This window comes from Panthera leo, chromosome C1 (genome assembly GCF_018350215.1).
Source record: "Panthera leo isolate Ple1 chromosome C1, P.leo_Ple1_pat1.1, whole genome shotgun sequence".
Taxonomy (NCBI): Eukaryota; Metazoa; Chordata; class Mammalia; order Carnivora; family Felidae; genus Panthera; species Panthera leo.
In genome coordinates, this window is record NC_056686.1 from 147,270 (window position 1) to 204,732 (window position 57,463).

The following is a 57,463-nucleotide window of genomic DNA, read 5'->3' on the forward strand; positions in this document are numbered from 1 at the left end:
TGGGGTGAGGGGGTGTGCCACAGATTCAGCCCTGGACGGACAGAAGGGGTCTCCTCCCCCTCCCCCTCGATCTTCAGCTAAGCTAGGCTCCAAATTGTACTCTCTGGATCTCAGTTGATCCCATGTACCTAGACAGGCTGGGTGGAGAAGGGCCCACCGCGCGGCTGAGGAGGGGGCGTGGCCGGCCGTCCCCTGCTGAGCCGACACAGTCGCGGCTGGACGACAGAGGGAGCCCTCCGCTCTGCAGCCAGGCCGGGGCCGCCCCGGGACCGGGCGGTGGGCGGGTCTGCGCTCCGTTCTGACCAATCACCACAGCCACCGGTCCACATTGGTCCTAGCCGGCCGGGGGCGCGGCCTGCTGGGGCCGCCTCCTCGCCCGAACCTGCTGGGGGTCCCGGACCCGGGCGAGTTTCTGTCCCCAGCTCCCGAGAGGGGCTGTGGTGTGCCATCGAGCTGTTCCCGCCAGGGGAGGGGCGCAGCCCTGCAGGGTCCGAGGGGCGGCGGGGCCCCAGGACCTGGCAGCCCCTTCCCGCGGCCAAGGAGCTCCCGCAGCTCTGGCCCCGGCGCAGCCCGGAGCCCCTTGGAAGTCCCGTCACGTCGCCTCCAGATTATGCATTAACCCGATTGCAGCCGCATTTCCTGGGCGGGGGTGGGGGTGGGGGAGAGACGCCCGCGCAGGAGGGGGAGGGGCGTCCACGGGGGTGCGCCGCAGAAGAGCGAGCACCTCCCGGGCCCGCCCACCACCCCTCCCCCCCCGTCCCGTCCGCCCTCCGCCCTCCGCCCTGGCAAGTCGCACCACCCACCTTGGCCCGACCCAGTCCGACCCCCACCCTCCCACCAGCCCGGCCTCCGCCCGGCGTCGCTGTCCCGACGCTTTGTTCGCGGCCGGCGCGGGACGCTGGGCGCCGGGAGGGTAGGGGACCCGCGCGGGCTGGGGAGCTGGGCTGGGGGGGGGGGGGCGGGAGGGGGGAGAAGGGGCGGGGAGGGGGCGGGGCTGCCCCGGGTCCCGCCCCCGCGCCGCCCTCGCCCCCGCCGCCTCCCGGGAGCTGCGTCCCGTCCTGTCCAGTCCCGCTCCCGGCGCGGCCAGGCCCGCGCGCTCGCTCGGCCGCCTTCCGCCGTCGTCGGCCCGCGCCATGGCCAGCCTGCGGCCGCCCGGCCCAGCCCTGCTGCAGCCACTGCTGCTGCTCCTGGTCGTGGCCGCGCGCGCCCTGCCCCGCGCCGACGGGACGTGCCCGGAGCGCGCGCTGGAGCGGCGGGAGGAGGAGGCGAACGTGGTGCTCACCGGCACCGTGGAGGAGATTCTCAACGTGGACCCGGTGCAGCACACGTACTCGTGCAAGGTGCGCCCCCGCCGGGACCCCTCGCCCTCGCCCCAGAGAGCCCCTCCTGGAAGCCGGGGCTGGGGGCCTCTTCCTCTGCCAGCCTGCGCCCCTAGCCCGGAGGCCGGCCACCCCACCCCACTGGGACCCCCATCCCAGGCCGTGGGAACGGGCACCAGACGCTCCGCAGCTCTCGCTCCCGCTCCCTTGGCGACCGCCGGGCCCCCGGGTGGGGAGCGGGGTCCCGGAAAACTCGCGAGTGCCGGAGGGAAAGTTCCTGCGGCACCGCTGCGGGCCCACCTCGTGGTGCCAAGGCCCGGGAGACCCAATCGTGTCTGCCCCCACCCCCACCTCCAAACCCACCACCTTACTGGAAGCAAGTGCGCCGTCCCCCAGGGAAACTGTATGGCTATCGCACCCCCTCCCCATCAGCCATAGGAAAGGAACGGGGACAAGGAGAGGTGATGCCTGCTGTTTGGGGTGAAAGTGGGAATTTGGCCTATGGTCAGTGCTGTCACTACTCCCTCCCAGAGGCCTTTACCAGGGCCAGAGGGCGGCGGGGGGGGGGGGTGGTTCCGGAGAGAGTGGAGTGCACATAGAATCTCCCACCCCCAGGCATCCTGGCGGCGGGTGCTGCAGTGACTAGGTGTGGGGACAGGAGCAGAAAAGTGGGTGGAACCGTTGCTGAGCCTCAGCTGTGGAGGGGTGCAGGGACAGGTGCCCCATCCTGCTCCTGGGAGAACTGGATCCCCCTGGCCACAGGGGAGGGGTGCTGCTCGGCCTCTCCCTCAGCTGGATCTGGGAGTCTCCTGGGTTAGGTATGGTGGGTTTTTCCCATAACACGTTCCTAGGGAGGACTTAGGGGATCCAGGGCCCATCCCCGCTCTGGCCCCTAAAACCACCTCCCTGACCAGAAATCGGATCATTCCTTCTCCATGGAGATGGGGGTGGGGGGGGACAGCTTCTTTCAGATTGGCCTGTGTTGGCTACAGCTGGGATCCCCCGCCCAGCCCCCTCCCCTCCACCACGCCAGGGCACTTTGCCAAGTCCCTGCAGGATTTTCCCGACTTCCTCCCCGCTGCTCCTGGGTGTGGCTGGGGTGGGGGGAGGCGAGGAAAGCGGCCCAGTCCTCTCCCTGCTGGTTATCATCCTCCTGGAGCCTACTGTGTGTCTGGGGTTGGGAGGGATAAGGTTGGACAACTGGGCCACTGGAAGGTGGAGGGAGTCCCTAAGATGCTGCCTTCCTGAGGCTCCCAGCAGGGACCTGGCAGGTGGGCAGGCCACCATTGTCTTTCATCACCCGTTCCAGAAGTCTCAGATCCCCAGAGCTCCTGAGAAAAGGGGCTTCTTCTCAGGGAATGTGTGGTGGACTCATGTCCCCTGTGCATATGTCCCCACGGATCTGTTCCTTGGAGAACATCCCAGTGTAGGCTGCAGCTGCTGAGACCCTCCTGTACCCACCCACCCCCCTCGCTCCCCGGGCTGTGGGTGTCTCAGGGCTTGGTTTGTCAGAGCAGGTACCCTCAGGGCCCCAGGAGTGAGAGTGTGTAGGGTGGGGCTGCCCTGTGCTGCCCAAACTTGATTTTGTGGTTCGGAGGCTGCCTTGACTGCATTCACTGTAGGAGCCTGGCAGGAGGAGGGGTCTTTCACCTCCTGGGGTGTGTGGGCGGAGAAGGTGTCTTAGCCCACCCACAGGGCTGCAAGGAGCCAAGCTGGCCCAGAGCCCTGAGCTCGGGGCCCATGGCCCTTACACCCCATTGTCCATGTTCGCTGCTCCTGGCTGTCCCCAGGGGTGGGCCCAAAGTAGTGGTGGGCAGGTGGAGAAAGTAAGGACGTGGAAAGCAGGCACCCAGGCCAGGTGGATCCCCTTCCCATTTCCAGCCTGAGCTGAGATGGACATTATAGGAATTGGGGTGGCTGACGTCAGTTAGACCTAGTGGGTGGGAGTGCTGCCTCCTGGGTGAGGGCACACGTCCTTCTGTGTGACACGCACAGGCTGTGGCACCCATCAAGTGTGTGTGCTTCCCTGCAGCCCCCTCCTGCGGGCTGACCCAAAGATCTACGCACATCTCTGCCCAGGCTTTGAGTCTACTCTGGACGTTTGGCCTGAGCAACTGAGGTGGGAAGAGAAGAAAAAGCCCAGGCGCCCAGTCTGTACTTGTTCCTGGACTCTCCCCAGTGGAAAGAGGATCACTGATACCTGCCCCCCCCCCCCCCCCCGCCCATGTCCACCCCAGGTTCGGGTCTGGCGGTACTTGAAGGGCAAACACATGGTGACCCAAGAGAGCCTGCTTGATGGTGGCAACAAGGTGGTGATTGGCGGCTTTGGAGATCCCCTCATCTGTGACAACCAGGTGTCCACCGGGGACACCAGGATCTTCTTTGTGAACCCTGCTCCCCCGTACCTGTGGCCAGCCCACAAGAACGAGCTGATGCTCAATTCTAGCCTCATGCGTATCACTCTGCGGAATCTGGAGGAAGTGGAGCACTGTGTAGAAGGTATGTGGGGACTTGACCAGGGGCAGAGGGTGACTGAGGTGGGCAGGCTTGGAGGAGCTCCATATCATGCCCTGGGGAGCAGAGGAGAGTTTGCTGTAGGCTAGAGCGCATGTGTCTTGGGGTAGTCTGCTCTCCTTCCTTCCTCCCTCATCTCCCAGCTGAGTCTGGCCATCGCAAGGCCACAGCTCCGATCTCTGACATTAGCAGGGATCCCCACTAACCACCCCCGGTCCCACAGTGCCACCGTCTTTTGTCTTAGGGCCAAGCAAGCCCCAGTCTTGGAAAGGGGACAGGCTTCCTCCTCTTCTGCTTACCCTCCCCCTCCTGGTCCTTTTCTGAGTGGGAGGAGGGGACCAGGTGAATGAACACCAGCTGTTTATGTTCCTGGAGAAGCCCAAACATCTGTCTGGACGGGTCCCAGATGTTGAGCAAACCCCTCAGAGTGCCCCCTTATGTGTTCCGAGAGGCCTGTCATTTCTAGAAGGGGGAGTTTGTGTGGGGTGGGGACTTCTGGGGGTTTGAGTGGGTGTGAAATGCTCTAATTGAGTCGAAGAACGTTTCCATGTCTGCTGTCCACACAGCACATGCCTATTCTGAATGGCCCAAGAGCTCCCCTCCCCCAGCCCAGCCTCTGGGAGGTGAGCTGGAATCACATGACCAAGGGCTTCCCTGCCGCCCCCCCCCACCCCCTTGCCCCAAGAGAGTCGCAGTTGGGGGCTGAGATCCTTTGCTGGGGAATGTGGCAGGGAGAATGTAGGAACTGCCCCTCGCCCCCACATCCTGTCTGTCCTCTCAGGGCTGCCTGGGAAGGGATGCATCGGAGGGGGGTGGCGGGGGTGGTGGTGGAAAGAACATTTCCTCCTCAGGGCAGTGGGAAGGGTCTGTGACTTCCTTTCTCGGGAAGGCAACCCTGTCCTCTGATTTGTTCTTTTGGCCAGCAGGGAAGTCCCACTTTCTATCTAACTTACTGCTGTGATGCTGGCTTGGTTTTTGCGGGATCCTGGATGGTGGTCTGAGAGGGACTGTGCAGGGGTAGGGGCAGGACCTGAAATGGGGAGCCCTGTGGCATTTTGCCCCTGCTATGATCATCTGTTCCTGAGCCTGCTCCGGGGTCCTGGGCCACAGCATCACACACAGAAGCCGGCAGGGCTGTGTATTCCCGGTCTCTTCCCAGCACTGACTCAGATGAGGGGGACCCAGCCTGGCCCCCTCACACCTTACAACCTTGCCCTGCTCTGGGTGTTTGTGTTCTGGGGGGAAAGATGGGAAGGTGGCATGGAGATGGGGCAGGCTGTGAGATGGTGATACCCAGTTTGGGGGATGGGTGGTGGTGGGGGGGCTAAGGAGAGGCTGGAGAAGAGGGGTCAGGGTACAGAAAGTCCCCTGTCCCTATAAGATAGAGAGAGTGAATTATCAACTCTACAGCTGGGCGGGTCCAGCCTGAGGGTCTGTGACTCAGTAACTGTGGCCTTCTGTGGGGTCAGAGGGCATGTGGTGGGAGGGCCACCCTGGGCAGAACAAGGTTTGGCACCTTGCCAAAGCCTGTTCTACCCATGGCAGCCCCTGGCTCTGTATATGCCAGGCTGGGCACAGAGACAGCTGGAGAGGAGGGTACCCAGGGAGAGCCCCCCAACCAGGACTGGGTGAGACTTGACCTACTGTGTGCCCTGGGCAGCCAGCACTCAGTTACCAGGCCAGGACCTGAGCTCCAGCTGGAGAAGGGGTAGTGCTGGCCCCGTAGGCCAGTGTGCAGCAACTGGTGTGCACCCAGGAGGGGCTGAGCCACTGGACTCTTCCTGGGGTGGGCGGGCCTGCTAGGGAGGGTGGTCTTGGGAAGACGAGACCCAGAGAAAGGCATTTGCTGTGACTTAGCTTGGAGCCTTGCAGGTGGAGCCAGGTGGAGGGAAGAACCTTCTGGGGAGGGGGGTGGTGTAGATGGAGGAGCTTGGGTTCCACTGTAAGGTGCCTGGGAAGTTTTGAGCTGGGCGACATAGATCTCTACTTTGAAAGCAAACCAGGGTGCCATGGTGGGGGGAGGCGGGCGGGGCGGGCTGGGAGGGCCAGGTGCTAGGACAGGGTTGCTGCATCCCAATGGCCCAGGGTGAAGGGGTGCCTCCCCCTTGAGGCTCCGGAGGCCTGAGGCACAAGATCCCGAGGGGCTAGGGCCAGGCTTGGGCAAGTATTAATCCCGTGCCCACCTTTCCAAGCTGGGTGAGGGTGGGAGATTGGCCCGCCTCCTATTCTGTGTTAGGTAAGGACCTTGGACCCCACCCCAGGACTCCACCCTAGGTTCTCTGGGAATCAAGCGCCTCACCCTGGTGAGGGAGATGGATGGACAGGGCTGGAGCTAAGCTGACCCCTCCCTATCTGACTCTGACCCCATTCTGTTCCCAGGGGCCGCACTGTTGTCCCAGCCCCAGGGTGAAGCCTGGGCAGCCCCCAATCTGCGGAAGTCACCGTGAATCTGCCAGGTCCCACTGCGTGCAGGAAACCCCTATCCCTGGCACACTTCCCTCCCCAGGGCCGCCCTCCCCCCATTCCTAACGGCCCAGAGCAGCCAAGGTGGGGGGCAGTGTCCGTCCAGGCCCACCTCCTGGGGTACACCCTGGGCTCGCTCCCTCGTCGTCACTGCCTGAGCACTGCTCCTGGCAGTGTCCTGAAGGGGAACCTGCCGCCGCGGCACACACCATCTCTAGGACTTGCCTTTCTCAGTTTCTCCCCCAGGGCCGACAGGGTCTTTCTGACTCTGCCAGGTCAGGCCCCCTTCCCCAGCCTCCGGCCCCCAGGAAGGCTCCTCCTCCCCCTGTCCTCCGCCTGGGGAACCACATTCCTGGCATAACTGAGACAGGTATGTGTCCCTCCCTGTGCGCCACCTTTGGGTGAGGGAGGCCTGCTGCTCCGGGGCAGCCTCTGCCAGAGGGAGACCCCCGCCCCCTGCTCTGTCAGGGAAGTAGCCTGGCCTCTTCCAGTGCCAGCTGCCCACGCACCGCGAGCCTGCCCAGGCTGGCAGCTGAGCAGGCATTTCCCCCAGTGCTCGGCCACCTTGCCTGGGCCTGGACACTACCCACACACACCCACTACTCTCCCCACCCTTGCCTCAAGAAGACTGGTCCTGGGGCTTCTCCTGTAGCCCCGGGGAGAGACATAGGCCTGTCTGAAGTCCTGGGGCCCTTGCCTCCCCACTAGGAGCCAAGAGCAGAGAAAGGAAGTGTTGTCTGCCCTTCTGGGGCCCTGGCACAGGGACAGGGTCAGAGTGAGTCTGGCATTGGCCCAGCCCAGCCCTGCCCAGCCCTGAAGGGGGTCCTGGCGGCAGCAATCCCCAGCCCAACCTGGCAGGCCTGATTCTAGTGAGCACCGTCCCTTCCTCCCTGCCAGGCCAGCTGTCTAGGGCCTTCAGGAGGGCAGTGCTATCGGTCCAGTTGGAGAGGCAATGGGTCCTGGGCCCTCTGACTTCTTTCAGGCACTACAGGCCTTGGAGCTGGGTGTGGGTGGAGACACCCCCAGACGGAGACCAGCTCTGTACAGTGTGGGGGCAGGTAGGTGTTCAGGGGAGGGTTCTGGGCAGTTAGCTTTTGCATTCCGCCCCCCCCCCCATTCATACCCTACTCCCCCCACATTCCTCCCTGCTGAAGTGGGAGGTAGCTTCTCCCTGTTCCTCTCCTGCTCTCTTCTAGACTGGGTTCTCACCCCACCGCCTGCAGACCCCACCCAGTGTCCTCCTGAGCCCCTCCCCCAGGCAGGTCAGCCAAGAGGGCTGAGAGAAGGCAGGCCCAGACTGGAGGTTGCCTGCCCTTATTCTCTCTTCTTCCCTTCCACAGCTGGGGGGAGGGAGTCTGCCCAGGTGGGGGATGACCCCCCCACCGTGCAGTCCTGTTCCCACCTAGGGAGTCCTTGGCAGGAAGTCCATTGCTTCCGGGGCACCTGCTGGCTTTGGCTTTGATTTTAGTGTACCTTCGCTGGGGTAGTCCCAGGAGTGGGCTTTGCTAGCTGAAACGGACGGCGGGCTCTCCTGTTACTTCCCTGGGATGTCTCTACTTCGGCAGGGCTAAGCCAGTGAAAACAGCTCTTGGCTTTTTCCAGACCCACCCACCCCCTGGCTCCCCACCCAGAGAAGAGCCCCAGCCCCTGCAGACTGGAAATGGAAAAAAAAGGTTGTTTTGGAACTGTCGTGTCCTCTCCGTCTGTCTTCACTGGGCCTCCCGAGCTGTGCCGGGCCGGACACACTCCTGTAGGGCTGGTTATGCCCTTGCAGCATCTCTGTGGGTGCTGGGACTCCTGTGCACAGATGGGGAAATGGGAGATCACCTGGTCAGCACTAGCTGGCCTAGGTCTGGCGGCTGCCCGCCCACACCCTACCAGTCCTCGCAGGCCGAGTGCCAGGGTAGCGGAGGGCAGCATGGGTCTGCCCCAGGGAAGTTAATGGGACAGGGGCCCAGACCTCAGCACCAACGGTCCAGCACGGCCTCCTCCATCCATCCTGGCTGTGTCGCTTCCTTCCTGAAGGGTTAATCCCCCACCCCCAACCCCATGAGAATCAGAGCCTGCCCCCTATCACCACAGGAGGGTGGAAAACAGCTGTAGAAACAGGCCTCCTTCTCCGCACCCCCCTCCCCCAGTCCCTTGCCTCTGCCTGCGGGACCCAGACCAGTTGCACCACCCTGCATGCCCCCCATCCCCACAAGTTCTACTCTTGCCCAGAGGCCTGGGCACAGGGTAGAGAATGGACTCCCTTTCCTGTTCTGCCCTCCTGGCCCTGGCACTCCCCTTGCCACTGGAATTGGGGAATCAAAGCTCCCACTCAGGTCACTGAGGCCTGGCTGGGGCTGGGCTGGAGGCTGCAGGCGCTCTCACCACAGTTGCCCACATAGTGCCATATACCTCAAGTCCCAGGAAGTTCTCACTGGAAGCGCTGACTGATAAGAAAAAGGGGGCTCAGAGAAACAAGACAGCACCCCGGTGACAGTTACCCTAATGATAGCGACAGCTCAGTGAAGGAGGGTAACGTGCCCCCCATGGTTCTACACTGGGGCTTAAGAGGGTTCAGGTTCGAGCCTGAGGCTGTGGTTAGGATCTAGAGAGGGGGTGACCTAGGCCTCTGGTGGAGCGTCCCGTGGGGAGAGAAGCTCCCCTAGAGGGGCCCCTCTACCCAGAGCAGACCCTGAGAACTTCCTCTGAGGAAGATCCCCTGCCAGGGGCTGCTTACAGCTGGATCTGGGAAGGGGAAGAAGGCCCCTCCTGGTCAACACTCCCCCCCCCCCCCCCCAACGGAGCCGAGGCTCTGGAGAGGGGGAAATTTCTGTCCTCACATGCAGCCAGCTGTTTCCAGCTGTGTGGCCTGCACACGTGTGTATGCGTGTGTTTGTATGCACGTGTGCCTGCAACCACAGACCTACTGATCTGGGCACATGAGACTTCTGGTCAGAGCCCCAGCTGGTGGCTTGTGGTTTCTGCCACCCTTGTTTCCCTGGGCTTGGCCTGGGGTGGGAGCCCTGCAGGTGGTCTGCCAACTGGCTGGTTGCAGGCAACCTTTGCTTGTGTCTCAGGGGCCTTAGAACAGGACCCGGCCTCTGTTTGCTATGGCTGTCCCATTTCCTGCCTGCTGCCCACCCTGTGCCTGGCAAAGACTGGGCACCTCGTCCTGCAGGCTCTCCTCTGGGAGTGACCACGGTGGTTTCTCAACGATGAGATGAAAGGGCTGTGGTCCCTGGGGGCCGCTCAGGTTCACTATCCCAGCATGTGCTTGTGGGACCCTGAGTCTGACACAGGGCTCTGGGGGTGGCAGGGTAGTTAAGGAGTCAAGCTGGGCAAGTCAGGAGGGGCAAGTCTGCATCTGGCCTAAGGTGGGCCTGAGTCTTCCCCCCTTCTCAGTCACCCGACCACCTGCCCTGGGAGAAGCAGACAGCCTGACACGGCTGCTGGGGGCACTTGCCCCTCCGTCCACAGATACGAGAGGCTCCAGTGCACATCTGGGAGAAGTAAAAGCACAAACATCTGGGCCAGATTGTTGCCTGTGCCCACCCACCAGAGAAGAGGGTACGTCTCTCTCTTCCTGGAGGGGGAGGCAGTGAAGCTATGCCCGTTCATTAATCCATCTAGTGGTTCCTTCCTCATGCACACATCCATTCACAGCCCAGCACCAGATCCTCACTAGAAGGTGTGTGTGTGTTGGGGGGGGGGGGGGGGCCTGGAAGAAGCTGCTTCCACCTGCACAGGCCCTGCTGGGGTCCTGAATGGGCTTCCCATGGAGATGGGGGTGAGCTCGGTGTTGGGAGGTGAAGGCAGAGGGGCAGGGGTGTTCTGGGCAGAGAGGACAGCAGCAGGTTCAGTGGGTGCAGGGCATAGCTTCAGTGAGGGGTGGGAGCAAGCCGCCATAGGCGTGGTACAGGAGAAAGGGCTGGAAAACCAGAACCCATTGCTACAACCGGCGGGCTGAGAGAGCAAGCTGGCCCTCGCCCTCTGAGCCTGCGCCTTCCCAGACGATGACAGCACGCCTGCAGACCCCATTCCTGTCTGCAGCTCTCTCCTCTCTGGGGCTCCGTCTCTCTGCCCCTTTGTTCTCTGAACCTCTCTCTGCCTCTCCCCGCCCCCCCGGTGTCTGCCTGCCACTCCTCTGCATCCTGACGCCAACCCAATCATCACCTTCATAAAGCACCGCCACTCAGACCTTGGTGCCAGTCTGTGCACCCCCCATGGTGCCCAGTTCAACACAGCCGGGCCCTCAGCAGGAACACTCCCTGACTCACCTGACTCTCCTGACTCACCACGCACTGTCCACACTTGGGTGGCTCCCTGGATCCCCCAGCTCTCCTTTCCTCTTGGAGACGGGCAGGGCCTGACCAAAAAGAGGGGGACTTGGAGCCGTCCTGGAGAAGAGGGACAGAGGGTGTGGATCAGCCCCACTCCATCCCTACCTTCTTTTCTCCAGGCACCTACTCTCCTCCACCTCTGTTCAGATGGCGCCCCCTGGTGGCTACAGCTGGTATCCCGGCAGGTGTGCAGGCCTTGAACTGGGCGCCCTCCCCCTGTCCTCCCCAGGCCTGAGGATCTGCCCCTCTGGCTCCTTATCTCCTACTCCTAATGCCTGTTACCTTCAGGCTTCACCACACTGGCATCACTTGGTCTTTTGTGGGCCTGGGCCCTGGGCCTTTGTAGTTGCCTCTGGAAGCTCTTCCTCCTGGTCTATGCAAATCCCTCTCTGCATCACCCAGGTCTCTGTAGATGTCATCCCCCAGTCCCTCCAATCTAGGTCACCCCCCCCCCCCCCCCCCCGCTACACTGTACCCTCCCTGAGGGCAGAGAACCTACCTGACTTGGGATATCCTCAGCCTTCCCAGTGGAGGAGCTCAGACAGGCTAGTGCGTACAGGGCCTGGGGCACCAATAGCTATGTGTAAGGAGTGAGGGTTGGGCACAGAGAATGCTGGTCAGGCAGCTGGCGTCCAAGCATCCAGCCGTGCTGACCCCCTCCTCAAAACTGTCATTTAATGCCACCACCCTGCAGCGTAGACCACCCAGTGGAAGTGTGGGCCTTGCCTGGTAGCTGGGTGGGTGGGCACAAGGCCCGCAGAGTCAAACATGGGTACCTCTGGGCTGCACCTGAGGTGAGACTCAGGCTTGGGCCTGACGAGGCCTCCTTCCCAGTGGCTGGCCCTGGGCCAGCAGCGACATCCCGCTGTGAAGTGCCCATTGTCTGCTGAGGCCCCGGGAGAGGGAATGGCTGCAGCCTGAGAGCAGACACCAGGAAGCTGGGGCCTGGGGGTGGGGCCGCTCTGTCTGGTCCTCTTCCCCTCCCCCACCAGGGCAGCCAGACACCTGTGACTCTGGGCCAGCTAGGTAGCCTGTGTTCTCTTGCTGCGCTCCACAGGCGGCTGCGCACCAGTGTGGTGCGCGCCTCAAGATCCCCGGGGACTGGGGGGGACAGACAGACTGGAGGTGGCACTGGCAGGGGTGGGGGCGGAGGCCTCAGCATTAGAGGTGTGTGTGTGTGTGTGGGCATGTGCGTGTGTGTGAGACAACCAGTGTGTGTTCATGCCGGTGAGTTGTACACTTGTACAACGCCCAGTGCAGACTTGAGGGAGTGCGTGTACTTGGGTCTCTGCCTGGGTGACACCTGGAACACCGAATGTGTATGTGCACATCTGTGCGGTCACATGTTGCCGTGTGTGAGCCCAGAGACCAGAGGGGCCAATCTCTGGCTCAGAATATCCTCTGCCCCTTCCTAGGGCATGTGCCTGAGTGGGCTGGTCAGGGCTGAATGATCTTGAGTCTGAAGATCCCAAAATAGCTCTGGTAGCCTGCACTCCCCTCCCCCTACTGGGTCTGGGGCCTCAATGGCCCTTTGTCTCTCTGAAGGCATGGAGCCCCTGTGGGGGGCTCAGACTCTGACTGGGGCCAGGAAGGACAGGCTGCCTGCTGGTTTCCCTTCCCCCAAGCCAGGCCCTAAGCTCCCCCCCCCCCCCCCCCCCCCGCCCCCCACCATGCTGGCCGGGTGGACCAGTCTCTCCCCTTCAAATGAGCATCTGAAAGCCAGCCCATTTGCCCATGGAGACAATCCCTTGCCAGCCCCCACCCACCCCAGGTTTATACTGATCCCTGGGCTTACCCCTCCCACACCCTGGTTCCTTTATGCCCCTCCTCCTGCAAAGCCCACCCATGAAACTGTGGCGGCAGCAGACAGGGTCCATGTGTGGGCACGTGAACATTGCTTGGGGTTTGACCCCAGCACTGTCCGTGGGTCCTCTTTGAGCCAAGCTCCTGGGGGAGCTGCAGTGACAAGTAAATGAGAAAATGTGTGAACTGCCTGGGCTCACTACACCAAGTCTTTGGGCTCTGACCCAAGCCCTGCCCTGAGAAGATAAAAAGTCAGACCCTGCCCTGGGTGCTCCCAGTCCAGGGTGACGTCCCGGGGAGCTGCCAGCACTATCAGTGTGGTAAGCATTGCCAAGGTCCCGTGAGGTGAGGTAGAGGGTGGGAGGCACCCCCGAGGTGAATGAAGGTGGGCTGACCAGGGGCGGGGGTCTCTAGGTGGTTCGACGGATTGTTGCTCTGGGTCCAGTGCACTGCGAGGTGAGGAAACCACTTTGTTGATTGGCTTTTCCTGCAAAGTTTCCTCAGAATCTCAGGCTCCAGGGCTCTAAGAGGTTTGAAGACCTCCGCTGTTGGTGATGGGGGACCCTGACAGGATGGGCTAACCCTGTGGGATGTGGGACTGGTGTGCCTGGCCACCGGATGGAAAGGACTCAAAGGAGATGGACCTCATAGAACTGGGTGCTGGCTGGCAGGTGGCTGCTGTTGCTGAGGAAGTGGGGGGGGGGGGGCGGGCAGAAGGTTGGGTGGAGTGTGGAGGAGCCTACCTGACCAGAGGGGACGGGGCGGGGGGGTGGTGGTGGTTAAGAACATGTTTATGTCCCAGAGAAATACATCGTCGGGTGGAGGGACTTTAGGGAGAGTCCAGGTGGAGGCTTGGTGGGAGTTGAGGCACTAAGACACCTGTTGGTGCCCTGGGGTGGCGTTACTCTGGATGAGTGGAGAGTTGGCACCAGGAAGGGCTTGTTCCAGGGCGGAGGAGCCCCACAGACCTGAGAGAGGACAGAGAGGAGACCTAAGAGTGACCAGGGCGGCACTGGTGGCTGTGGCAATAGCGGTTTGGCCGGAAGGGGGACCTGCTGACTTCACTTACAAATAACCCTGCGGAGTCCTAAGTGCAGTGTGGGTGTAGGTCTGAGTGAGTGGGCGGGTACGTGAGTCTGTGGAGTGTGGGACTATGTGTAGCTGCGTATGATTGAGCATGGGGGTGGGTGGGGGGAGCATTGGTGCAATTAACATCTTTTCAGCTGGGATAGGGACCAGAAGGAGTCCTAGGATGGGGCTGGGGGGGAGGCCTGATCCCAAGTTGAAGAGGGACCCACTGTGCCTTGGAGGCCAAGCTTCCTCCCCCTCTCTCCTCAGAAAGGGCTGGCAGACTCTAAGAGAGGGACAGAGGTCACTGCAGAGACTCAAGGGCCTGCGACCAGGTCCAGGCTGGAAGCGGCCAGCCGTGGTGGGTGTGGCAGTGGGCGCTTAGGGGTTCCTCCCAGAGGACTGTGGGACGTGAAGGGACGGGAGTGCAGGGCAGTGAAGGTGTTGGTCATAGAGATCGCCACCAGTGGGATCCTGGCTGCGGAGGGTGACTGGTGTGGATGGTGGGGAAGGTACGCGACCCCTGCCCCCCTCCCTCCCCAACCGGGCAGGGGCTAGGAAAGGGGCGTCCTCTGGGGGCGGATGTGGACAGGCCTGACTCCGGGAAGGACCAGGCACCCCCCCCCCGGCCCGGCTGTGACGTCACGGCCCCGACGTTCCCTGGTGGCCTCTGGGGGGCGCTCCAGGCTGGCGGGACGGCGCCGGAGTCCCGCGATTATTTGCATAACACTTCTTTACAAGAAACTCATTTGCATGTTCCTCTCCACGGCCGGAAGGGAGGTGGGGGGCACGCGGGTGGTCTGAGGAGTTGCCACCAATTCCCGGGAGGGTGGACCCATCTTGCCCCCTCCACCCTCCGCGTTGGGCGCAGCCCGCTCCCCACCTGAGCGTGTACCTGGGGACCCTTCCCCCACATGCGCGCGCCAGGGCGGGGCCAGCACAGGCACACGCGCCCGTAGCGTAGAGTGGGGGCCTGCGTGCGGGCCTGAGCCCCGCGGCGTGCGCTCAGAACGATCCTCCGGCCCTCCGCCGCGCCCTCGGCCGCTTACGCACGCGGTACGGCCCAGCGCAGCCGGGTGGGCGCGGAAGGGGACCCGCCCCGCCCCTGACCCCGCCCCACACCTTCTGGTTCCGCCCACCCGGTTCCGAGCCGGGCCCCCACCCCCCAACCCCGGCCCCGCCCCGGCACCTGCCTCCTCTCCCCCCACCCCTGTTCCTTCCCGGCCCCGGCCCCGGCTCCCACCTCACCCCCCCCCCCCCACCCCACCCCACACCCCAGCGCCCCCGCCTGCCCCTGCTGCTGCCCCCGCCCGCCCTCCCGTCCTCTTCCGCGCGGTCCTCTGCGCCGTGAGCCGCGACTCCCCACGGACACCGGGGTCCCCGGAGGCGGCTTCCTTTGTCTCTGCTCCCCGCCCTCCCTCCGCGGCGCCCCTCGCCCCTCACTCACCGCCCCAGCCCCGGCGAGGGCGACGGAGCCGAGGCGCGGCCCTCCGCGCACCCGCTCTTTATTCTCTGCCTCCCGCTCGCTGCCTGCGCCGCTCCCGCCTCTGCTGGGGACCCGAGACCCTCCGCGCCCGGCCGCCCGCGCCTCCCCACGGGGTCCCCGGGCGAGGGCCCGCTCGCCGCCAGTGCCCCTCGGGCCGGCCCTTCCGGGGTCGCCCGGCGGGCGGGACCGGGGGCTCCCGGGGGCTCCGGGAAGATTGAGCACGCCGGAGAGCTGCGGGCACCTACGACTACCGGGCTGTGGATACAGGGGGTGGCCGCTGGCGGGCCCTCAGTTTCTCCTCCGCCTCCCTCTGAGCCCACATTTGGGGTGCTACTCCGGGAGAATTTTGCACATCTCCCATTATGAGCCTCAAAGGCTGCGGAGGGGTCCTGGCTCTCTGGGCTGTGACCGGCGTTGAACTTTGAGAACAGAGCTGCTGTCCGCTGCCCCAGGGGACCCAGCATGGGAGGAGTTGCCCCGAAGAGGCCCAAGGGCGCCCCTTGAGCGACCCGCTCACCCTGAGAGTGGGGGCTGAGGAGCCCAGGGCCATGCCTCCACTACCTCTGGAGAGGGACCCGCGGCAGCAGCGCGGGGTCTCCCTGCTGGTGCGGTATTTCATGATCCCCTGCAACGTCTGCCTGATCCTGCTGGCCACCTCTACGCTGGGCTTCGCCGTGCTGCTTTTCCTCAACAACTGTACGTGGCTGCCGGCATGGCCACCCCCACCCCTCCCCCCCCCGGGGCAGGCTCGTGTGACCCTCCTTCTGCTGGCTGAGTTCCCCTGCCTCAGCCACCAAAGACTGGGGGAGAGGCAGGGTCAAATAGAGGCGACCAGCTGAGAGGTGGCTCCGATGGGCCATCTGCATCTTTTGGGGATCAGGATCAGGATGAGTCATTCTCTGGACCCCTGGGCCTGTCAAAGCTTGTCCTTGCGTTCATGGGGAGCTGACCCTCACCCTGAGCTGCAGAGACAACTCGTTCTGGGAGCGGGGGAGGAAGGGAGTGGCTGAATACACTGCAAGTGGGGGCTTTGGCAGGGTCTGGGGCTGGGCCCCTATGGGAATAAGAGGCTGCCCACACCCCTGCTGTTGGAGCCCCCTGTCAGGTGTCCAGCCACACAGCTGAAGAGGCAGAGAAAAGCAAGGGCCTCTGCCTTTGTCTGCCCACAGGCTTTGGCCAACCCTCAGGGCTCAGAATGGGGCCAGGGGTGGGGGTGGGCACGGGCATAGAGGGCAGGTGTGGGTGTGCAGGGGCGGCCCCTCCAGACTGGGCAAAGGGACAGCTATGGCAAAGCCTACTCAGTGAGGCCTAACTCAGACATTTGTTTTTTTCCAGACAAACCTGGGACCCATTTCACACCAGCACCTCCAGTGCCTCCGGACGGTGAGTGAGTGGGGGGCCTCCGATGGGACCGGCTGCACTTGGGAGACTGTGTCTGGAGGGACAGTGGCACTCTTGGGGATCAGGAGCCATTCTTAGGGTGTGCACACCAGACATATCAGGTGTATCTGGAACAGATGAGGCTGGATGAGGGAGCCTGGGTCCTTCCTGGGATATCACAGTGGTGGACGGGCAGAGGGCGTGTCGGGTCTGGAGTCCTTGGGCCCGGCCCTGTCCTGGCCAAGGGCCATCGCACACAAGCATGTCTCCAACTTCTGTGGGCCTTGCACTTCTTGGCCGAAAAATTGGGAATAAGTCCTGGGGCCTGCAGGTTGTAAGATGGGTCAGACGACATGTGCAGAGCAGGGGGTGGGTGTGAAGGACCGGTGACTGAGGAGGGATTGGAGGGCCTGTCCCTGAGACTGAACAGCCTGGGCTTGGCCTTCCTGACCCACTTTATGGGCTGGCCTCCCTGAGAGGTCTGCTAGTCTGTAGGCCACTGTGATTTAGCTAATATGGGAAGGGGAGGGGAGGAAGCTGTTGATGCCACCAGAAAGGGCGGCTTGGGGTCCTCTCCTTGGGTGGGGACATGGAGAGCTACCAGGTTTGCTGTCAGTACCGGGCGCCCTGCTGGGCAGGTGCCTGGCCCCGTCCACAGAAGTCACACGTAGGAGGGTATCCTTATATGGGATGGGCTGTGGGAGAGGGTCCTGGAGCTGTCTGGATTTAAAGGCGGGGCGTGGGTCGGGAGGCACCTTCCCCTCTGCCGGTGTCCCCAGTCTCCTCTCCTAAAGCGTAAGAGCTGCGTCTCTGCTTTACGCACACCCCGGTCTTCCCTGCAGCTGCACACGTGGGCCCCCACACCCACCCTCTGGTCCTACTGCACCCTTGGGGACGGCTACGTGCCACGGCCGTCATCATCCCTCCGAGGCACACACACTGTGTACTTGTGGCCATGGGCAGGGCTTGGGGTATCCAGTCCATCCCCCACCCGAGACCAGGGGAGGAGTTGAATATACTCACTCCAACCGGTGGTTATAAAAAGCCACTGCCGCCTCCAGCATGGCACGCGTGAGGGAGCCCTTGGGCGTGCAGGGAGCAAGACTGCGCAGGGAAGCTGAGTGGCCGAGGAAAGGCTCCTGTAGGAGTCTAGCCTGGGGCGAATGCGGCAGGACACGTGGCTCGTGGGTATATGGGTGCCCTGCCTGCATTTATGAGGGGCAGTTTATGGGGTGATTAAGGGCTAATATGGGCGTGGCTCGAGTGGTGCCTGCCACACGCAGGGCACGGCTGTTGTGATGAGCTTGCCAGCAAACACGTGTGCACGTGTGTGTGCTTGTGCGTGTTTTACGTCCAATCAAGAAACTTGTCTTGAGCCTCTGTGATTCCCTAGACCCGGGGGGGGGTGTGGAGAGCAGACATGGGGACGGGCAGCTGTGGAGCTGTATCAGGGCTACGCGCGGGAGCAGCCCTCGCCTAGCCTGACGGCCTGAGCACGGGTCTGGGGAGGGAAACCATTTCAGCCTGGACAGGGTGAGCGCCGTGAACTCAGGCTTCTGCTCTGCCCACGTCACATCACCAAGGGCTGTAACTGTGCTGGGAGCCGCGAGATCTACCCCCACTTTGCAGCCAGGAGATGGCCCCGGGCGAACCGCCACTCTGACAGCGGCGTGGGCTCCACAAAGTGGTGGCAGGTGGGAGCGCTGGGGCTGGACCCGCCTGTGTGACTTGGGAGTCAGTGCGGGAGCCTGAGCTTGATGGCCCCCAGAGGCACCCTGGCCTCTCCTCTGCCCTCAGCCACCGTCAGTCCGACAGCTAGTTCCAAGGACCCTGTCCCCGAGACGGCTCTGGTCTCTGCCCCCAGCCCCCTCACCTTGCAGTCCATCATCCTCCCTCCGCCTGACCCAGTGCCCCAGCCTTGCTTGTCACAGGTTAGCTGCCATTGTCAACACCGCCATCGCCCACTAGTAGCTATCTTGGGGGGACAAAGCAGAACCCTGGGCTGTGGAGGGAGGGTGCAGGTCTTGGTGGGCAAGGAACGTGCTGGTCATCCAGGCGTAGATGTCTTTGTCCAAGGGGTGGGAGCCTTGGAGCGGTCTGGCTGGACCGAGGGTGATCAGATGGAGAGAGGTCTCAAACCAAGGGCACAGGCACGCGGCAGGCAGCCCAGGAACCAGAGGTGTAATGAGGTGACGACCAAGTCTTTGCCACGGGGTCCAGTACTCTGGAAGAGACCTCGGTCGGTAGGTCCAGTTGAAGCCAAACAAAACGGGGCCACTGGATATCAGCAAGTGCCTGTGGATTCTGCCCGGGGGGTCCCGGGGGCCTCGGGCAAGGAAGATGAGAGGAAGGTGCTAGGGGAGAGTAGATGGAGTTGGAGGGAGACAGAGAGTAAAGAGGGCTTGCGGGTAGACAGGATTTGAGTTTGGTTTGAGGCGGGACAGAGCGGGGTGCTGACGTAACGACAGTTCTTGTTACGGTCCGCATAGAGCTACGTGCTGGGCGCCCTCCAAGCCGCTGCAGATATTGGCCCCACGGTAACCCTGGGAGGCAGGTCCCACTGTCCCCACTCACAGAAGGAGATACTGAAGCATGGCAAGGTGATAACTCGCCCACAGTCGCCGGGCGGGCGGGTGAGTGCAGAGTTGGAGGCAGCCTGGCTCTGGGCTCTGCAGGAGCAGGGGCTCAGGTGAGGTGGGGAGGAGGAAGACAGGAGTGTCAGTGGGAGGGGAGTACCGGTGGCTGCAGGGACTCCAAGCTGGGGTGTCCCTACTGGCCCCACCCTTGCCTCAGGCCTCGGTCCACTCGGCCTGTGTGGGGTGGGGGTAGGGATGCCCAGTCAGGCCCGGAGGAGCCTGGGGTGGGCTGTTGCCGTGGCAACGGCTGGCTGCAGCTCCCTTTGGGGCCCTGCCCCCCCCCCCCCCCCCCCGGAATGGAGGTGCTTCCCCCTCCTGCCCCACTTCCTGAGCCTGCTGGGAGGTGATGGGGGGAGCCACCCCACCCTCTGCGCCATAACTTATTAATGATAATTACAAGCGATTAAACATTCATCAGGTCTAAACGGCTGCAGCCTATATCGGGCCTGCACTCGTGTGGGCGTGCAGTCCTGGTGGGGGTCCTGGTGGGGGTCCCAAGCAGTCAGCCTACCTGGGTCTTCTCAGGAGGACCTGTCTCTGACGGCTCTGGGTTTAAATGTCCGAGAGCCTTCATTCCTCCGGTCCAAGGGACTGTGGTCCCTCACCGGTGGGGTCAGGAGCAATACTTCCTGGGGCTGCTGTAGAGAGTAGAGGTTCAGCCACAGGGTGTGTGCTGGGCACACAACAGTTTTTAACTACAGGGTTAGGCACTGAAGTGTTTAAAGAGGAGGGTAACAGATCTGCAGAGCCCCTGTGCTCAGCCTCCCAGAGGAGGTCACGGTGGAGAGTATGGGGGGGGTGGGCAGCAGGACTGGGGAGGAGGGGGAGGACATTTACTGAGATGGAGGCCGCAGAGGACAGACGGGGGAGAGGGAGGTGTGTGAGCACCCGAGGGACCTCAGAGAGAGACCCCGTCAGCTTTCAGCGGGGGAGGCCGGGAGGGTGGGAGGGCCAGGAACCCTGGAGAAGGCCCTATTGAGAACGCCATAGCTGAGGGACCGAGAGGGGTGTGGAAGGTTCGCAGGGTGGGCCGAGAAAAGCCGGAGAGGCAGAGCTTACGTGGAAAAGATGTGGGGAGAAAGGAAACCTGAGGGGAAGGCCTGGGGCCGGGGCCAAGGAGGGACCCAGAGCCCGAAGGTGGAATGTGTGGCCTGACCCCGGATGCTTCCCCCACACCTGCCTTAAAACCAGGTGACTCAGGCCAGAGGTGGCAGGGGTCGGGCCACTTTGGGACCCTGGAGCAGCCGCCCCCAGGAAGGGGCCGGGACCGGGGCTCTGGGGGGCGGGTCACGGGTCAGATGAGGGGCTTTGATTCTGATGTGGAGGCAGGCAGGGTGGGTTCCTGAGCAAACCCGGAGCCAGTTCCCTGTGATGTTGTCCTGGGGGTTGTAGGTGTGTGGCTCTGTGTGTAGGGTCCCCACGGCGGTGGGTCAGGAACAGGTGGACTCGATTCCCTGGTGCTGGTGTGAGATCTGGGGGATGCCCCCCTGCACAGCTGTGGGGTTTGGGGGAGGGGGCAGAGAAGGTTCTACCATGAGGAAAGGCCCTGGGGCTGGTGGCGGGGGGGGGGGGGGGGGGGGACTGTGGTGGGTGGGGCTGGAGAGGGAGAGGGAACAGGTCCTGTCAGCGCGCACGGGTGCGTGTGTGCATGGCCGCGATGGACACACATAGGTACGTCTCCGCGCGTGCCAGCGTGGACGTGTGTGGACGTGTCCGTGGGGCTAACGAACGAACACACCGAGTGCATCGTGAGGTCTCTGCAGATGCGTGGACGTTGGAAGTGTGCACCGGGGCCCGGGGGGCCGGCAGAGGCTGGGCCCTGACCTTCCCTTCTCCCGTCCTACGCCCAGCATGCCGAGGAATGTTGTGTGGCTTTGGCGCCGTGTGTGAGCCCAGCGCGGAAGGTTCCGGCAGAGCCTCCTGTGTGTGCAAGAAGAGTGCCTGTCCGGCTGTGGTGGCGCCTGTGTGTGGCTCCGACGCCTCCACGTACAGCAACGAGTGTGAGCTCCAGCGGGCGCAGTGCAGCCAGCAGCGACGCATCCGCCTCCTCAGCCGCGGGCCCTGCGGTGAGTGCGGGCTCTGGGCGCTGCCCCAAGGGCAGAGGGGACGGCTTTGTGACCCCACCCCCCACCCCCACAGGCTCCCGGGACCCCTGCTCCAATGTGACGTGCAGCTTCGGCAGCACCTGTGTGCGCTCAGCAGACGGGCAGACGGCCACGTGCCTGTGCCCGGCCACCTGCCGGGGGCCCCCTGACGGCCCCGTGTGTGGCAGCGACGGGGCCGACTACCCCAGCGAGTGCCAGCTCCTGCGCCACGCGTGCGCGCGCCAAGAGAACATCTTCAGGAAGTTCGACGGCCCTTGTGGTGAGCCCTGCCCCTGTGCGCGTAGCGTGACTTCTGCGTGCGCGTGCACGGCACAGCACCCTGACCTCCGCCCTCCTGCCCTCTAGACCCTTGCCAGAGCGCCCGCAGTGACCTAAGTCGTATCTGCCGTGTGAACCCACGCACGCGGCGCCCTGAGATGCTGCTGCGGCCAGAGAGCTGCCCTCCTCGGCAGGCACCCGTGTGCGGGGACGACGGGGTCACCTACGACAACGACTGTACGATGGGCCGCACGGGAGCTGCCCGTGGCCTCCTCCTCCAGAAAGTGCGCTCCGGCCAGTGCCAGCCTCAAGGTGGGTGGCCGCGGGCGGGCCCGGCCTTGCCGCTCTGTGTGACCTACATCCCTGCCGGTCCCCACACTCTCCTGCGCTCCTCCCTGGTGCCCACTCACCACCTCCTGTACGAGTCCCAAGGCGGCACTCCGGCCGGTCTGATCTCCTTGCTCTGCCCTCCCAGACCAGTGCCCAGATGTGTGCAGGTTCAACGCCGTGTGCCTGATCCGCCGGGGTCGCCCCCGCTGCTCCTGTGACCGCGTCATCTGCGACGGGGCCTACAGACCTGTGTGCGCCCACGACGGGCACACCTACGACAGTGACTGCTGGCGCCAGCAGGCTGAGTGTCAACAGCAGCGCGCCATCCCCGCCAAGCACCAGGGCCCGTGTGGTGAGCACCAGTGGGTGGGGCCCACGCTGCAAGCGGGCTGGTCCTGCATGGGTCCCTGCCGGCTGTCATCACACACCATCCGCATCCTGAGTCACACTCCCGCTGGGGTCCTGGGCGAGAGCCGGTGACGGGGGAGGCCCGGCCGGGCTGCTGTCTGTCGATAGGCTCTGGGGCGGTGGCTTCTGTTCGGAGGGTGCCGGGAGTACCCAGCGGGGAGTGGGCAGAGCCGGGTGCCCGGCTCCCTGGTGCCTGCGTGGGGCCGTTCCGCCCTCCAGTCCCCTGGGCCCTGTGCGGGCAAAGTCTCAGTCAGGCTCGGGCTGCGTGGGGGCGGGCCGTGGAGGGTGGAGACAGCATATACTGCTGTGGCTCTGCCAACCCCCAGCCCGTGTCCTGTCAGTCGGTCTGTCCGTCTTTCCGCTCTCTCTCTCTCTCTCTCTCTCTCTCTCTCTCTGCGTCTGTCTTCTCTCCTCTGTCCTTCCTTCCCTCTTGGCTCCGCCTCTTGTGTCTTCCAGCCTGACCTGGCAGGATGAGGTACCGCGCCTGCCGCCAGGAGCCCACAGCCCGAGGTCTGCCCCCGGCACAGCAGGGAGGGGGGGTGGCTCGCTGCTGCCTGGCCTTGTGGTCCTCAGAGCAAGTGGACAGACACCTCCTCCCCCTTGTGGCCCTGGGTGTGACTGTGGGCTGCAGACTCCTCCCCCGCCATGGGGAGAGAGCCCCCCTACCTGTGTGGGTGTCCCAGGGCTGTTGGTGGCCAGGGGTCAGTGACCCGGATGGCTGCATAAGCCTGGCCTTCCCTCAACCCACGGCAGGGGGGGCAGTCAGGAAGTTCCTGCGTCTTGGGGGCGGCCCCTCCCTCCACTCACGCAGGGGGCCGAGGCTGTTTGGGTCTGTGTCCCTGTCCACGTCTGTCTTGTGTCTGTCCCTTTCTCTGCTGTGTCCTGAGCATTTCGGCCCTTCTCCCGGTCCGCCTCCCCTCCGCTGTCCCCACCCTGGGAGAGGGTCTGCTGCGTGGAGCTGGGGGCTTTGTGCATAAGCCCGGGGGAGCAGGTGGAGCTCACTGGGTGCCTGTGTCCTCCCCAGACCAGCCCCTGTCCCCGTGCCTTGGGGTGCAGTGCCCGTTTGGGGCAGCGTGTGCTGTGAAGAACGGGGAAGCCGAGTGTGTGTGCCAGCAGGCGTGTTCGGGCATCTATGATCCTGTGTGTGGCAGTGATGGCGTCACGTACGGCAGCACGTGTGAGCTGGAAGCCACGGCCTGCACCCTTGGACGGGAGATCCGGGTGGCTCGCAGAGGACCCTGTGGTCAGTGGCGGGCGAGTGGGTCTTGCCAGTGGGTCGTGGGTCCTGGTCGCCGTGGTGACGGAGCCCCTTCCCTAGACCGCTGTGGGCAGTGCCGCTTCGGAGCTCTGTGTGAGGCCGAGACCGGGCGCTGCGTGTGCCCCTCCGAGTGCGTGGCCCTGGCCCAGCCTGTGTGCGGCTCTGACGGGCACACGTATGCCAGCGAGTGTGAGCTGCACGTCCACGCCTGCACACATCAGATCAGCCTGCGTGTGGTCTCGGCTGGACGCTGCCGTGAGTGGGGCCGTGGGGGCCGGCAGGCTGTGGTCCTGGGTCTCCCCCGCTCGGCTGGCGTCCCCTGACCGCCGCCTGGCTTCGCCCTCCACAGAGACCTGCGGAGACACGGTGTGTGCCTTTGGCGCGGTGTGCTCGGCTGGACGGTGTGTGTGTCCCCGGTGTGAGCGCCCCCCGCCCGGCCCCGTGTGTGGCAGCGACGGTGTCACCTACCGCAGCGCCTGTGAGCTCCGGGAGGCTGCCTGCCAGCAGCAGACACGGATCGAGGAGGCCCGGGCGGGGCCCTGTGAGCAGGGTAGGCTCGGGGATGACCGGCAGGGGCTGCCGTGCACCCGCCTCAGACAGGACCCCACGGGTGACCCGGCCCCCTCCCCGCAGCCGAGTGCGGCTCCGGAGGCTCTGGCTCTGGAGAGGACGGCGAGTGTGAGCGGGGGCTGTGCCGGCAGCATGGCGGCGTCTGGGACGAGGACTCGGAAGACGGGCCCTGCGTCTGTGACTTCAGCTGCCAGAGCGCCCCGCGGAGCCCGGTGAGCAACCCCCGCCCGCCCCCGCCCCCAAGCTCCCCCGGCTCCGGGCGGGCCGCGGGGAAGCGGCTGTGGCCACCCACGCTGACCCCGCCCTCCAGGTGTGTGGCTCCGACGGGGTCACCTACGGCACCGAGTGCGAGCTGAAGAAGGCCCGGTGTGAGCTGCAGCGGGGACTGGACGTCGCGGCTCAGGGAACCTGCCGTGGTGAGTGGGCACACGGGCTCCGTCTGGGCGTGTGTGGCCTGTGCCCTGTGTGTGAATGTGCCTTGGCGTGTGTGCACACACGTGTGAGGCATGTGGGTAGGCACGTCCCCGTGAGCGCCGCGCGCGTGCCGTGTGGGGCGTGCGCACACGTAAGCGTTTTAAATGTGCGGCGGTGGCGAGCATTCGTGTTTGTGTAGTTGCACACGTGGCCGTAGGGTGCCCATCAGTCAGCAGGTGCGCTGAGCACCCACCGTGCGCCAGACTGGGCTTTGGTGCAGGGAGGCCGCGTGTTAGGGAGGCCCACGCTCTGGACACTTTGTTTTGGGGGAAGACTGACGGTGATCCGGTGGATACGTCACGTTTAGGTACTTCTACGTGTGCACGAGTGCTCGCGGGCGTATGCGCGTGGACTTCTGCACGCGTGTGCACACGCACGTCTGCGGGGTGTTTGAATGCGCGCGGTTTTGGAGGAACGTTGGCAAAGGTGCACACGTGCGTGCGTTTGTGTGTGTGTGTGCCAGTCTGTGAAAACGTGCTACCCTAAGCGTGTTTGGTTCCGGTTGTGTGTGTACATACGTGACCTTGGGTGTTCTGCATGCTCTTGGTCCCATGCGTCCGGACGTGTTTTATAAGTGGTGTGGTCCGAGCCCCAGGTACCCAGGTCCTGGTGGGAGTTGCCATCAGGGGAGGTTGAGGCGGAGTGGCCAGGCCCAGAGTGGGCATCAGGCAATGCGTGACATCTGAACCCTCTGCCCCCTTCCTGCAGGCCCCACCCTGGCCCCGCTGCCACCTGCAGTTCCCCCGCACTGCACCCAGACCCCCTACGGCTGCTGCCAGGACAACATCACTGCTGCCCGCGGTGTGGGCCTGGCTGGCTGCCCCAGTGAGTATTTGACCCCAACACCGACCCCCAGCCGGGTGGAGCCATGTAGCCGCAGTGACCTTATCCTGCCCTGGCCTTGCAGGCTCCTGCCACTGCAACCCACATGGCTCCTACAGTGGCACCTGTGACCCAGCCACAGGCCAGTGCTCCTGCCGCCCAGGGGTCGGGGGCCTCAAGTGTGATCGCTGTGAGCCCGGCTTCTGGAACTTCCGTGGCATTGTCACCGACGGCCGGAGCGGCTGCACTCGTGAGTGACAGGGGCGACGGTCAGTTCCCAGGTGGGCACTCCCACCTGTCCACCTTGTCACTGTGTTCCTCGTCTCACCTGCTCAGACCCTGGCCTGATCCGCACCAGGCAGGAGCTGGGCTGGGCTCTGGAGCCAGTGGGGAAACCAGGCGTGGACCTCAGGTTCTTCCCCCTGCCCCCCAGCCTGCAGCTGTGACCCCCGGGGTGCTGTGCGGGACGACTGTGAGCAGATGGCAGGGCTGTGCTCGTGTAAGCCTGGGGTGGCCGGACCCAAGTGCGGGCAGTGTCCGGACGGCCACACCCTGGGCCCTGCTGGCTGTGAGACAGGTGAGGGCCGTGCCTGGCACCGACCTTGGCTCCCTTTGCTGGGGGTGGGGCCGTCATAGGGGCCAGGCCTCCTCAGCCAGCAGGGCCCCCCGTGTCTGCCCCAGACTCCTTGGCGCCCGAGACCTGTGCTGAGATGCGCTGCGAGTTTGGGGCATCCTGCGTGGAGGAAGCTGGCTCCGCACACTGCGTGTGCCCAACACCCACCTGTCCAGAGGCCAGTGCCACCAAGGTGAGGGGTGGGGCATGTGGAGGGCGGTAGGAGAGGCGAGGGGCCTTCCGCCAGCATCCTTGCCCTGTGCCCCAGGTCTGTGGGTCGGACGGAGTCACCTACGGCAACGAGTGCCAACTGAGGACCATCGCCTGCCGCCAGGGCTTGGACATCTCTGTCCAGAGCCTTGGCCCATGCCAGGGTGAGGCCCAACCCACCGCCCCAGAACTGACCGCGAAGGCCCGACACTGGGCTGACCACCCGACCCAGCCCTCCACTCAGACTCTCTTTTTCTTGCAGAGGCTATTGCTTCTGGTGCCCGCCCAACATCTCCTGCACCCGTGGCCACCTTGGGGCTCAACGTGAGCAGGGCGCTGCCGCCCCCACCCAGCGCCCTCCCCCTGACTCCCGGCAGTACCCCTCACAGCCGGCCCACTCCTCGACCCTCACCGGGACCTCGGACCACTGCCCGCATCCCCAGGACAACCACGAGGCCCGTGCTGACCATGCCCCCCACGGCCCCTGCCACAGCCCCCAATCTCGCCCCATCTGCCTTTGGCGAATCTGGCAGTGCTGATGGGAGCGGCGATGAGGAACTGAGTGGTGACCTGGAAGCCAGTGGGACGGGCTCAGGGGGTGAGCATGGGCCCAGGGATGTGGGGGACAGCGCCCAGGAGGGCCACCCCTGGGGCTAGGCTTAGACTGTCCTTTCCCAGGACTCGAGCCCCCTGAAGGTGGCAGCGCTGTGACCCCTGGGCCACCCCTAGAGAGGGCTTCTTGCTACAACTCACCTTTGGGCTGCTGCTCGGATGGCAAGACGCCCTCGCTGGACACAGAAGGTTCCAACTGTCCTGGTGAGTGGGTAGCCGGGGGCTGGGGTGGAACGTGAATGGTGGCCTGGACACAGCCAGGAATGCTGTCTCCCCCCACCGCAGACAGGAGGCCTGTCCAGCAGGTGGGCCCTCAGGGTTTATAGTCTTCTGGTCTTGGCACACACACGTGCGTGGTCTCGGGGATTCGGTGTAGGCATGCACACGTGTGGCCTCGGCCCTCACGCACGTGTGGGTGCCTAGGACCCTGTGGCTAACTTCTTTCCTATTGCAAGCCGGCCTCGGGCACTGCTCCAAGAAGTCTGCCTGGTAACTGATGCCAGCCCTGCCCCGGGTCCCCACTAACCTCATGATCATCTGACTAACCACCACCTGCCCTGCACCCCGTGTGGCTTGCTGCTGGGGCCTGTGCCCGTGGCCAGCTCAGAGGCCAGGCAGGGCCTCACTGCCCCCTCCTCCACAGCCACCAAGGCGTTCCAGGGTGTGCTGGAGCTTGAGGGAGTCGAGGGGCAAGAGCTGTTCTATACACCGGAGATGGCTGACCCCAAGTCAGAGCTTTTTGGGGAGACCGCTAGGAGTATCGAGAGCACAGTACGTATGGGGCCCACAGAGCAGGGCTGCACTTCCCTCCCGGGACAGACCCAGAGACGGGCTGCAGCGAGAGGGCCTGACAACCCGGCCTGGGCAGCTCCCCGGAGCCTTCACCCGCTCCGCACCCACAGCTGGATGACCTCTTCCGGAACTCAGACGTTAAGAAGGACTTCCGAAGTGTCCGCCTGCGGGACCTGGGGCCTGGCAGCTCAGTCCGAGCCATTGTGGACGTGCACTTTGATCCTGGTGAGTTCCCTACCCTGGGCCCTCCCAGGAGACAATAGGGGCGCTGTGTGGGGCTCCACCGTGCTCAGTGTCCCCTCCTTCTCAGCCACGACCTTTCGGGCGCCCGACGTGGGCCAGGCCCTGCTCCGGCAGATACAGGCCTCTAGGCGCCGGTCCCTGGGGGTCAGGCGGCCACTGCAGGAGCACGTGCGCTTCATGGACTTTGGTGAGTGCCCAGTCTGGCCAAGTGCTGTGGCTTGCCTGTCCTGTCATCCCCTGCGACCCCGAGGACCCTTGTCCCTGCTGGCCCTCCCTGTGCTCTGCCTTCTGGGTATCCTGACAGTCTCCGTAACCCTCAGACTGGTTTCCTGCGTTCTTCACGGGAGCCACCACGGGAGCCACACCTGCCGCCGCCACGGCCAGGGCCACCACCGTGGCCCACCTGCCTTCTGCTGTGACCCAGCGGGCCCTCTACCCCAGTCACACAAGCCGGCCTGTTGGCAGGACCACAGCCCTGCCCACGACACGCCAGCTCCCCACCACTGCCCCCCGTCATGTGCCTGGACGCCGGCCCTTGCCCCCAGGCACCCAGCAGCCACCAAGGCCCTGTGACTCCCAGCCCTGCCTCCACGGAGGGACCTGCCAGGACCAAGACTCAGGTGGAGGCTTCACCTGTAGCTGCCCAGTGGGCAGGAGGGGAGACACCTGCGAGAAGGGTAAGGGTCATTCACACTGGAGAGAGGCAAGGGGCAAGGGTCGGGGCTGCACCAAGCCACCGTCAGGAGTTGGGGGCTAGGCACCCCTGAGCCGGGGACAGGGCTGGGGATCTCCAGTTGGAGGAACACGCAGGGTGGGGCCAGGGTCTCCTGCACCCTGCAGCCGGTCCCTCCCCGTCCCCCTGCAGCACTGCAGCCCTCACTGCCAGCCTTCGGAGGCCACTCCTTCCTGGCCTTCCCCACCCTCCGTGCCTACCACACACTGCGCCTGGCGCTCGAGTTCCGGACGTGGGAGCCACAGGGGCTGCTGCTCTACAATGGCAACGCCCGGGGCAAGGACTTCCTGTCACTGACGTTGCTGGGGGGCCGCGTGCAGCTCAGGTGAGCACGCAGGGCTGCCTAGGCCGGGGTGGGATCAGGGCCAGGGCATACTGGGGCGGGGGTGGTCAGGACTGGAGGTGAGGCGGCTCAGGGTTAGGGCGGGAGGCTGAGGTTGAGCAGTGGACCTGACTCCTTTTCGCTGTGCTGACCGCCTGCTCCCATCCCCCAGGTTCGACACAGGTTCGGGGCCCGCGGTACTGACCAGCTCAGTGCCTGTAGAGCCTGGCCGCTGGCATCGCTTGGAGCTGTCTCGGCACTGGCGCCGGGGTACCCTCTCAGTGGATGGTGAGACCCCTGTTGTGGGCCACAGCCCCAGTGGTACGGATGGTCTCAACCTGGACACAGACCTCTTTGTGGGCGGCGTCCCAGCGGACCAGGCTTCCGTGTGAGCATCAAGGAGGGTGGGGTGCCCCTGATCCTGGAGCCCTGACCTTGGTCCTGACCCTTGACTCTCGTGGGTGGAAGGGTGAGCGTGGATGATGGCAATGACCCTGATTTGATCCTGATCCTGATTCTGTCACCCCTGGGGTGGCATCCCTGACGACCAGGGATGGTCCTGCTGGCTACTGTGTTACCACTAAGGAGGGGCTAGGCTGGCCCTGACCTTCTTCCTTGAGCCTTGACCCTCAACCCACTTCTTGGTTCTGTCCTCTTTGTGGGACTAGCCATCTTGTGAACATCAAAGGGGCTGGGGCTGGGGATCCTGGCTGACTGGGGGGCGGGGGGCAGTGTCACAGGGGGCTGTGAGGGAGGATGCCTTTGGTCTCTGGCCTCTGACGCCTGACCCTCATCCTGGCGGCAGGGTGCTCGAAAGGACCTCCGTCAGCGTTGGCCTCAAGGGCTGTATCCGCCTGCTGGACATCAACAATCAGCGGTTGGAACTCAGCAGCTGGCAGGGGACAGTAACCCGAAGCTCTGGTGTGGGTGAGTGCAGGGACCACCCCTGCCTCCGTAGGGCCCTGTGCCAGGGACTGCAGGCTGGTGTGTTCCCTTGTCAGTGCCCACCCGGCCGCTGTGGTGAGGGTGGAGCCTGGGCCGGGTGCTGGGGCAGGGGGCACAGCTGTGTGTCTGTGGGCAAGGGTTCAAGTCTCCTGGGACCCCTTCCTGTCTCCTTCCAGGTGCAACCTGTAGTGATGGCGAGAACCCCTGTGAGCCGAACCCTTGCCACGGGGCAGCCCCTTGCCGTGTGCTGCCTGGGGGCGAGGCCCAGTGCGAATGCCCCCAGGGACGAGGGGGCGCCCTCTGTCAGACAGGTGGGAGCACTGGGCTGTCAGGGCTGGGAGGAGGGTGAGGAGGAGGGGTTTTGGATTGAGCATTAGGGTGTGGGTTCGGTTTGGGGTTAGGATCGGAGGTCAGGCTAGCGCTAGGGCTTGAGTTAGGCCTGGGGCGCATAGATCAGTGGGGTTCCAGGGAACCCCGGGGGTCAGGGCCCAGCCCCCTGTGTGACTGCTCTCTTGTCTTGCACAGTCTCCAAGCAGGATTATCCCCGGCCCTTCCTGGCTGACTTCAGCGGCTTCTCCTACCTGGAGCTGGAAGGCCTGCATACGTTTGCGCGAGATCTAGGGTCAGTAGGGACGGAAGGGGTGGACGAGGGGGAAGCGTCCCGCCAACCCCGTCCAGCCATTGAGACGCCCCCACCTGACCCTGCGTGACCCCAGGGAGAAGATGGCGCTGGACGTGGTGTTCCTGGCCCGTGGCCCCAGTGGCTTGCTCCTCTACAATGGGCAGAAGACGGATGGCAAGGGGGACTTTGTGTCACTGGCGTTGCATGATCGATTCCTGGAGTTCCGCTATGACCTGGGCAAGGGGGCAGCGGTCATCAGGTGCATCCTCTTGGGTGGGCGTGGGGGTGAGACTGGGGACACTCGGCAGTGTCACTCAGGCTCCTGAGTGGGCAGGCTGGCAGGGCCCAGAGCCCGCTCACGGTACCCCCTCCTCACCAGGAGCAAGGAGCCAGTGGCCCTGGACACCTGGACCAGGGTCTCACTGGAGCGCAGTGGCCGCAAGGGCGCCATGCGTGTCAGTGACGGGCCCCGAGTGCTGGGGGAGTCCCCGGTGAGTGTCCCCGGGGCCATGGACCTCCCACCACCAACACCCCTGCCTCCTTCTTCCTCCTCCTCCTGGGAGGCATGGCAGCCCCCACCCCACAGCTGGCTCTCACTGAACTGTTTTCTCCCCCGTCTGTCCTGTGCCTCTGTCTGTCTGTCTTCTTTCTGCCCTCACTGCTCTCTGGCCCTTGCTCTGCAACCCCCACCCTGCTCTTCGGACGCCAGAAGTCCCGCAAGGTACTGGTCTCTGCTCTCATCCCGCTCATTCACCTTCTAGAGTAGCCCCTACCCCCACTAAGTCCCCACATCGGCCGTGTTTGTGTGATTAACTGCCTCCTAGGTGGGCTGGCGGGCGAGGGGGGGGTGGATCACTGCGGGCCAGCGGGGCTGCTGATCTGGGGCTTAGCGTCCCTGTCTCTGCCCAGTGAGCTCCCTCACCCAGCACCTCCCCTCAGGTGCCACACACAGTCCTCAACCTGAAGGAGCCGCTCTATGTCGGAGGGGCTCCTGATTTCAGCAAGCTGGCCCGGGCAGCTGCAGTGTCCTCCGGCTTTGACGGCGTCATCCAGCTGGTGCGTGGGGCAGGGGCAGGGGTGGTGGCGTCGTGAGGAAGGGCCCACCCATCCCAGAGTTGCCTCTGTCCCGGGGCAGGGGCTGCCATGGTAGGGAGGACACCCGGCAGGACGGAGGTTCTCCGCCTCTTATCTCCCTAGGTCTCCCTGAAAGGCCACCAGCTGCTGACCCAGGAGCACGTGCTGCGGGCAGTGGACGTCTCGTCTTTCACACACCACCCTTGTACCCAGGCCTCGGGCCACCCCTGCCTCAATGGGGCCTCCTGCCTCCCTCGGGAGGCCTCCTATGAGTGCCTGTGTCCCGGGGGCTTCTCGGGGCTTCACTGCGAGAAGGGTGAGCGCTGCTTGGCGCTTAGCTGAGGCTGGGTGGGGTGGAGCCCCGCCCGAGGTGACCCTCACCCCGACTATCTCTCAGGGCTGATTGAGAAGTCGGCAGGGGATCTGGATGCCCTAGCCTTCGACGGACAAACCTACGTTGAATATCTCAATGCCGTGACCGAGAGGTAACGTGCCGCCCGGGAGCTGGGCACCTCCTCTGCCCTCTGTTGTGTGTCAGGTCCTATCTGTGCGTGCTGTGCTGGGTAAGATGCCCAGACCCTCCACAGTCACCCTCAGCTTTGTGGCCAAGAGGGGAAGGCCCAGCGGCGCCTCCACCTCCCCCCCGTCGACTCGGCCACCCACCACCTTCCTCCACCCTCCTTTCTCACCACCTCTGTCTCTTTGTTTCCAAGCGAGCTGACCAATGAGATCCCAGCGTAAGTAGCACCTTGGCCCCCATCCCCGCCTTCACTCTCACCCATTCTCAGTTCCTCATCCATTGGCAGCATGCCCCTTGCCCCACCCCCACTGAGGGCAAGCGCGAAACTTTCCACCCTGGTGGAGGAGAGTGGGGTTGGGCTGCCGTTCGTGCCATGGAAGGGTTAGTTCCCTAGCTTGGCAGTGGGAAGATCCCCATTCCCGGGACCTGTGCTGAAGCCCAGTCACCACGTCCACCCCAGCAGCCACTGCCCTTGACAGAGGGCCCCAGCAGAGTGTGCACGTGTGTGTGCGCATCAGAATACCTGTGTGTCTGAGTATGTGGATGCACACGGGTCCGTGTGCGGCGTGTGTATGTCATGTGTGTTTGGACAAAGGCCTCTCCCAGGCGGGTGAGCCCTCGGTCTTCATTCCACGCCACCCCATGCCTCACCCGTCGATCTTTGGCCTGGGTCATGCCCGCCAGCCCCACGTGTACCCACATGTCACTGCCCCGGCTCTGTGGTGGGAGAGCCGATTCCCTGGGGTCCCGTGTATCTTCCGCGCGTGCGGGCTCTCTCACTCTCCATTGCTGGGAAGGGGACGTGGGGCGGGGCTTCCAGGTCGCCCCACACAACCCCCCCCCCCCCCCCCCCCCCCCCCCCCCCGCCGACCCTGCGCTACAACCTGTCTGTCCCTTGCTCACCTGCTTCCCCTCTCTTCTGGCTTCTAAGTCCTGAAGCTCCGGATTCCGGGGCCCTCCCCAGGTGAGCAGTGACATCCCAACCCCCGCTGTCTGTCCACCTTGCTCCTCTGTTTGTGTGTCTGCCTGTCCGGCCACATCCCCTACCATCCGTCTCTCGGCCTGTCTGTTCCGTGTGGTTGCCCGCCTGCCTGCCCGTCCGGTCTCCCCGGTCTCATCACAGCTGCTGTCATGGCCCTTGCCCTCCCGCCTCCCCCGTCCCATCCCAGGATGCCCTCCCGGAGGCGCTGACCAGCCTTCTGCCCCGCAGTGAGAAGGCAGTGCGCAGCAACCACTTTGAGCTGAGCCTACGCACAGAGGCCACACAGGGGCTGGTGCTGTGGAGCGGGAAGGCCACAGAGCGGGCTGACTACGTCGCTCTGGCCATCGTGGATGGGCGCCTGCAGCTGACCTACGACTTGGGCTCCCAGCCCGTGGTGCTGCGTTCCACCGTGCCGGTCAACACCAACCGCTGGTTGCGGGTCAGGGCACACAGGTCAGTGAGAAGCCCGGGGCGCGCCAGGAATAGTGGCGGGCGCTGCCTGGACTTGCCCGGCCAGGGCGCGCCCAGTCGCTTGTAGCCAGGGCACAGGCTTGAGGTGGGGGCAGGGCTAACTCACCCGAGGTCACTGCCAGTGATGGGGGGAGGGACCGGAACACACGGGAGAGGCAGTTATGGCCAGGGAACCCCTGATCTGAAAAGAGAGTCCCTGCTCTACCCAGACGCTGTTTGGAGACCTGTCCATACAGCCTGAGCCTGGCCGTCCCTTTAGCAAAGTTTAACCCACAGGAGGCTCCCCTGCGCTAGCCACAGGGTGCGCTCCTGGGGATCGGTGCCACCCATTCTGGCCCCCAGGGGTGACGGCAGCGGGCCCGGGGCAGGGCTTCTGGCGAGAGGGATTTGGGGGCTCAGGATCTAGGGGTGGCAGGGTGTGCCCTCTGGAACCACCTGAGGGCCTCACCCCACCACACCCCCAGGGAACAGAGGGAAGGATCCCTCCAGGTGGGCAATGAGGCCCCTGTGACTGGCTCTTCCCCGCTGGGTGCCACACAGCTAGACACAGACGGAGCCCTGTGGCTGGGTGAGTGTTTTGGGGGAGGCCAGGGAAGGGGTACCCAGGGGTCTCAGAATCTGAGGGAAGACCTCATCCCTTGGGGCTGGCAACTCAGTGCCATCTGAGTCACCCATCCAGGACAGCCGACCCACTGGCTGGGATAGTCCTGTCCCCTCTTGTCTTAGGCCCTGGGCAGTTATGGGGCCAGGAGAAATGCTCCAGCCTCCTGGCCATGTGGCCCCCCAGGGCACTGACAGGCCTCAGGTAGCTCACCTGTCCTTTTCAGTACCCCTGGGTCTGTCTGCTGGCTAGCGTCCCAGATTGCCCATCCCTGTGTCACAGTCGGGTGGCCTTCCCTCTGTCTTCTTGCAGGTGGCCTGGAGAAGCCGCCCATGGGCCAGGCCCTGCCCAAAGCCTACAGCACAGGCTTTGTGGGCTGCCTCCGGGATGTAGTGGTGGGCCAGCGCCCGCTGCACCTGCTGGAAGATGCTGTCACCAAGCCGGGGCTTCGGGCCTGTGCCGCCCCGTGAAACATACGCCACAGCCCACCAGCCGCCCTGCTGTCATTATTTTCTATTTTTGTAAACTCATTGCTTTTTTGATATGGTTTTCTTGCCTGTATGTTGGCCAGAGGGACTGCTGGACCGGCCTCCCTCCCATCCAGACAGACAAGCTACAGAGGCAAACTCCGTGTCAAGGGACTTGCAGGGGGAGGTGGTGCAGGCAGCGTGGAGGGCTTGACTCCAGCGCTAGTCTCAGGACGTGCCTCTCCACCTCGGGCCACCGTGTCCCGGCCCCTCGTGCTGTGCCTCCCCTGTGTGTCCACCTGGGCCGGGCCTGTGTCCCCAGAGCAGGAAGGCGCTGCTGGGGCTTGAGGGGGCCGTTCCTCCTTGCAAGCCCTCAGGGGCCTCCTCGGTTCCCACTTGAGCTGCTCCTGCCCTTGGCGTGTGCGGTAGGCCGGGGCTAGCCTCGAGCGCAGACCGGCCCCTCCCAGGCCTCCTGTGCCAATACTGTGACTTAGAAGCAATGTTACTGTTGGGGCTGTATATTGTACCCTTCCTTCCAGCCGTGTCCGCCAGTCCCAGAGTGCTGGAGAGCAGAGGCCAAGCCCAGGCCTGGTCAGGGCACCTTGGCCCTTAGTTGGCCTGCCTGTCCATCCGGCCACCCTGGACATAGCTGTGTCCCCTCCCTGATACCCCAGGTCCCATGAGGAGTCCTGAGAGGGAGCAGGACCGCTGTGTGATGTGGTTGATGTCCACTGCCTGCTCGTTTGGGCAGCCGGCATCCCCCTCTCAAGGATGGATGTTCGGGCCTGACCACCAACCTTTATGCATTGATTTTATTTGACACGTGGAGTGACAGGGCCATCGTTCTTCCTGTCCTGGCCCAAGGGCGGCTGAGGACTCCACACAGCAAACTCCCTCTCAGGTTCTGGCGTGAGGGTAGTTGTCATTGTCCAAGAATGACCGGGGGTCGGCCGAATGTCTGACCAAGGCCAAGGGGCGGGTGTAGAGGCAGCAGAAAAAACTGCAACGTTACGCCACGTCCTGCCTGTCCCCCCCCACCCTCCCCTCCGTGGGGGTAGCAGCCCCAACACCCCCACATCTGGGACTGTGTCATGTTACTAACTCCAGTCTGTGTCTGTGTCTGTGTCAATCACCGTGAATTAAAGTCTGAACACTTTAAAAGAATTGCTGGCATCTGTCCACACCAGACACTGTCCTGAGCCCTGCCTGGCCCGGTGATGACCCGCCTGGCTGGCTTCCGTCCCATGGCTTCTCATTCAACTGTATGGTATAGCACAGGCTGCAAGTTCTCTTAGGAGGCTCTGGATGAAGGGGGGTGCCATGCACTGGGGATCAGGGCTGGTTTTCACAGAGTGCTGGTTATGGTGGGGGTAGGGGCATGGAGGCCAGCCTTGGATGGGACACCTTGCGGGCAGCAACCCCCGTGTGTGTGCGTGTGTGTGCATACTTGCACATGTCATCTACGTGCATGCGTCTGTGAGCACAGGATGGGAAGGAGGACTGTGAGGAGAGGGGCAACGGGGTGGAGGGGCAGGGTAGGTGGGGAGGGAAGGAGGGGGGCCTGGGGGTCAGCCAGGATGGGTGGGTGGGGCAAGCTGCCCTTTCCACTGGCTCAGGAGGGAGGGCAGCCGTTGGAAAAATACCCATACACACAGGACCCGGGTGACCTATTAGCCCTTGGGCATTCACATTTTCATCCGTTATTCTTTCGCTGTTTTGTTCAGGAGATGTGTATGGAGTAGATGCTGTGTTCCCATCACCTGGTCACCTGTCAGGTACTGGGGATGGAGGGGAGGGAAGCCCTAAACCCCCAGTGCTAGGGAGGGATTGGCAGGTGAGATGGAGGAAAGGAGGGCGGGACTAACCTGGGGCTCCGTGAAAGTTCCAGGAGGCCTGGTGCTCAGACCCTGGCCTGAGGATGAGCAAGTTGCTGGAGCAAGGGTGTAAAGGCCTGAGGTGGAAAGAGAAAGTGCAGGGCCAGCCCAAATAGCTGGAGGCCACACATGCAGGACCGTGAGGCCAACAGCCAAGCTGGTAGGAACAGGCGAAGATGGACAGGACAGATCTTGGGGGGGGTTGAGCCGGAGTTGCTCGGACTTCATGAGAAGGGCTCCTGATGTGTGAGAGAGTGCTGGGTCCCAAGTACTAATAAAAAGAAGAGGGGTGAGGCACCTGGGTAGCTCAGTTGGTTGGTTATCTGACTCTTTTTAACTTTTTTTGAGAGAGAGAGAGAGAGAGAGAGAGAGAGAGGGAGAGAGGGGGGGGGGGGAGGGGCAGAGAGAGGGAGACAGAGAGAATCTCAAGCAGGCTCCACACTGTCCTGCTGGCGCCCGCCGAGGGGCTCGAACTCACAAACCGTGAGATCATGACCTGAGCCATAAACAAGAGTTGGACGCTTAACTAACTGAGCCACACAGGTGCCCCAAGCATCTGACTCTTGATTTCAGCTCAGGTCATGATCCCAGGGTCATGGGATCGAGTCCCACATTGGGCTCTGTCCTGACAGCACGGAGCCTGCTTGAAATTCTTTCTTTCTTCCGCTGTCCTTCCCCCACACACGCACGCATGCTCTCGCTCTCGCACTCTCTCTAAAAAAGAGAAGAGAGGGATTTGGGAGAAGAGTGGATAGGCCTGGGCTGGGCTGGGCAGGGGACACTGATGGAGGCCCTAGGGCGCCTGGGTGGACACCACCCTGATTTCATGTGGAGGGGCCGGGCTTGAGGAGCTGAGAGCCACCTGAATGGAGCTCAGGAAGCCATGTAGTACCAGGTGGGAGGGGTGCTGAACTGAAGTCCAGCACATAAGGGAGCAGGTGGACTGCTCTGGGCGTCGAGTGAGGGGAGAAGAGGACCTCACACCAGGAGGTTAAGGAGAAGGTGGGCCGGTGAGGCCGGGAAGACCAAGAGTGTCTGGGAGCTGATGCTTCCAGAAGGAGGGGGCTCTCAGGGTAACTGCTGCTGAGGGTCAGGACCCGCAGGTGGCCAGGTGAGGGGACCTGGGTGAGTGGGAGAGGAAGCACGGTAGCCAGAGCTGACCTGCTCTCCACATTGGTGCGTAGGGATCTAGGATCAGGGGTTGGAAGCTGCAGAAGTTTCCATGCCTTGGTGTACCACTCCTGAAAAGGTGGCAGAGGGGAGTTGAACAGGAGAGGGCCCCAAAATTCCGAAGGAGGGAATCTCAAGGTTGAGAGCCCAGGTAAATTAGGGTGGTGCTCCCCCGCGAGAGGCTTATGAAAGGTGGTTTGGCCAGTGGGGGCAAGAAACAAGCAGACAGGGGGCAGCTGTAGCAGAAGCAAAGGCTCTGAGGTGAAGGGGGTGTCAGCATCACTTAGGACGTGCGGAGACTGCCTGGTGCGAGTGGCAGAGGTGGAGGGGGGCGAGGGAAGCCCCGTTTCGTAGGAGGGGTTAGAGGAAGATGCGGTTATCACAGTGGATCCGGTAACCCATCCTCCACCTCAACACTTCAGGGGTCTCCTCCTCTGGCTCCGAGTCCCCTCCCCCCACTCCCCATGAGGGGAGCACATCCCCCCTCCCCCCCATTAAGGAGGCAAGGCAGGAAAGGTCTGCGGGTTCTGGGACACGCGGGGGCCGGGACTGATCCGCTGTCGCAGAGCGGCGGAGACGGCTGGCCAGGCTGGGGGCCACTCGGACCCCTGCCGCCCGGCTCCCTCGCCCTCCGAGCCCGGGACTCCCGCGTGAATCCCCTGGTGCTGAAGTTGGGCGCCCTCGAAAACTTTTGCTTTTATCCCAACGTCTCCCAAGCGCGAGAGACGTGTGGGCGTGGCGCCTTTAAGGAAGCTCAGGGACTGGGCTCCGAGTGGGCGGGGCTCCTGGGGGCGGGGCCTTCTTGAAGCGGCCCGAGGGCGCGGCCGCCTAGACCCGCCAAGCGCCCAGCGTGGAGCAGACATGACCTCGCGCAGGTGAGCCAGGGCCGCTAGGTGGCTTGACGCCGCGACCCCTGGAGATGTGCTTTGGGTCCGACGGGCACCGACGGGTTAGCGGTGATATGTCCCCAGGCCTGACCTCCTGGCGCAGCCTCTCTCCACTGCCAGGCCCTTGAGGCTGGGCCTCACCCAGGCAAATGAAAGGACTCTTTCTTAATGGGAGGTGAGGGGCTGGGCCTGGGTGAAGGTCAGAGGTACCCTAACTCTAGGGAACAGAGCATGCCCTGCAGGTGGTGGGTAACAGTGGTTGGAGCCTAGAATGGGCGGCAGGTGTAGACTCTGCCCAGCTCCTGGCTCTGTTTGGGCCATCGGAGCTGTTTTCTGCCAGGTGGGGGCTACCTCTTCCTTCCCCAGGCCTGAAACCCAGGGCAGTAGCACTGAGGGGTCCTGCAGGGTCTAGTTTCCCCTGCTCTAGACTCGGTCCCTTGACCCTGCCTAACTGTAAGGACCAGCTCCCCCTGGAGAGGCTCGTCTTTGCTCTAGACCCTCCTGGGGCCGGGTTTAGGGGGCAAGCTTCGCAGAAGGGATTCGAGAGCCTAAGCGGCCGCAGGTCAAGCCAGCTTCCTGCCTCCGTGGAGAGGGAAAATGGGAAATGTGACAGGAACTGGGCACTTCCTGCCCTTTCTGCTGGATCCCTGCTATCTGGGTGTGTGCACACACGCATGTGAGCTCAGACTCTAGCGTGCATGTGGATGTGAGTGGGGGGTCATACAGGTGTGAAACACATATCACTAGGGGCTGGGTGAGGCCAGAGGTCACAAGAGGGGTCGTGCTAGGACCCTGCGTGACTCCCTAGATCAATGAGGGGCTGGACAAGGTCTGGGCTTCAGGGTCCAAGGGTATCTCTCTGCCTGAGCAAGATCCTTGGCCCAAGGCGGACGCCACTGCCTCCCCACAGCTCCCACCAGCAGTGCCTCAGTGATGAGGGTCCCGGGATCCCTATGAGGGACGTGGTTAGGAAGCAGCCAGGCACAGAGGCCTCCATCAAGGTCATAGGCTCAGGAGTAGTGGAAATCGGAACTTGTCAGCTCCAAAGCTCTGTGATAATAGCCCAAATTGAGGGAGGAGGAGGTTTTGAGGTCTGGTTGGAATGACCTCTCAGACTCACCTCAGCCTCACTCTTAATTGTTCTCCAGACAAGTTCTGGTGCTCAGAGAAGGCCCAGTCTGTGTCACAGGCTCCAGCCTGGGAAAGCCCCGAGTAGGGCTCTGCCCGCCCTTGCCAACCCCTGTCTGCCCCACCCTGTGGCGACCATCTGGATTGTCACTCCTCTGGCCCCTGGGCCCCTTGCACACCCCTGTCAGGCCTGGGCAGATCTGACTAAAACCCAAGTAAGATCTATCCCCCCGTGCCCAACTCCACCTCGTGTCCCCTTCCAGTCACCCTCTGGCTTGTGAGCCAATGGGCACCTCTGTCAGCTCTGCTCACTCAGGGGCTTCTAGTGCTGTGGGGCAGAACTGGGTGCAGGTACATTGGTACTGATGCCTGGGAGGGGGCCGGATCCTACAGTGGGGTGGGGGGCCTGCTACACCCCTCAGGCTTACCCTCTGTTCTAGGAGTTGGAGAAGAAGGTGCATCTCTGGTTAATTTAGTTCTATATAGACAGGGTGGACCTTGGTTCAGTTTCCTCTTGGACCAGAAGGGTCAGGGTCTGAGGATGGGGCGCTGGGAGCAGGGAGAAGGAGAAGGATTATTGCCCGTGCTCTGGGGTCCTGAGGCCTGCAATTCTAACCCAGAATCCTCCACTGGCCTGTGTATTCCCCACCATCGCAACAGCATCTGCCCTGCAGGAGTGTCCAGCCGCTGTATCGTGTGTGTAGGCGTGTTGACAGGCCGTTCGTGTGCCTTCCAGGGTTCCAAGGTTGGAGCAAGGCCACACGGGGAGGCAGACCAGCCAGTGCCCTGTCTGGGTTCAGGCTGATCCGTTGGGTGACACGGGCTTCCCTGGGCCCCAGAGCACTGACGGGGCTCGGCTGGGCCTTGAGGAGCCCGAGCCATTAGACCCGTTGGGAGCCCAGTATGCCTTGCTCACCCTGCTTGCCCCCCTTCCCTGGGCCTGCAAGGACATGTCACCAGGGCAGAGCTGAGTCACTGACCCATCACAGAGCAGGGAGCGCTTTGGCACAGAGGTGACCCTGGGCCCTGGCACAGAGAGGGTATGGGACTCGGAGATGGGGACCTGTAGCCTCCCCACCTCCTCCCTCCCCCTCAGCCGGGGCCAGCAAGCCTCCTGGCCTCCTGGGTGTCAGCTCCACCTCGAGGCTTGGTTGGGGGATGTGAGGCCCTGCCTCAGCCTGGGATTCTGGAGGGCCGTGGTGTGAGTGGCTGCAACCTCTCAGGACGCCCCGCCCCTGGAGATTTCCACCTGATATGCCCAGCGGCAGTTTGTGGGGAAGAGAGGGCAGTGGAAAGTATGACTGAGAGTCCCTGAAAGGACAACAAGGTACCCTGCACCCCTCTCTGTGGCTTTGACTCTGGGCCTCCACCCTCCGCCCCTGTCCCCACACTCTGGGCACTGCCCATCTTGGACTGGAATCTGAGGCTGCTGTGGCCAGGGGCAGCGGGCATCTGGGCACAGGATGTGGTTCAGCAGAGTAGGTGGTCCAGGGTGGAGGGGTGGTTGGAAGCTTTCTTCTGGGCTCGGGTCCCCCCCGCCTCCACAGTATCTCATCACGGGTCCGGCGACAGCACAAAGCCATTGCCCTCTTCCCGGTGGCCTTGCCCACTCTCCTGTGATGGGCTCTGGAGGTCACCATGTGGCATCTCCTCTTCTAGGAAGCCTTCCCTGGCAGCCTCACCTGCTGGACCACTTGACCAAAAATTGCCCCCGGGTCTGGCTCCCCTACAAACCCATGTCAGGGAGAACTCAAAACGCTATGCTCAGAATGTGCTCAGGAAGTGCCTGGACAGCGGTAACCCCCATTCCCCAGGGAGAGTGAAAACAGGAGTGTTGCTCAGGCTGGGTGGCCCCAGGCAGGCCACCTGAGCTCCCGGGCCTCTCTGAACCAACGCATGGACCCTGGGGAGCCATCAAGGTCAGAACTGAGCCTGCCCTCAGTGAAGACAAGGCTGACACAAAAGTGTAGAGGTGCCCATGGGCTGTTAACAGATGTCCTGTGTAGAAGGTAGGACAGTGGTGGGGGCTGCAGTAAAATGCAGAGACGGTGAGCCGTGCCCAGCAGGGGTGGTCGGTTCTGGGAGCGTTTGGGAGGTAGGACAAGAGGGCTCTGGGGAAGAGAGCACGGAGGGGTTGCGGGTTGGTGACCTGAGCTGTGAGGGGTGGCGGCTCCCTTCACTGAGTGAGCACCACGTAAAAGAACAGGGGCTTGTGGGCGTGGCCGGGAGTTTTCAGTTTTGCAAATGTTAAGATAGAAATGTGGCTACGCTTCCAAGTAGAGATGCCGAGGGGAGAAGTACCTATGAGCCCGGGTGGGGCTGGAGGTGTAGAAGGCGCACGGATGCGTAGGCACACGCAGGGCACAGGTGGGGAGCTCTGACATCGACGGGTCAGAAAAAGGAGGGCCCAGCAAAGGGTCCTGGCCAGGTGAGGCAGAAAACGAGGGGGGAGCGGAGAACACGTTTCTAGAAGGAGGCAGGGTGCCCGTGTCAGTCAAATGCTGCTGAGGACTGAGGCCCGACCACAGGTCCCCGAGCCCGATGGGCACCCTCGATGCTGAGGTCTCAGTAGGGCTGGAGGGCAAACTCAGGCAAGGGCGGACGGTGGAGAGCAGCACAGAGCAAGGGAAGTCTCTCCTACCGCTGTCAATGGTCTCCGAAGCCACACGTGGCCCTGAGCAGTGAAATGTGGCCGTGTGACTGAGGAACCGGGTCTTGACTTTGCTGAATTTTCATCCATTTACATTCACATTTCAGCGTGCTGTAGGCTGCTGTGCTGGGCACGCCCGTGCAAACTGTGCACACAGACAGCTCCTTGGAGGCGTCAGGACGGGCCCCGAAGGCAGGAGTGAAAGGAAGCCTGATGGACGAGAAGAGCCCAGAGGAGAAGGGTCCTGCAGCTTTAGACGCGTGGTCTGATTTCCATTGTAGAAAAGCCTCCACAGGGCAGGACCATCGTTGCTCCTATTGTTGGGTCAGATCTAAACCTGGGCCCAAAATTCCTGCCGTAACAGGGAAGCAAAAGCTACGAGGGCAAAGAACACAGCAGTTCTGACCCTGGACACGGGCTTATGCACAGCCCTGAGTGAGGGCCCTCCTGGCCTGTCCCCCACTTCATGGCAGAGGCTGTGAAGGAGGACAGTCCCGGGAGGCAGGGCGGGGGGCAGAGGCGGGGTCCCTCTCAGCCTACACTCCCCCCTCACCTCTAGTCCTTTACCAACACCTGCCTCAGTCTGTATCGGGCCCCACGGTTGGCAGAAGGAAGACAGCTCCTGACCTGACCTGCAGCTGCCCAGGCCCTTCTCTCAAGTGAAGCCCATCCATCCACCCACGCCCCCACCATCCGTTTACGTATTCATTCACTTCTTTTTTTTTAATTTTTTAAAATGTTTGTTTATTTTTGAGAGACCGAGCACGAGTGGGGGAGGGGCAGAGAGAGGGAGACACAGAATCGAAACAGCCTCCAGGTTCTGAGCTGTCGGCGCAGAGCCCGACGCAGGGCTCGAAGTCATGAACCGAACCGTGAGATCGTGACTTGAGCCGAAGTCAGACGCTCAACCGACTGAGCCACCCAGGCGCCCCACGTATTCATTCACTTCTTAATTCAAGTACAGTCACTAATACCCAGGCACTGTTTTCGCCCCTGGGATACAGCACTGCACAGAACAGTTTCTGCCCTTTGGAGCTTAAATCCTTAAGTGGGAGATAGACAGTAAACCAATAAATATATCATGTGTCAGAAGGTGACAAAAACTATGAAGAAAGATAAAGCAAAATAAAATAAAGGATGAGAAATGAGAGGAGTCCTCAGTCATATGGATGTGGGCCAAGGGAGCAGAGAACAGCTAGTATAAAGGCCCTGTGGTCAATGACCTCACGTGAGTGAGGAGCTAGGGCTGGGGAGAGGGGTCAGGGTGGAAGGTAGACCTGAGCCTGTAGGCTGTGCTTTTGTTCTGGGGCGGGGGACAAGGGTGGTCGGGAGGGCTGACTAAGCGACTAACACATTACGGCGCGGTTCCTGGGGCTGCGGCCGGTGCCCCTTGGGAGGTGGTAGCCAACACCACACCGGAAGGAGTGGAGCGAACAGGGTCTGTTGATGGGCTGTGAGGGCAGGAAGGAAGCCCTGGGTGACACTGGAGCACCCCAAGTGCCTTTGGCCTAGCTGGGATGCCCTGGCAAGGCCGGAGGGACCAGACACAGAGTTTGAGGCGAGGTTCCTAATGGTAGCTGTGTGCAGGTGCTGGAGGGTGTCTGTCCCACCCCACCCCAGCTGCAGGGGTCTGCCCATTTGTGTCCCTAGGACCCCATAGCCCCACCTCCTTCCACACAGGCCTCAGGCCCTGTGGTCATTACCCATGCGGGTTTCGAGCAGGGGGGCCAAAACAGGCACCGTGGGTGGAGGTTGGATGTGGGCCGGGATTTTGGGGGACGGGGGGGGGGGCGGCCGGAATGTTAGTGTCACCCCAGCTCTCTGGGATCACCAACTTGTGGTCCTCGTTCCAGGTGGTTTCACCCCAACATCAGTGGAGTTGAAGCAGAGAGGCTGCTCCTGTCCAGGGGCCAGCACGGGAGCTTCCTGGCAAGACCCAGCAAGAGCTGCCCAGGGGCCTTCACACTGTCTGTCAGGTGGGTGAAGGTGGGTGGGTGCTACGGCCAGTTGTGAACAGGCCTGAGGCTCCAGGAGCCTCAGCCATCTGAACACCCTCAGCTGGGGGGCAGGTGGGGATCAGTCTCCCTCTCTTCCCAGAGGGGTGTTGGGCATCATCCTGGGCAGTAAGGATCCCTGCTGGGGGCTGGACACCCAAGAATCCAGGTCTTGTCGGGAGGTGGGAGCCAACGGTTTGGCAAGGGGTGGGTGGAAGTCTGGCATTCCTGACCAGATGGCTTCTGAGCAGGAGGGAGTCATTTAGAAGGGCCCGGTGAGGTAGAGAGTTGTCAGGACCTCCCTCCTGCCCTCTGAGGGGTCTGGCATGCTGGACAGGGGCCTCGGTGGCCCTGATTATGATCCCGTGTCCTGGGGATGCTCGCAAATGCTGCCCACAGGGGGTCTGGCTGGAGGCCATGAAAGGGCCACTGCGTAGGGAGGAGGAATGGGAAAGGGCTGCAACCAGCAGAGTGGTGATCAGGGCTGGGGGGGTGGGGGGAGGCTTCCAGAAGGCCTCTAGATCTTCCCAGTTTCTCTGCTAAAACTGAGGCAGCAGGCGTCATGATGCCAGCCCTCAGGATGGACTTCCTCCACCTCGGAGAGACTGAGGTTCTCCCTCCAGGGGCTTCCCTGATAGCATCACATGCTGTGACCCTGGGAAAGCCATCTTGAGGGCCCTGTCCCCAGTCAGCTGGAGCCCCTAGGCAGGTGGTCTGGGGTGAGGCAGAGCCCCTTGCGGAGGGCTGTTTTAGCATCTGCCTCCAGGCCAAGGCAGAATCAGGCCTATGGTCTGCAAGGCCAGTCCTGACTGCACGGTGGGGAGGAGGCAGCGGGGGTGGGGTGTCCACCCCCCATGGTGGGGCCCCCACCCTAGCTGGACACGGAGGGGCCTGTCCTTGGCTGTTCCTGATGGAGGAAGAGCACACAGGCAGAGATGTCAGGGCTGGAAAAGCTCAGGGACTGTTCTGGAAACTGAGGGCGGTGATGGGAAGAAGGGGGTTGTGGGGACAGACCCCCCCCCCACAGCAGTGATTGGTGCGCCCACCCTTCCAGGCGCCATGATGAGGTGACACACATCAAGATCCAAAACACGGGGGACTACTATGGCCTCTACGGAGGGGAGAAGTTTGCGACGCTGGCCGAGCTGGTGCAGCACCACACAGGCCAGCACGGGGGGCTGCTCCGCGAGCGTAGCGGGGCCCCCGTCGAGCTCCGGCACCCACTGGGCTGCCGGGACCCCACATCTGAGCGGTGAGCGGCAGGCATCTGCATGTTTGTGAACGTGTGCGTGTCCGAGGGGCGCGGGGTGTGCTGGGCATGGCCCCCGGGCGTCCTCTGCCCTCCACGGCTCAGGCTCAGGCTTGGGCACAGCTGCAGCAAAGTTGAGGGAGTGTCCCCTGGGGTTCTGGGCACTCGCTGCAGGGGTGGGAGTGGACAGCAGGAGCCCTGTTGCCAGTCTTGTACCTTCCCTCTGGCTGGTGACTCACGTGGGCAGTTTTCTCCAGCCTCAGTTTCCCTGCCTGCCCTGCTGAGGCCTGAAGAGGCTGCATCTGCCAGGGAGGGGGCATGGAGCGGGTCTGGGAAGGTGGCCCTGCCCCTCCTTGCTGGGGACCAGGCTGCCACCTGGTGGCCACCCTGGGCCCCGCAGAGCCCACCTGTCTTGACTCCTGCCTTCTCCCGGGTAGGGTGAGGTGTACTGGTAGGGTGAGGTGAGCTGGGCAGGGCAGGTGTACTGCCGGGGCCCTTGAAGTCTGAGTGGGTCTGTCTGTCTGTCCCTGTGTCTGTGTTCTGGCTCGGAGCCTTCTGGCTGCAGGTGGGTCCGTGTCCCCTCACCTGGCCGGGCCATGGCCTCCAGTCTCACCTGCACTCCTTCCCACCTCCACCTGGCCAGGTGGTACCATGGGCACCTGTCTGGACAGGAGGCCGAGCAGCTGCTGATGGAAAAAGGACGTCCGGGCACCTTCCTGGCGCGGGAGAGTCGGAGCAAACCCGGGGACTTCGTGCTGTCGGTGCTCACGCAGCCGCTGGACAAGGCAGGCCGCCGGCCGCGGGTCACACACATCATGATCCGCTTCCAGGTGGGAGGTGGCAGCAGGGGTGAGGTAGGGGTGTGACTCGGGAGGCGGGCAGCGGCCGGGCCCCTCATTGCTGCCCCTACAGCCAGACGGCACGTATGACGTGGGAGGTGGGGAACGGTTCGACACTCTCAGGGGCCTGGTGGAGTGCCACAAGAAGAACCCCATGGTGGAGAAGTCGGGGGTCGTGGTGCACCTCAAGCAGGTACGCCCCAAGGCACGTGACCCTTAGGATCCGGAGCGAGCTGCACCCCTGGGGTGGGAGGGCCCCAGGGGCAGCGGTGCCCAGGAGAAAGGATGCTAGCCAGTGCCGAGGGCAGGGTGGCCGATCTGGGGCCAGAGCAGCCGCCCCTGGGGGGCGCTGTGGGGTCTGCTGGACCCTGCGAAGCCTGGACGCAGGCCTCTCCGTGCCAGCCCCTCAAGGCCACGAGGATCGATGCCGCAAGCATCGAGAGCCGAGTACGGGAGCTCACCGGGGCCACTGACGCCGGCGAGAAGGCCAAGCAGGGCTTCTGGGAGGAGTTTGAGGTGCCCGCCCCTCTCCCCACCGCCCACTCTCCCACGGACTCCCGTCCTTTGGTGCTGGGGTGAGGGCCAGCAGAGGGGAGGTAGGTCAGTCACTGAAGGCTCTGGGGGAGGGTGGGGCAGCAGGCTGAAGCTTCTGCCCCCCCCCCCCCCCCCCCCGCCCAGATGCTGCAGCAGCAGGAATGCCAGCTCCTGTATCCCCGGAAGGAGGGACAGCGGCTGGAGAACAAAGCCAAGAATCGCTACAAGAACATCCTTCCATGTGAGGGCCAGGGGCGGGGGCTTCGTTCGGGGCCAGAGCTCCATCCACTCCATGTGGGGCCCATCCGGCAAGGAGGGGCCCTGGGGAGGTTGAGGCCGGATGTCACTTCCCACCACCGGTGTGACTTTTTCCCTCTTGCACATTCAGGGCTCCTTCCTCCCTCCTCCTGCTCACCATGCGGTCAGCAGGCAAGGAGGCAGGTGGGTCCATCCCCCCCCGCCCCCCCGGAGACCCGAGCAGTATCTTCCCCTTCCCAGTTGATACCACCCGTGTCACCCTGCATGACGTGGACGACAGCGTGCCTGGAGCCAACTACATCAACGCCAACTACATCAGGGTGGGTGTGCGAGAGACAGGTGTGTGTGGCCGGCTGTGTGCGTAGTCTTGCATGGATCCGACAGACATCCTGAGCCATGTGTGGACACACCAGTCACCCCATCCCCCTATTATGAACCTGGAGCTCTTTCTGGCGGGCCCAGGAACGATCCATGGACCCTGACGGGACAGTAGACATTGTTGGAGAGGGACTGTGGTGGTTTCCAAGGAGTCCTCGGAGTGGGCCGGACTAAATATTGGTCCTGAGCTCCTCCCTCACCTAGGGCAGGAGGGGCTGTGTGTGAGCCACCTGCGGCTACTTTGCACATCGTTTGCATAGACTTGCATCGTCCTCTGGCACTTTAAATCCTGGAAACTGCAGACACCTGGCCCCCATCCCCTTACAGAGTGATCCAGAAGAGAAGCCAGGCCATGGACAGGGCAAGGTATACATCGCTACCCAGGGCTGTCTGCAGACCACAGTGGCGGCCTTCTGGGCGATGGTGCACCAGGAGAACACACGTGTCATTGTCATGGCCACAAGGGAGGTGGAGCGAGGCCGGGTATGAGCTTGGGTTTGACAGCCCTGTCCCCACCATGTGTTCGTGTGGTGGCTGGCCCAGCCTCTCTTCTCCTGCAGCCTTTGGGAAGCTGGGGGGAGTGGCGGACCACTCTGGAAAGACCCTGCGGATGCATGTGCATGCATGAGTCCCCACAGGGCACAGGGGCAAGGGCGCAGGTGGCCTTCCAGCACAGCCGATGCAATGCACCCTCCCTCCCAGAACAAATGTTTCCGATACTGGCCAGAGCTGCATGGCCGCCAAGAACATGGCCGTGTGTGTGTCTGCAACTTGGCTGAGCACCAGGCCCAGGGCTACTGTGTGCGGGAACTGCAGGTGTGGCGGCCAGATCAGGTGAGTCTAGAGGGCCACAAGATATGCGGGGCCAGGGTCACAGTGGTCAGGAAGTCCCCAGGTCTGCGCTGGGGGTGAGCCCTGTGCTGGGAGAGAAAACCCACCCACCCATGTGGCTCCATCCAAGCCCATCGGCCTTGGGGGTATTCATATCCCTCAACCCAGTGGGCACAGTCCTGGCCCGGGCTCTACTGGGCAGTGTTCACAGGCAGGCCACAATCTCAACCTTAGGCCGCTGGTCCCAGGTGCCCGGCTCCAGGGTGGCCTCACACCCACACCGCCTCGCCCTCCCCAGTCTTTCCCTGCGCCAACTGAGCAGGTTCAGTGCCCTTCATATGCCAGTGGTACCTATTTTCGTGTCAGGCACAGATCCCTTCCCATGCCCCACCCCGTCCCTTATGTCTAACCATCCCTTTGGTTCTTCCCAAATGGAGGTCGTTGTCCCTGAAACTTGCTCCCTCACCCCATCACACCCCCTACCTTCCCCTAGGGGCCTGAGCCACCTGGGGCCATCTGAGGGCCCCCACGCCCTGAATTCCCTATTTCCCTCCCAACCCTTTCTGCTCAGCCTTGACCCTGCTGGTCACTCCTTATGGCAATCCCCGCCTCCTCCCATGCCCTGGGGGTGCGGAGGTCACGGCAGTGCCACTCTGACCCTGTGGCCCGGCCCCGCCTGGGAACTGCTCATTCTGGCCTGGCTGGCACTCACCAGCCCGCCCTGCCCAGGGGGAGCCACCGCGCACAGTGAAGCACTACCAGTACTTCAGTTGGCCAGACCACGGGGTCCCGGCCGAGCCGGCCGGCGTCCTCGACTTCCTGGACCAAGCGAACAGGGCACAGAACAGCATGCCAGGGGCCGGACCCATGGTGGTGCATTGCAGGTGCGATCGGGGATGGGGTGGGCGGGCAACGCAGGTGCCACCCGAGGCGGGGCCGCGGCCTTCTCCCCTAACCTCTTCCCAGGCCTCCTGGTCCGTCCCCACAGCGCCGGCATCGGACGCACTGGCACCATCATCGTGATTGACATCCTGGTGGACATCATCCGCAGGCAGGGTGAGCCGCGCGGCCCCCTCCCGCAGGCCAGCCCCTCCTATCTAGGCCCTCTCCTCCCGGCTACCCCGCCTCCCCGGCGCCGGCCCCGCCCCCCGTCTACCCCGCCGCCCCGCCCCGTTCCGCCCTGAGCGCGCTCGTGCCCAGGTCTGGACTGCGACATCGATGTGCCCAAGACGATCCAGCTGGTGCGACGGCAGCGCTCGGGGATGGTGCAGACCGAGGCGCAGTACAAGTTCGTGTACCTGGCGCTGCAGCGGTACATCCAGGACGAGCAGCTGCGTCTGCGCGAGCAGGTGGGGGCGGGGCCGGGCTGGGGCGGGGCCTGCGCCGACCGCACCCTGGTGACCGGCGGGTGTCCCCCCACCCCACCCTCACCCCGACCCTCCCCCTCCCGCGCCAGCCGCCAGAAGAGCACGAGCATCTGAACGCGGGCCTCGCGTCGGCAGACCCGGGCCGCAGCCCTGGGCCCGCGTCGTCCCGGGCACCGGCGGCGTGAGTGGGGCCGTCAGGGCGCGGGCCCGGGTCCCGGGGTGGGGGCGGGACGGCGTCGTCTCCGGGAGTGGGCAGGCCGTGGGGGCACGGGATCCCGCGCGCCTGCGCCGGCCGAACCCTCTCTCCGCCCGCAGGACCCCAGAGGGCCCCGGCGGCGTGTAGAGAACCTGCGGGGCCTCGGGCGGTGACGGTCTTCGCGTGCGCCGCCCGCCCCCCCCCCCACCCCCCAGGGCCTGGAGCCGCGGCTGGAGGCGGGAGCCAGCAAGAGGCACTCCTCAAAAGACTGTGTTCAGCACTGTACAGCCCGGAGCTTGTCCCTGAGTGCTGGGGGAGGGGTCCCGGAACCCTCAGACCCTCACTGGCCTGGGCCTGGATGCCTAGAAATGGGGAGGGGCAGTCGGGAGCCCCGAGTGCCCCTGCCCTTTCTGGGGCTCCCAGGTGAGGGAAGAGGGGGAAGCAGGGCTTCAGGGCGGTGGTTTGTCGCTCACCGGGGGGCCACCAGTCGCCACCCGCACAGCACAGTGACCAGTGCGACCCCACGTGTGCCACGTTTGAGTGTCGGCCTGTATGTGTGACGCGAGTCACCGACGAGCAAGTGGCCAGTCTGTGCTTGACGGGACTGTAGCCGTTGGTGTTGTGCCTAGCTCCCCTGTACCCCAACCACCCCCCTTCAGAGCTGGTCTTCAGCCCCACCCACAGCACAGGTTACATGTGGAAAATGCCTCATCAGGGAACGTGCGAGATGCCCATGTGAGTGCGTGTGCGACGTCACGTGCCTGGCGTGGGTCTCACGTGTGGACTGGTGTGTGTGACGGGTGTGATGTCGCCCGCATGTAGTCTGTGGCCACACCCTCCCATCTCGGAAGGCCCTGTGGCTTTGTGGGATCCTCAATAAAATGCCTCGTTCTCAGTTCCGCGTCTTCGTTGGGGTCTGGGGCCCAGCTTCTCGAGGGTCTCCCTGAGCACCCTCCCTATCCCAGGCCGGCCAGAAACCCCGCTGGTTGGAACAGGAAGTCCCGGGCTTTGGGGCGAGGGGCGAGGAGTCTGAGGCCTGGCGAGCCGGAACCAGCCTGGCCTCTCTTCACCGTGCTAACTGGCGGTGTGGGATTCCTGGGGCCGACAGCAGGAGCGGATCCGGGCGGCCTGCCGCCCACCCGTCCAGCCACCGCACCTCGCGGCTTCACCAGCCAGGCCGGGCCCAGGGAGGATCCGTGAGAGATCTTCAGGGACACACTGGTGGTCACTTCTGCTTCTGTACACCCTTAGGCCTTGGTTCCCAGGAGCTCAGTCCTGGGGTTCTACGACTTCTTGGGGTGCCACCTGCTGCGTCCATAGTGGGGGGCTCTGAACCATGCCAGGGCCCCGCCCCACTCCGGCCCAGCTGCTCCAGCCCCTCCCCATCTTCCTGGGGGAGCCTCAAAGTTCTAGGGGAAGGGCAGGACTGCTCCAACCCATCCACAGCCCAGGGAACAGGAGTTGGACACCCTAGAACCTGGGGTCTGTCTGCCCTGGGGGCTGCTGGGAGTTCAATCCGGTGGGGGTGTCCTCTTGGCTTAAAGCTCTCCGAGGCAGGGGCAGACCTGGCTCTTCTGGGAGGGAGAGGCTCGGTGGTGCAGGGAGGAGGGCTTACAGGGTGAGGACCCCTTACCAAATGTGGATACAAAATAATTTATTTAAAAATGTACAGTTTAGGAGAGGGGGGTGGGTACCGGGGGACCCGGCCTCTTGCTGCTGCCCCCTGTCCCCCTGGTCGCCACCCCCCCCCCCCGCCCTCCCCACTTCCCGCACAATGGAAGGGGCCAGCCCTGCCTGGGGAAGGGGCCATGGGTGAAATGTGAAAATAAAGATGGCGAGTCCCCTCCCTCCTCAGCCGAGGGCTCCCACTGCAGGCGGTTCGCAGCGTAGAGGGAGGGACCTGACCAAGGCCGTCTCTCCTGGGCCCGGGTCTCCATCTGCACCCTGGGAAAGAGGAAGGTGGGCTCTGGGATCCGTGGGAGCCTGTGATTCTTGGAGGCTTCAGGGACCCTTTTATTCATGCCGTCGGGACCCAGCACCACAGAGTGCAAGGAAGGTGAGTCGAATGGGAAATGGGGTCCTCAGAGATGCTGGGGCTCCTCCAGGGGACCAACTCCCAAGAGCTGCTGCTCCTGTGACCCAGCGGGGGGCAAGGGACCCACGCGGGCAGCTGGGGCAGGGGTGGCTGACCCTAGTTGTCAGCCAGGGGCCCAGAAGAGAAAGCGGTGGCCGTGGCCGTGGCCGTGTCCGTGGCCGCGGAGGGCTGAGGAAGGCAGTGCAAGTTCCCAGTCTTGAGCGCGCACTGCACGGGCCAGAGCACCACACAGGAGAGCACCAGCAGCAGGGCTGTGACCAGCGCCACCCGCCTCCAGTTCCTGCAGCGGGCCCAGCAGCGGGCCAGGCGGCCCCGGTGGCGCGCGGGGTCTGGAGCGGGCGTGGGTGCGGCGGGCTGGGCAGGCTTGCTCAGGCCCACGTCCACACACACGAAGCCAGGCTCGGGAAGGCCCGGCGCGGAGGGCGGTGGGCGGCAGCACAGCTTCGTGCCCTCCAGCCACACGGGCTCCTCCCGCCGCAGGTGCGCCGGCATCCTGGCCTGCAGCTGGCGGCTGGTGCGCAGCGCGGGGGCCCCGGCGGCAGGCACAGCCGTAGGCTGCCGGCAGAACGGGCAGGGCACGGCCTCGCTGCCGGGCTGGCCGGTTGGCTGGGCGGCCGCCAGCCGTGCCAGGCACTCCAGGCAGAAGACGTGTGTGCAGGAGAGCTCCTTCGGCGTCTTGAAGAGGTTGTCGTAGCCCGAGAAGCAGATGGAGCATTCCAGCGGGGAGGCCGCCTTCTCTGAGCTCGGGGTGCTGGGGGACCTGGGGCTGCTGGCTGAGCTGGGGGACCCGGGCACCGTGGCTGCAGGGCTGGTCCGACCAGGGGCCAGCACGGCCGTATGCCACGCCTGCTGGCCTGACGACATGCCTCCGAGCTGCGGGACGAACGGAGTGCGCTGTGAGTGACCACAGGCTGCCCCTTCCCTGCACGGTCTGCTGCTTTTCACCCTGTGTCTCTCTCACCCACACCGGCCCCAGAGATCTCTGCTAGGCTAACTCTAGAAAGGCCCCATACCCAAGTCAAGGTCTTTCTGTTCAAGTTGTAACCCTGCCCTCCCCCACTCGCCGAGTCAGGGGCGAGCATCTGCGGGTGGGGGTGCTCCAGGTCTGACCGGCCCACGGATGGCCTGGCCACGGAGTCCGTGCGCGCAAGGGCATCATGCTGACTGCTTAGCGGACGCCACCTACGGGGCCTGTCCTACCTGGCTGTGCCATCTGGGCAGAGATAAAGTTGATGACGATGGCCCGCAATCGTTACTATTGACATCTGGGCTCTGCCACACTGGGCCCAGGTCACGTGACACACAAGAGCCACGGTCTAAAAAAGGCACCTTAGAGGGTGGAGTGACTCAGCCAGGGTCACCTGGCCAAGAGGTCGGCAGGGCCTGGGCTCTCACTGGAAGAGTGTGACTCTGGGTCAGACGAAATGCGTTTGAACGTGGATCCCAACACGGGGATCTGATTTGTCGGTACACATCCAGTTTTCGGGCAGGTGCTTGAGGGCAGGGTGCCAGGCCCAACTGGGTGAGAGTCCGGACTCGGTCTAGGGTCCAGGGTGAGCTGGTAGGCTGTGGGAAGTCAAGCAGGGCCGGCCCGCACAGGGGTGGGGGCCGCGTCCTAAGGATGGTTCGTCTCCCAGCCTTGCCCGAACCGGTAGGGCCAGCATGTCCGGCTGGTGACGAGGGCTTTCTGCTGGCCCTCGGGGCCTGGAGATGCACCTCAGCCCAGGAGCCAGAGGTGGAGGAGCCCCAGCCATCCTCCAGGATAACCCGGCCCCCTGCAGGGTCCCGTAGGCACACAGCCGCCACCCTCCTGACCCTCCTGACTCCCGTTTCCACAGCAGACCGGGCCTCTGTTCACCGGGGAGGACTCAGGTGACCTGCCTGCCGCCCAGGGCCCTGCCTGGAGGAGGAAAGGCAAGGAGGACAGTGGACAGACCCCATGGAGCTCAGAAGGAATCCCCCCACCCCCCGCCCCCAGACGTGACCCCTGACCCCGACTTGCTGGTTAATCCAGGTGGACCAGCGGAACGACTCTGTGGTGATGTGTCCTGAAGGTTTGGGTGTTGCTGCATGATGACCGTGACCACCGTGAATCATGGTGAGGTCACCGTGATGTCACGAGTGCTCCCAGCATTGCAACATGAAATGTCACCACATTTTGGGGACGGCAGCAGCCTCGGCATGGTCTGGGGGGGGGGACCGCGGGCTAACCTCTTCCAGGCCAGCGTGCCCCCGCATGATCAGTTCCTTGGCACTGAGGTCCCGGCCCTCCTCAGAGGCACCCCACCCTGAGCCCGTACCGGTGAGGGGTGAGTGCCGGCCGAGCGGGCCTTACCTGGTGGCCGGGGTTCAGCAAGGGCTGGGCATGATCCTCTCGGCTGGGCCACGGCCAGGCCCTGAGCCCTCCCGCCCAGCAGGGCCGGCCCGTGCTCCACCTGGCAGGCGTCCCCCTGCAGCAGAGGCTGCCAGCAGCTGTCCTGGTGGTACCGGTCCGGCAAGCGTGCCCTCTCCTCTATCCCAGGCAGGTGGGGCTCGGGGGAGCGTGTGTGCTCTTCTAGATGCAGGGCACCGTCTGAGCAGGCGTGAGTTCTCTGGGTGTGCACTCCTGGCAGGTGCATTTATACACTCGAGGTCATGCAGGCCAGGGGCGTGGCCTGGGGCCTCCGGGATCGGCTGGCCTCCTGTCCTCACCCTGGCGGGCTGGGCAGCGGCGGGCAGGAAGTCAGAGGTGAGAGATCAGAGGCTGGGGTGAGGCTGGGGGTCGGCGTGGGTCTCCACGGTCGGGCCGGATGCCTGGGTAAAACCTCCCCCCGCAGCAGCCCTGGGATACTGGAGGAGCCGGTCCAGAGACCGATCCACTCACTAACCCTGTTTAAGGCCCCGGAGCACCGGAGCTACCAGGTGGGCCTCCCAGGAGGGCCTCTCCGAGGAGCCCCCCACCCTCAATCTCAGCCTCGCTCGTCACCCCCCGCCTCATCCACACGGCCCACTCACATGCGTGTGCCACCCCAACGTACACACCCGCGAGGGAACTTCCTGCTCTGGGTCCAGGGAGTGGGGCGAGAGGTCAGGGCTGGGCACCCCCAGGGGTGGAGTCAGGGCGAGGACAAGTGAGGGATCAGACTGGCCATAGGACTTGTTTTGGGTGAGTGTCTGCCGGGGACACCCTCAGTTACACACAAGGGCAGGGATATTGGAGCACAAGGAAGCCCGGACACAGCCAGGAGGCCTGGAGATCTTCCTGGGGGGGAGGGGTAATGGCTTCAGCCAGTGTGGGGTCCTCGCAGACCCCAGGGCCAGCCTATGCAAAGGCCTGGGGCTAAGGCAGGGGGGGCTGAATGGAGGGCCTGGGGGCCTGGGGGCCTGGGTGGAGGACGTGGGGGGCCGAGGCCCAGCCAGTGGTACGGCTTGTGCCCCTCACAGCCATGTCGCAGCTGCTCTGACAGTGGGAAACCAGAGACCCCGCTGGTTCACAGAGGTGTGCTGGCTGGCCAGGGGAGGGGGAGCTCAGCCAGGGGGAAGGGACCCAGAGAGGGGGCGGAAATTCAGACGGCTGGGGGCTCAATGTGGGGAGCTACTGTGTGGGCCTGGCCCAGCGTCTGCGTGACAGGGTGCCGGTTCCCAAGGGGACCGTGACTCAGGGCCACATGCTGCCTCCAGGAAGTGCCCTCTGTCTCTCTGCTCTGAGAACACCCTCCTGAGGGCTTCTGGGAATATTCAAGCTCTGAGATCACTTGAGCTCCTCAGTGGACAAGTCAGTGCCCAGAGGCAAAGGGAAGACCCGAGGAATGTGGCATCTGGGGCGGTGGCCAGGCCTGACTGCACGGGAGCAGGGTCCAGACCCTGGCACTGGGATCTCGGCAGCTCAGGACCTGGCTGACCCAGCTGGTACCCACACCCCTGCTCATACTCCACCCAGCGATGGGCAGCTGTGCTGCGTGGATGTGGGGCCACACGCGCTCTCTGTGTAAGGGGGTATATGTGTGCCAACAGGCCAACCTGGCTGTGTTTGAGCACAAATGTGTCCCTCGGGTGCAGGTGCACACACACACACACACACACACACACACACACACCTGTGCAGGGAGCATGGCTTTCAGTGTGTGACCCCACAGGCCTGGGACTCGCTGTGCTGAGGAGAAGACAAGGTCCCTAATGAGCACCTCACCCCTGTCCATCTGTGGCTTTTGAGATGTGGGGTTCCCTAGACACCTAGGAGTTCTGGGCCGGACACAGACGTTGTCCTTGGCCAGATGAGCAGGGAGGACTGTACCCCAAGGGCCACCTCAGCTATGCCCCCCCCCCCCCCAGGACTGGGACAGAACAGGCTTCAAACCCCAAGTGCTGTCAAGGACACACACACAATGGCCGCTGCACGAAGAGGCCCTTCAGGGCTCATCTGGGGCCCAGGTGGCCTGGGGGTGTGAGGGCTGAGCCCCCAACCCTGCCTGCCCAGTGTTGGCTGATCTGTCAACTGCTCTGCTGCCCCATCCCTGCCAGCTAGGGACAGTGATACGGGAGAGACTCTGGGACGCATCCGGGCTGCAATTCTGACATGGGCAGAGAACGGGCCCTGGGCTCTGGATGGGCTCAGCACTGCCCTGTGGGCATGAGGAAACCCTGCCAGGATGTCCGGTGGACTCAGCCAGTCCTGTCCCTCTCATGCCCAGCATGGAGAACCGGGTCCCCTAAGGTCAATCGGCCAGCCCTCCCCCATCATGCTGCGGCCAACTCCTTCTGGGGTCTTGTGCCCAGGCTCCTGGCCAGGACCTCTGCACTCACATTACCTCCTTGCGCCCCACTCGGTCCTGCTCTGTGCACCCACCTCCTAATGCTGCTGGAGAGCTTCCTCTTGCTGGCCTCTGACCTCTTCCAGCTTTCAGTGATTCTCCTAGTGCTGAGTGAACGAATGAATGGATGAGCTGCCAGCTATGACCCGGGGACTGTGCCAACTGCTCACCACCCACACCGTGCTCACCTCCCAGGGTGAGGGGGAGCTCCAAAGCAATTGGCATGGTGGGGGGTCAGGAGGTGACAGGTACCCCACCTGCCTTTGGCCTGAGCGATGACCCCATAAATCGGCCTCATTTTGGCTTCTTACACGAGAGCTGGGATCCAGGTAAGGGCTGGCTGCGGCTGGAGCTCAGGATGGACATGGGAGGGGCTGGTCAGGGCCCCACCGGGGATGCCTTGACTCTGCCAGCTAACCCGCCCCCAGCTCAGGTGCCCCCATACCCTATGGCACCCACTCACTCACAAGCTTTCTAGCCTGAATGCCCATTAGGGTCGTGGAACTGGTCCAGTGACCACACTCCCCACTGGGGCCTAGAGAACAGTGGCACGCAGGCCCAGGGGTGTCCAGTGGCAGAATCTTGCCTCTGCGGCTCCTGGATCTGTGGTCTCAGGCTTGGGGGCGGGGGCTCAGCTGGCGTGGCTGAGGGCCACAGAGGCCAAGCCACCCAGGCCTTGAATGTCAGGGGAAGGTCATCCTGAGTGTAGGAGCCAGAGGGGTTGCAGGGTGAAATACAGACTTGTCTTTGCTGCCAGGGATGGGGCAAAGCTGGGGCTGGGGGCTGGGGGTGGG

The 57,463-nt window shown here is 63.7% G+C and overlaps 3 protein-coding genes across 11 annotated transcripts; 2 read left to right on the forward strand and 1 right to left on the reverse strand.

The window, feature by feature from the left end:
• Window positions 1-1,082: 1,082 nt before the first annotated feature.
• On the forward strand, window positions 1,083-35,521 carry AGRN (agrin). Of its 6 annotated transcripts, none has more exons than XM_042951177.1 (37): window positions 1,083-1,340; window positions 3,557-3,818; window positions 16,317-16,364; window positions 20,848-21,063; window positions 21,137-21,361; window positions 21,448-21,672; window positions 21,836-22,042; window positions 23,123-23,341; window positions 23,417-23,611; window positions 23,706-23,906; window positions 23,990-24,138; window positions 24,237-24,342; window positions 25,109-25,225; window positions 25,308-25,472; window positions 25,656-25,799; window positions 25,904-26,028; window positions 26,104-26,209; window positions 26,290-26,643; window positions 26,724-26,861; window positions 27,301-27,428; window positions 27,560-27,674; window positions 27,760-27,879; window positions 28,013-28,369; window positions 28,558-28,750; window positions 28,920-29,135; window positions 29,553-29,674; window positions 29,869-30,003; window positions 30,218-30,314; window positions 30,409-30,573; window positions 30,694-30,805; window positions 31,024-31,035; window positions 31,254-31,370; window positions 31,512-31,704; window positions 31,786-31,873; window positions 33,119-33,343; window positions 33,826-33,929; window positions 34,275-35,521. In XM_042951177.1, the coding sequence occupies exons 1-37, from the start codon at window positions 1,134-1,136 to the stop codon at window positions 34,430-34,432; spliced, it is 6,066 nt and encodes a 2,021-aa protein (XP_042807111.1). In that variant the 5' UTR covers window positions 1,083-1,133; the 3' UTR covers window positions 34,433-35,521. The 6 variants fall into 6 exon arrangements, with proteins under 6 accessions (XP_042807111.1, XP_042807113.1, XP_042807112.1 ...); XM_042951179.1 differs by having other exon boundaries at window positions 26,308-26,643; XM_042951178.1 differs by lacking the exon at window positions 31,024-31,035.
• Window positions 35,522-38,292: 2,771 nt separating this feature from the next.
• LOC122228097 (tyrosine-protein phosphatase non-receptor type 11-like) lies at window positions 38,293-50,664 on the forward strand. 2 transcript variants are annotated; one of them, XM_042952960.1, is made up of 15 exons: window positions 38,293-38,348; window positions 43,992-44,114; window positions 45,187-45,384; window positions 46,025-46,211; window positions 46,294-46,413; window positions 46,623-46,736; window positions 46,899-46,995; window positions 47,253-47,332; window positions 47,718-47,873; window positions 48,093-48,224; window positions 48,951-49,105; window positions 49,210-49,277; window positions 49,422-49,570; window positions 49,678-49,769; window positions 49,904-50,664. In XM_042952960.1, exons 1-15 carry the CDS (start codon window positions 38,335-38,337, stop codon window positions 49,929-49,931), a joined length of 1,713 nt encoding a protein of 570 aa, XP_042808894.1. In that variant the 5' UTR covers window positions 38,293-38,334; the 3' UTR covers window positions 49,932-50,664. The 2 variants fall into 2 exon arrangements, with proteins under 2 accessions (XP_042808894.1, XP_042808895.1); XM_042952961.1 differs by lacking the exons at window positions 49,678-49,769; window positions 49,904-50,664 and having other exon boundaries at window positions 49,188-49,277; window positions 49,422-49,510.
• Window positions 50,665-51,567: 903 nt separating this feature from the next.
• RNF223 (ring finger protein 223) lies at window positions 51,568-54,281 on the reverse strand. 3 transcript variants are annotated; one of them, XM_042951229.1, is made up of 2 exons: window positions 54,215-54,281; window positions 51,568-52,752 (listed from the first exon to the last, which is right to left on the reverse strand). In XM_042951229.1, exon 2 carries the CDS (start codon window positions 52,741-52,743, stop codon window positions 51,976-51,978), a length of 768 nt encoding a protein of 255 aa, XP_042807163.1. In that variant the 5' UTR covers window positions 52,744-52,752; window positions 54,215-54,281; the 3' UTR covers window positions 51,568-51,975. The 3 variants fall into 3 exon arrangements, with proteins under 3 accessions (XP_042807163.1, XP_042807165.1, XP_042807164.1); XM_042951231.1 differs by lacking the exon at window positions 54,215-54,281 and adding an exon at window positions 53,241-53,625; XM_042951230.1 differs by lacking the exon at window positions 54,215-54,281 and adding an exon at window positions 53,080-53,625.
• Between the last annotated feature and the right edge of the window lie 3,182 nt (window positions 54,282-57,463).

What these genes read in the sequence shown, in the direction of transcription:
- AGRN (XM_042951177.1), top strand. Translation starts at nt 1,134, where the DNA reads ATGGCCAGCCTGCGGCCGCCCGGCCCAGCCCTGCTGCAGCCACTGCTG. An exon ending in CAGTGGGACGGGCTCAGGGG is followed by an intron (nt 26,644 to 26,723) that starts GTGAGCATGGGC and finishes GTCCTTTCCCAG; the next exon opens with GACTCGAGCCCCCTGAAGGT. An exon ending in GGACGTGCACTTTGATCCTG is followed by an intron (nt 27,675 to 27,759) that starts GTGAGTTCCCTA and finishes CCTCCTTCTCAG; the next exon opens with CCACGACCTTTCGGGCGCCC.
- LOC122228097 (XM_042952960.1), top strand. An exon ending in GCTTCTGGGAGGAGTTTGAG is followed by an intron (nt 46,737 to 46,898) that starts GTGCCCGCCCCT and finishes CCCCCCGCCCAG; the next exon opens with ATGCTGCAGCAGCAGGAATG. An exon ending in AGCTGCGTCTGCGCGAGCAG is followed by an intron (nt 49,571 to 49,677) that starts GTGGGGGCGGGG and finishes CTCCCGCGCCAG; the next exon opens with CCGCCAGAAGAGCACGAGCA.
- RNF223 (XM_042951229.1), bottom strand. Translation starts at nt 52,743, where the DNA reads ATGTCGTCAGGCCAGCAGGCGTGGCATACGGCCGTGCTGGCCCCTGGT.